Here is a 53,030-nt window from a genome sequence, read left to right as displayed (position 1 = left end):
TATTTCCCCAGATATTAAAAATGATAAAAGCTGATAGGATGGACTGCATTGGCTTTGTCCAAGGCTAGATGCCAAAAAAGGCAAAGAGACTCTTAAGGGAAAGAGACACCACAACAGTTGAATGAGACTTAACCAGATGGCTGGTCCCTGCCCTAAGATGGTCAGAGGAGACATTGGTTCTGGATCCGCAAGGTGAATGACACCATCTAGACTTCATAGATACAACACTTGTACTCTCCCCAAAGTAGTTGTGAACAAGTAGCCAGGCTGAGAGACCATGTAGGCTGTGACTTTGGGAACACAGACCTCTTTAGTGCAGAAGGTTCATGGCTGAATCTAAACCTAATGATAGAGGAGCATTTTTTCCACACTTATCTTCCCCTCCTCCCTGCCCCTCTCCTAACACACATCACTCGGTCTCCATAGTATTTCCTGGAGCAACCAGGAACCCTTGACTCCAGTTCTTCCCCTCAGTGGGCAGTGGCAGTGGTTTTGGTGGCAGTGACCTGTCTGGGATTCTGTTGCAGTCCCAGCATCTGGGAATCCTTTCCAAGGCATCTATTAAGGCAAGCTTTTTAGCATAGTAGAAAAGCTATAGATTTGGGAGTGAGAGAGACCTGGGTTTGAATCGTAGCTCCATCGTATACAAGTTGTATGATCTTAAGCAAGTTGCCTTATCTCTGTGAACTTCAGTTCCTTCATCTGCAAGCTGAACTTATTGTGAGCAACAGCTGAGTGGACTTGTCTAAAGTACGCAGCACAGTATCCAGTATAGCATGTGCTCTGTAAATATTGGTTCTTTGCCTTTACACTCCCAAGGATTTCCCTTGCTTTATTTGAGCAATGCAAAGTTTTCATTTGGAGTATGGAATCAAACAGTGGTCCAAACAAGGCCTCTCATGATCACCATCACCTGTACACGATCATTGTAATTGCGGTGTGGAAGCTATAGTCACACCAATGTGAGGATATATGGAGAAAAAAAGACCAATCACACATTAGCCTCAGGCTTGAATACTACATAAACACTGGGAAACAAGAAAATTAGGCATCAGTTAGCTTGGATTGGATATTAAAAAGAACCCCAAAAATGCAGACATCCAGATGATGTGCATAAAGAACAAAATGTATACGGAATTAAACGACTAGAACCAGAAGTAACTTGCTTTGGAGCAAGCAGGAAAGAAAGTAAGCAAAGTGGCTTTAGGAAGCTTTCCTGGCAAACCCCACCTCAAGTGGATCACTTACTGACTTCACCGTTAGGCATACAGGTTTGGTTGCCTCACTCTGCACTTATCTGTATTCACATATCATTTTATGTTTCAGGTTTTATCTCCCTAAATTTATTGTCAATTTCACCTGGGAAGGTGAAAGAAATCATAGTTTCTTTCTTTTTTTTTTTTTTGGCATACTCCCCTTGGGTAGGAACATAGGAAATAAAAAGAGCAAAAAAAAAAAAAAAAGAAAGAAAGAAAGAAAGAAAAGAAAAGAAGGAAGGAGTAAGAAGGAAGCAGAAAGGAAAGTCTGCTTCAAAAGGAAGGTTAGGAACCATATCCCCATGCTAGGAACCTGGCCATCTGCAAACTGTTTGCTCTTGGCTGTTCTATTGAACTTGATTCGACCATCTTCTCGTAATAAATGCTTGTTGGAGAATTCAGCATAAGGGACCATCTGCCGTGCTTGACCTGAATCATCAACTATGGGCAAAGAACTCATTTATAGCCCGTGTTGGTCATTAGTGACTAATTAAATGTGGGAAGCAAATGCAGTACTTTCCAGAACAGCTGTTATAGATAGGGACAAGGCAACAGAAGTAATTGCACAACTGGTTTTATAAACAGCTTTGTCTTTGAATCCAAATCCAGGTGTTTTCCTATGATGACAGTACCTAAAACAAAGAATAAGTAACATTGACCGAAGAACTTGAGAATGAGCAGTACTCAAGTCCCCTTAGCTCTACACCACCGTGACGGAGTGGGGTTCATTGCACCTGCCCAAACATGCTACCTTCTAGAAGTGACCCCTCCCACCTCTCCACATTCCCTTGGCCCTTTACACCACTGGTGAGGATCCTATTACACACTGCACTGCATCGTCATCCTTCGGATTCATGTTTTTATTTCTACCACTTGTAGAGTCTTTAAGGCGATAACTTTGCCACATTCAACTTTAATCTTCCATAAGACCAAACAGCAATTTTTATTAAACCTACAATGAAGGACCATTTGTTGCATAAATTAATACAATTCTCATGGCCCTTTAGTCTGAAATTTGTTCCCTTATCTATTTCTTCGTTTGAGCTGGAGCCCCCAAATCCAATAACTATTGGTGGACTGTGTTAAACACACATGAGGTGGCATGATCTAAGAGCAGAAACATGAGCAGGAGGTCAGGAGATTGAGTCTAATTCTGGTGTTTTTTCTAAATGTAAAACTGAACTTTGGTACGTCACGTAACTTTTCTACACCTCAATGACTTCATCTATAAAACGAAGGAAAAGAATATCTGCCCTGAAAATAAACAAACGAAGAGAAGGGAAGACATTTATTGGGTGCTTATTATATGCCAGACACTGGGTTAGGTGCGCACACAGGAACCACCTTACACAAGTCTCAGAAAACTTGGCTTTCATTTCCCAGGTTTACAGATGAGGAAACTGAGACTCAGGGAAAATAATTGGCAAAAAGTCACTCAGCTAGTAATTGGCAAGGTGAATACACACTCAGACATTCTAATTCCAAAGCACTTCAGGTCAAGCCATTTGACACTTAGTGAGGGCCACTGAGCTGGTACCATGATGGTTGCTCAGGATACAGAGACAACATAAACAGAAAGCTAAGTGTCTACAAGAGGATGAAAACACATAAACAGATAATTGTACCCGACTGTGCAGGTAAGATTCCTTCTACCCCACCCTGCTGCTTTTAATGAGACTGTGAAAAATAAATAATGTAAAAGTCCAAAGCTGTATTTTAAGTGCCTGCGCCAAATGCCGTAGTTCTTGCACTAGCAAATATATTTTAAATAAGCAACTTTTGGTCCCTGTCCTCAGGGAACTTACAATCTTACTAAAGAAAATATCAGTGCTTGAGGTGGGGAACTTCACTTATCTAGAAAATTTGCTCACGTGGAACAATATATTCTTTTAAAATAATAGACAAAATTGATATTGCTAATTTTGTTTTTGAGCTTGATGACTATTGCAACGAAGATCAGTGTCTTTGCAATACAGTGTTGTCACACATCAGAGGCTAAAATTTTCTGAAGTTATATCAACTAATCACAATTAATTAATAATCCCCAGGCTTCAGTAGGCTTATATTGGAAAATATTCTACCGTTCATATTCTGGCTTTGACCACATATTCCTCTATAATTAAAGGCACTCTTTGGTTAAGCAATATTTTTAAAATTTAAAAACATTTCTTCTCATTTGAAACAGTAATATTAACTTTTATTCATAAAATCTTCCTCCTTTTCATGTACACAAGAACTGTGAATACTACACATGAAATCCAAACATCAGAATACATAAAGGAAATTTCAAAAGAAGGTCATGCCAAAAATTACAGGATCATTAACTAATAATTACAAAGTACATGAGTGTGAAAGGATGTTTTATATTATTATTCCTTTGGTATACTTCACTTTTGTATTATGGATCTTTTGCAAGAAAAATTTTCCTGATTTTCTTGCTTTATTGTTGAAGTAATGTTTAAAGCATGTACACATAACCCACAGGTTTAAATTCAATGATTCATTCTTATTATATATTCATTGTCTTAAAATGAATATGAATTTCAGAATGCTTCTCCCCATGGCATATCACAAAGGATTGAATTTTGCTAATCCTTCTATACAAAATAAGAGCTACTGATTATTTCTTCGTTTAAATAAACATTTGTAGTGAAGAGGCTCAAAAAGAAATAGGTGGAAATACACATGCCACCACTTTTTAAAAAATTGATTGAAACATATTTACCTCTCTCTTCTGAATAGACATAATTCTTATCACTAGCACAGTAAGTTCATACGTAATATTTCACAATTGTCCTGTAAAACAAATATTCTCTCTAGGACTGCCTTGAAATCTCTTTAGATAGCAATAAACTCTTAAATTAAGAAGAATTTACTATGAGATCAATGCCCTCATATTTTGGTGATTGTTAGGAAAGTCCACTGCTTGTGGAAGGAATCACAAAAGAATGGGGCTTGAATTTTTAGGGACTAAGTTAGGAAAGGTCAAAAGTTAGAGGACGTGAAGGGCCTAAGGCTCCCCATCTTTCCCCAGGAGAGCTGTTTGCATTTGGGTCTCAGATGCTACCAGGTAGAGTTAGATGGAGTCCCTCCTCCCACTTGTCCATTTTGCTCTAAATTATTTAGAGATGAGAAGTCTCAAGGGAGTAAATAGCCCAGGACCCAGAGTCACAGGGTTTACCTCGAGTGATGCCAAGACATCACAGTGAAGACAGGACAACAGATCTTCCAAGTGGAAATTCACCATGGTGATTGAGGGTTTCATAGTCTGCGGGCAGCACAGGAATGGACACAGTATGCAGCAGACGCCAGAACCTGTCAAAAGACACCCTGTCTATGAGAGCCTTGGGGAAAGTGCCTGTGTGTACAAACTGAAAGAGCTGTTCTATTAAAGTGCTCATTTGGGGCCCCCTCCCATTGTTTGGGGATTCCTCTGACTGAGCATAATGTCAAGGAGGAATGTGACCCCCACCGCATGCACCTAGGCAGAGTTCACACTGGAGTCTGGGGGAACCATGGAAGCCAATGAGGTTTCAAGACTGCAGGTGGGGGCCCGCCCGGTGGCACAGTAGTTAAGTTCACTCGTTCTAGTTTGGCGGCCCAGGGTTCGCCGGTTTGGATCCTGGGTGCGGACATGGCACTGCTTGGCAAGCCATGCTGTGGCAGGCGTCCCACATGTAAAGTAGAGGAAGATGGGCACGGATGTTAGCTAAGGGCCAGTCTTCCTCAGCAAAAAAAAAAAAAAAGGAGGATTGACAGCAGATATTAGCACAGGGCTAATCTTCCTCAAAAAAATAAAAAAAGACTGCAGGTGGGCCAGTTCACTAAGAAACCTTCACTAACTTCCTGTCCCACGCCCACCAGTGAGGTGGTTGCAAAGAAACATCAAAAAGCATTAATCCATAGCCACAGTGTGCATCAAAGGAAACTTAGAAACATTTAGAGGCGGTAATCGCCAAAAAAGATGAGACTCTCCTGCCAATAAAGTGGATTGGGGCCATTATAACTTGCATAATAAATAGCAGCTAAGAGTTATTGAGCTCTTTTCATAAAGCAAGCATTGTGTTCTGAATATATCATTTAATCCTCAAACCAAGCCTATGAAGTAGGTACATAATTATCTCTATCCAACAGATGAGAAAAATTAGGCTTGGAGAAATTAAGGGACTTACCTAAGATCACACAGCTAGCAAGAAGCACATTCCAGAAAGCACTTTCAACTTGTACTGTCCCAAACAGTAACCACGAACCACATGTGACCATTTAAATTTTAATTAAAATTAAATAAAGCCAAAAATTCCGTTTTCCAGGTGCACTGGCCACATTTCAAGTGTCCAATAGCCACATGTGGCTAGTGACTGCTGTATCAGATGGTGCCAATTATAGTACATTTCCATCGCTGCCGAAAGTTTTAGTTGACAGTGCTATTTTAACCACTACACAAGTCTCAGGAAGGTTAAAGAAATAAGCCAGTTTAAAAATACACACACATTTTCCCCTCACCATCTCTCCTGTGGTTCTAGCGAGGGGAGCATTATTTCATCCACAGATGACAGGATTGAAACAGAACAAGAGTCAAAAATATCACCACCGGGGGGCACGGTGGAAATGGGAGCAATGGGAAATCCCGCACAACATTGAAGAGACTTCTGTGTGGACAACTCAAGAGATCTGTAAGATGAAGTCTTCTACTTAATTTCACATGTTAAAGGAGGGACCTTCTAATGAAGGAAAGGATAGACAGCCACGTTACAAATATACATACGACCCATTGTGCTCGCGAGCTGGGAAGACTGGCACCCCCACCAGCCAGAGAAGCAACACAGAGATGTCGCATTTGACAAGTAGAGCTTAAGAAGAGTCAGTGCTTCCAGAACATTCTGAATGGTTCTAAAACTTCTCTGTTTTGTCATAAGAATATGTTTGTGATAAGAAATCACAGTTGCATATGACCTGGAATTTTTAAAGCAAATATTTTCTCTTAGTTGGGAAAAGGAATATGATGTTTCAAATAAAATTCTAATACACTTGCTCAACATGGCTGCTTTCAATAGTAGGTGTGCCATATTCTGCTGCTGAACTGATGTTTCTGTTTATCATATTATAGAATTATAGAATATAAATATTATAGAATTAATATTTATGCCAAAAGACAGATTATGAAGAACTTGTTTAAAAATCTATCACAAGTTGCAACAAGTAAGATTTTAATCCTGTTTATATTTTAAAGGTAAAATGAACCAACCAGCTAGCTACAGTTCTGGATCACTAACCCCAGTGGTAGTAGCCATGCTTTCAGAGAACATAAGGAATGGTCCTTGATTTTTATTTAAAGAAACAGTAAAATGCTTTTTGTTAAGTAGAATTTAGCTTCTCTTCTCTTCCAGTAATTTTTATCACAAATTTATCAATTTGATAGCAAAAGATTTTCTTTCGTCATTTGAAAAGATTATTTTACTTTTTAAATCAACAGATTTGTTCCCACCCTATCCCTCACCAAATGATAAGATATGAACCTGGTAAATTCACACTGCGGAAAAGTTACATGGTGAAACAGCACCTTGATTTGGCTGTCTAGCCACCCTCTGCCCGAGTTCTCTTCCCCAGAGCTAACTGTTTTTTGCCGTTTCTGATGTATCATTGCTGAGATATTCTGCATGGATACAGGCATAAGTATGTACGTCATTGTTTAAAACACAAGTGGAAACATCACAGTAATAATTGTTTCAGGCAAATTCATCTACGGATGCTCAAATTAGTAGACAAGAAAGTACGATGAGTAACAGAATATTCACATAGTCTCAAATTAACTCCCCACAAGATACTTATTAACTAAAAAAGGAAAATATAATAACTTGACCATGGAGAACCCTGGCAGACACCACCTTAACCAAGTGATCACGTTGACAGCTCCAGCAATGAGATATGTCAACATCATGCATCTCCTGATATGCACTGTGAAGGGCACAGCACCACTTTTATGATATTCCTGCCAAAAAAAAAATATTTTAACCTGAATCTAATCATAAGGAAACATTGGGAAGACCCAGTTGAGGGACATTTTACAAAATTTCTGGTGAATACTCTTAAAAAGTGTCAAAGTCATAAAAGGAAAAGACTGATGAATTGGAGATGTTGCCCAAGATTAAAGTACACTAAAGGACATTAGTGGGACAACTGAAAGAAATTTGAAAAAAGTTTGTAGAATAGTTCATGGAATTGCATCAATGTTGATTTCCTAGTTTAGATTGTTGCACTGCTGTTATGTGAGGGGTTAACTTTTGGAGAAACTGGGTGAAGGATAAACAGGAATTCTTTGTACCATTTTTGTAACTGTAAATGCAAAATTATTTCAAAATGAAAAGCAAAATTTTTTTAAAGTAAAAATAAACTGTAGTCTTCTGTAGCTACTATTCTCCATCTTTCATTTCTCATTTAAAAATATGTCTTGAGCATGGAAGCAACCCAAGTGCCTGTCAACGGATGAATAGATAAAGAAGATGTGGTATATGTATACAATGGAATACTACTCTGTCATACAAAAGACAAAATTGTGCCATTTGCAGCAACATGGATGGACCTTGAGGGTATCATGCTAAGTGAAATAAGTCAGACAGAGAAAGACAAGCACCATATGATTTCGCTCATATATGAATGATAAACAAACACATGGATAAGGAGAACAGATTGGTGCTTAACACAAGGGAAGGGAGTGAGGGGAGGGCAAAAGGGCTAAGGGGTCACATAAGTATGGTGATGGATAAAAACTAGACTATTGGGGTGAACACGATGCAGTTTACACAGAAATTGAAATATAATAATGTATATCTGAAATGTACACAATATTATAAGCCAATATGACCTCAATAAAGTTAAAAATATATACATAAATGTCGTGAGGATTATTCCATATAAGTATAGATACTGCATTTTTAACGGATGTGAAATCTCCGTCTTATGGGTTTATAGTATATTTAACCAGTTTCTTATTACTGAACACTTGGGCTGTTTCCCAGCGTTTGTGGCTAACATTCTTTTACATAAGACTTTTCGTACACACGGTAAAGCCACTCTAAATGTACAATAAACCAGTGTCTCCTGGTAAGACTTAGAATTCATGCTAAGGGGCTGTTCATGCAGAGTAACAGATGTGGCCAAGTCATTTATCAAACCCAGATTTGAGGAAAATACATCCTGTTTGCTAATACTATAAATTCCCAATGTTGCTGCTAAAATGAACTGATTTTTAACATTGTCTTGTATATTGAGCACATACTCTTTGACTTTCCTTCTCTTCTAAATTCTTTGATTTGGGAGGACAAAAGAGCCAAATTATTGTAAATTTTACCAATTAAAACATTTTAACAAAAAAAAAACATGAAAATACATCCTAAATTAGAAATTCAAATGAACCTATCTTCTCTAGGAATTAAGATTCTAACCAAATCTTTGGTGTACAAATCAGTTGTTCCAAAGATCTGTATGCTAAAGCATGCACGAGAGTTTAAGATAAACTTGGTAATTGAAAGGCTATAAGTAAACTCTAAATGTTGTAATAAAATGCTAAAAAGTGCATTTATGTGTAAGAAAGATTGTATTGATAATCAGAAAACTCTCAACATCATAGAATGAGAATTGATATAATACACTATCTGTCTCCTCTTCCCTCTTCCTCCCTCCCATAACCTTGCTTACTTTGCATTTGCCTTAAACTGCTTTGGCAAGTGGACAAGCAAGCCATCCTCATCCCGATCCATGCCTAATGAAAGAGGAGAGGTTTTTTTTTTTATCCTATTCTCATAATTCTTTCTCTTTTAAAGTCTTCTGTATATTCCTTTTTCTTTCCTTCTTTCTTTGTAGGACTCAGAGAGGCAAAGAAGGCTGCCTCAGCCTTTCTGGAAGGTGGAGATGGAAAGTGAGCCAGGGGCCATGCTCCAAGGTGGAGAGAGTGGACATGTCTGGGCTGTTTCTGAGATACTGACTTGTGATCATTCAGGGCGATTGAATGATTTAAGATTAAGAGACTGCATCATGTCATAGTTAAGCACACAGCTCTGCCCTTCACTAGCTCCAACCTTGGATAAGTTACTTAAATGCTTTGAACCTCGGTTTCTTCATCTACAGGAGTATTTCCTTTATAGAGTTCTTGTGAGGATAAATGGCATAAAATAATATAAAGCCCACTTTACGTTATTGTTGTTATTGTTGTTATTGTCATTGGATCATTGGCCTAAAAGCTGATTCAAGGCCTTCAATATAGAGAATTGTAATACTAAATGAGCATTAACCTAAAAGAGCTATAATAATTGATGACAATAGAAGCCTTGTCCATTGCCTAAATAACAGAGCCAGGAATCAGCAGCCACAACAAGAAAAGGAGACAGATGGCCTTTGAGTCCTAGAAACGAAACCAGGCATTGGTTTGAAGAACAAACCTCATTATTCTCATAATTCTGTCTCTTTCAACGTCTTCTATAGGTGTTCTCTACCATTAAAACAGCACCTAGAGACCATTATGTTGCATATTTCACAAAACAAATGAACAATTCCCTTCCAGTTTTTAGCTTATAACAAACCAAGAGTAAATATAATACAACGAACCAACAAACATTTGGTTTTTCTCCTGCATATCAAGTAAATAGAGCACTGGATGAGGTGAAGAAGCACTGTTAGGGGTCCTTTATCTTTTCTGGGAAGACTTACCGTAGATGACGAGGTGTTAGGAGTCATCTGAATGAAAACTTCGGAAGCTGTCTTAGTTTCCTATGACTGCTGTTACAAAGCACCACAAACTGGCAGGCTAAAACAACACAAATTTATTCTCTTACGGTTCTGGAGGCCAAAAGTCCAAAATTAGTATCACTTCCCCAAATCTCCCCTAGACTCCTCCACAGGATCCAGAGGAGAACCTGTTCTCACCTCTTCCAGCTTCTCGTGGCTGCTGGCATTCCTGGGCTTGGGGCCACATCACCCCCATCTATCTCTGTGTTCCATTTGTCTTCTCCTTTCCTGTCTGTGATAAATCTCCCTCTCTTTTCTACCGACACTTCTGATTGGATTTAGGGCCCACCCGGATAATCCAGCATAATCTCCCATAGACTTAATCACATCTGCAACGACCCTTTTTTCATCTATGGTAAATTCACAGGTTCCAGAGATTAGGATCTTCTATCTTTGGGGGCCAATATCCAGCCTATTCCCTCAGTTCTTCCCTTTTGTAGAAAGCACTGTTCAAGAAAGCTCGCAATCAAAGTAAGGGATGCAGAGTCTGGCACAGATGCAGGAACAGCGAGTGTGTGTTTTTCTCATCCTTGTTGTTTATCAGAGTATCTAACTGAGACCCTGAAGGAAAATGCACTTATTGAGAGGTAAAATACACTCGGCCGGGGATCTGGAAGAGAAACCGGTGTGGGCAGCAAGGAAAGCAAGGGGTCACCAAGGGATGACAGCTCCCAGGCTCAGCAGCACTCTGGGCTGGGAACCAACATACTGTCACCTCCTTACAGCTTTTGTCGGATCCACCCTGACACCAGCTGATCTTAGCCTCCCCACCAGGACCCCCAGGACTCACACATAGTCAGAGACTCAGGCAAAGACAGTCACGACAACACACCCATCCCCACACCACCCCCTGGCAATTACAGTGACTGGATTGCCCTTTCTGTTCACGACTCTGTTAGCATTTTCATCTCATTTTACTCTTTCCACCAGATGGTCTGCTCTCTCTTCTTATAGCTAAGAAGGATTTAGATTAAAATAAGCCCTCTATAGCCATCACCTGAGTTTTAACTTAAGCTTAATCCTTGTCTCAATACCAATTTTTACATTTGTGGTCTCAGTAAAAGGTGGGGTACGTTCCAAGACCCCCAGTGGATGCCTGAAACCGCGGATAGTACTGAATACTGTATGTACTATGTTTTTTTCTATACATGCAAATTTGAGGTTTGGCAGCAAAACTAGCACAGTTTTTTCTTCCCTTCTTCACAATTTCACGGGTAGAAGATTCGTTCTTACCGTAGATCCTAGCAACCTCAGACTACAATGTTTTTTCTTATTAAGCTGAGAACTTTCACCTTGTCACTTAAAGAAAGCACTTTAGGGTTTCTCTGGTGAATCTGAATTGCCAGCATCACTACTTTTGCGCTTTGGGGCCATTATCAAGTAAAATAAGGGTTACTTAAATGCAAGCACTGGGATACCAAGACAGTGGATCTGATAACCCAGAGGGCTACTAACGGACTAACGAGCAGGTAGTGTATACAGCATGGACACGTGCAACAAAAGGATCATCCCCATCCCAGGGTGGATGGAGCAGGATAGCGGGGGATTTCATCACACTACTCAGAATGGCACGCAATTTAAAACTTATGAATTATTTCTAGAATTTTTCACTTAACATTTTCAGACCACAGTTGAGCTCAGATAGCTGAAATCTCAGAAAGTGAATCAACAGATAAAGGGGGGCTACAATATTGAGGGGTGAACAGGATGACAAAGATGCACTGCCTTGTTTCTCTTACACCCTTTCAATGAAACTAACGAGACTAAGCAATTTTCCAGAGGGCTAATGATTTTGAATTCTTTTTACCACTATAACTTGGCTACTGGATAATATTCCTCCATGTGACAGCCCGAGAGGAGCCAACAATCTGGTTATAAAGGACTAATTCTCTCCAGGAAATATGAGGGGCCTATCCCCGGAGCTGTTTCCGAGGAGAACCTATGTAAGGCTTTGGTTCCTCTCCTACAAGCACTCCTGCGTGGTGCATAATCCCCAGGTCCCTTGTCAGACCACCTGGGTTCAAACCTGTGCTCCGAGATTTATCACTTGTGTGAATTGCCTCACAGGGATTGGCTAGGCTGCAGTCCCCAGTTATTCAAGCAAACGGTAATCTACGTGTTGCTTTGAATGTATTTTGTAGATGTGATTAAAGTCCATAATCGAGTGATTTTAAGAAAATCAGATTATCCTTGATAATTTGGATGGACCTGATTCAATTTGTTGAAAGGCCTTCAGAGCAGAGTTGTGGCTTCCCAGAGGAAGAAGAAATTCTGTTTGTGGACTGAAGTTTCACCTCGCGCCCAAGAATTCCAGCTTGTCCTTCCTATCAACCCAGCTATGGACCCCCACAATCACGCATGCCAATTTCTAGCAATAAATCTCTTAGTACAGATCTCCTACTGGTTTTGTGTCTCTGGTTGAACGCTAACTGATATAACACGTAAAGCTATGGAATAGAGACTGACACACAGTTAGGGCACAGAAAGTTTTTGTTACTGTTTTTGTTGTTATTGTTGTTGTTATTGATGGTAGTGGTGGTGGTGCTATTGTTACGTAACATGAACTTCTGGAATTTTCCAACAGTATTCCAGTTTCCAATATTCTGTCCCATTGATCCCAAGAAGTACATTCTTTCTTGTCAGATAATGTGACTCAATGCTTGATTCAAAAAGTGTAGCTACTAAAATACTCCACTTAACAGAGAAAGCAACGTCATGTTCCAAATCATGTCACGCAGATTTCACAGCTCAGTAACTAATACACCTCCCAACAGAGATACATTTTTTAGGCAACGATTAATCTAGAGAAATTCTTCACCCCCTGAGTATTTAGTACAAATTCTACATTTGCATTTTTTTAACCCTAAGAATTCTTCCTTTCAGTTTGCTTTACCTGTATTTTCAATACTTTGTCAAACGTGAATTTCCACCGCTTCCTTTCTTCCTCTGCCATTTTCCATTTAACACGACAGGATTCCTTCAGCCTCTGCTAATAGCTTTATTATATCTATGCCTGCTTCAAGTTTGTAGCAAGAGCCATACAAACGACTCTTAGACCTAATGAAATCACATTTTCTGCTTAGCTAAATGTCCCATGCATATTTGAAGTATAACACAGGTTATTTTCACTTTTTCTTTCTAATGGTCTCTATTACTTCATTACCATTTTGTCCTCCAGAAGCTGACTTTGGTGGTTCATTCGAAAGTCTTACTGAGCATCTACTTGAGCAAAAAGGCATCACATTGCCTATTCTCAAGGAGTTTTTGACAAAGATAATAGATAAAAAGTAACTGTATCACTTGGAGAAGTGATTGCCATCAGGGTGGTTCTGACAGTTACGGTGTTTATGAGAACAAAAAGATCACATTTGGTTGGAATGGGTAATTAAACTGAGAAAAGCCTAATGGTAAAGGTGGCTTCTGAGGAGACTCTTAAAGAATGGCTAGGATTGCAACAGACTGGGCAGGAGGTAGGGGCCATGTTAGAGAATCAAAGCAGCACATGAGCACGGCAGTGACTCACTTTATACGTGAGGAAAGTGAAAGCAGACAAGAAGTTGCCCAAGGGCATGCAGCTAGTTAGCAGCAATGAGACTCCAAGAGAGTCCAGAAACCCAGTGAAGCCCACACAGCATCTTTAGTCTGCAGTTCCCTGTTCCTTCTAGTTAGAAGGCTGAGGTCTGAACTGCTGAGCCTTCTATTAAGAGGCCACGGAGACCAACCTCTCATGCCTTCTATCCCTTTTTGCTCAACCACTCTCAGAACTCTAAGACCCCATCATTCATCCTTCTATCTCCCTCCAGAGTGGATCCCATAGTCCTACGTGCATCCTTTCCCTCCTTCTCTATCCTCTCCTTTCTGGGCCATATGGAACATCCAGGCTGTCTTCACCTTCTCTGAATGGTTCTTTCACCTTCTTTCCCTAATGGAAACTTTGTTCTTCTTAAGGACACAAACAAAGGTTGCTTTTTCCTTCATAGCCCATGAACCTCAAAGCCTGGCTGATGTCCCCACACCTCCCAGTGCTACTATCAAGCTTTCATTTGCCTTTCCTTCTTTAAAATATCCGGCTAATTTGAAGCCCATACTATCAGAGTACAATTCACTCACTTCTGCCTCCTTGTAGGTCACATATTCAACTTCCTGATCACTCCTCAACTTACTGACGACTTTTTCCCAGTCCGTCACCCTTAATGTCCTCACTATCCTCCCTACCCAGAAAAAGTCACTCACATGCAAACCACTTTAATTACTTTCCCCCTGCCTTTCTCCTTCCTACTTTCCTGGAAAATCTCCAAACCTAATTAAACTCGACTCTGACCATATTCTAGTAACCGAAGTTTGATAAAGAAAAATTTCATGCTGCTGAATAGTTCCACCATAAATTCACGGCTCAAAGCCGTAAATGGATACCTGACACTTGCCAACAACCTACTTACTCTTCTCCAGTATATCTGTTTTCCAACTCTCATAGACAATTATTTCATACTTGCTCCTCTCACATCAAACATCCCTGTCTCACTCTCGCCCATGACCTTACCTCATATTTTCCGGAGAAATTAGAAACAATTTAAATGGAGTTCCCTTATCTTTCTATATGTCTACTTTCTTCTGTACCTATTCTTTCTACTTTCTTTCTGCAGTTACTAAGGTAGATGTGTCCCTTATTAAAAAAAACCCACCCCTTCCGCTGGGATCTCCTGATCCATGTCTTCATTACCTTGCAATTACGCCCTCCCTCTCCTATATCATCTGTCTCTCCCACTCTTAAGAATCCGTCTCATCTGATCTAGTTTCTCTGATCTTAAGAATCGCTTTCCCTTCACCCAAAGTACCCTCAAGTTTTCACTCCATTTCTTTCCTTCTCTTTACAGCAAAAACCTCAAAAAAGTAACTACATCTCCTATCGTCACTTTCTTACCTCTCAATCTCATCTCAACCACTTCAATCAAGCTTCTGACTCTTCTACTTTCTTGTCAAGGTCACCAACAACCTGTTGTTGCTAAATCTGTTAGACACATATGTGCCTTCATCTTATTGAACCTCTTATCAACATTTAGCATTATTGGCCATGCTCTATTTCCTGAAACACTTTCTTCTCTTGGCCTTACTGTCAACCAATCTCCTAATTTTCCTCTTACCTCACAGGCCTTTTCTTTTTCACTCTTAAGCTCCTCTTTCTCTACCCAACCTCTGTACTTTGGAGGTTTCTGAGATTCTCTCCTTTTTCTCTACTTATATTTATTTTCCAGGAGATCTCATCTGAGTCTTTAGCTCCACTCGCTTCTACCAGCAAAGTACAGATCCCTGATTAGGCCTCATAGTCTTTAAAGAAACAAGACAGGATGATTCTAGGCAGAAATTCTTTCCATTCAACCAAGCATAATCCCACCAAAACCAGACATCATTCCAAAGTCACATCCTGAGGTTCACTGACATACCCACCTCTCCCCGGGTGGTGGTCTTTCCCCAAAAGAAGGCACACACAGTCTTTTTCCAGAACCATGCTTTTTGTTTAACCTTCATGGTACCACTACAGTGCTCTTGAAGCCCCTCTTCCTTCTTCTCCCAAGTCCACTTCCTGTCGCAGAACATTTCAGAGTGAAATCACCCACAAGTACCTCTCATTTACACAGATCTCCTGACTCTGCATCCAGGACTTTTTCCACTATGTCAAGCTGCCCGCTTAGACCCTTACTTATAGATAAGTTTCATTTTATCCTACTCTGTTTATGTGTTTTGCATGAGATTCTTATTCTCCACCCATCCCCCCCCAAAAAATAATTGACAATCCATATATGGCTCCATAATAAACTAGCAGGCAATGCATTATGACACAGAGAGGTTTATTTTTCCAAACAAGTAAAACAAAAAGCTTGGCTTAAAAATAATAAACACTTTATACTCGTGCATATAAACAACACCAAAAAAAAAACCCTATATTGCTTTCCTCTTGTTTTCCCTTGCAACAACCTATTACTATGTCAGATTTCAAAACAAAAGCTAGTTTCCATAGGAAGAGAAAACAGATTTAGTCAAACAATGAAGAAAGGAGTAATGTTCACAAGGTTTAGATTTAAAATCCTATGTAGCTTTTCCAAAGAGACTGATGTTTACTGGCACTTTACTACTTTTAATCCTGAGCATGAAATTCAGTCCTTTAGGGAGGCAAAGCTGTATACCTATAAACAAAACAAACATCACGTGGTCCCTTCCTGGTGCAAGCTTTGGATAAACTTCTTCTGCAACTCTTTCCAAATTTGAGTAATGTTTCTCATTCTCTAGGTTAAATTCTAAACTGTCAGGAAAGATAAGTGACAACTAAACTAAAATAGGTATGAAGAAAGCTCTCATTTCATGTTTCTCTAAGCATGTTCCACTGACAACGCATGGGATAGTAATGATGTTTATCAAAGAGTCTATACTTTTGTTTGGGTTATGAATCATTTATTTACGACCTTTAATAAGAATCAGACATTGTCTCATTACCATCTCGTCAAGAAGTATGCCTTGCAATGAATTCTAGTGAAGTCTATTTTTTTTCCCCATTAGTGTGGTATGTGTGTTAAAAATTAAAAATGAGATTATTAGATGATCTATTCGGGTCAGTGGTTCTAGGACTATAAATCTGTGGCTAGTAAGTATTAATTCATTTTTCTTAGAAATTCTGAGACTACGTAAGAAAGAAGTACCGAAAAGGTCAGATTCCTGTGTCTTACCGACCATCATTAAACGAGGTACATGGGAAGAGACAACAAAACAACTGTGTTCCAACTTTGGGTGCCTTAAGGGCTCAGAGGACATAGACACAGACTAGCCAATACCACACCCATTTGCTACTTGATCTTTCATTTAAGGTATATTCTTCAGCCAAGAATTCAACTGATGTGTAAACAATTGTAAGGGCAGGAATGACCCTGAATGGCCCAAATGTTTTGGGGCCAGGCACACCTGTATTTCAATCTCAGCTCAAGCTTGTAATAGTTGTATGACTTTGGGCAAGCTGATTAATGTCTTAGCTTCAATTTCTTCCTCTGAAAATCAGAATGCCTATACGTAATCTCAGCAAAACTGTAGTTTGGATTTAATGATATAAATGTGTATACAGTACATGTTCCTAATAAATGTTTGTTCCTTTCTCTTGAACAATTTTACATAGGGAATCAGCGGCAGAGTCCATCCTATCACAATTGCTTGCTGGTTCGCTTAGGTATTCACAAGAGTATTCGCCTATATGTTGCCTCTTTAGAGACAAAAAGATGTCTTGGGCTTTGGCACTCAATGATAAAGCTATCTCTATCTGGTGACCCATTTCATGGATGAAACTCACAGCTTACAAATGCTGTTGAGCTAAAATAATAAAAATACTAAAGGTTTTATAAAAGAAAGTGATGCCTGAGGGCTCAGCTTGATTTTTTAAACTCGATTTAGTCATTTTGTAACACCCACTGAGTTCACTAAAGAATGTGCTCCCGAGCAAAGGGAAGGAAGTGGTTGTCTCAACTGAGAAAAAAAACAATGATGATGCGAATGCAGAAGAAAATAAGATGTGTCGACGAAAATAATCCATAACCAATCTATAAACAAAAATTGGGGTGAGTTTATTATGAACCAGATCTGAGGACTAGCTTAGCACAGGGCCTTTCTTCCCCAGGGAAGGAAGGGCACCAAAGGCGTGGGAGTGTACAGAGTGGTTATATACCACCAAAGAGCGTGTATCACATATGATTGAAATGTCCTTTTTACAATAGTCACAAGATTGCTCTGTGTGCACAGCAATTGATGGACACAGCAGGTAGCAGGTCTATTGTCTCCAGCTGGGTGGTCACAGGGTGAGCGCAGCAATCAATTCTTAGCCTAGGGAGAGAGGCTAATCCTTAAGGAAATGCCAATGTGGGGGAAGTTGCATCTTTATCTTAAGGCCATTTGTTCTTGTCTTTGGGACAGGGCAAATGCTTGAAGCAGATATACAATGCATACTCCATGGCCACATCAGACCCTTTTGGAAAAACAAGGTCAGGCCGAATTAGGTTTACACCAAATGGCTTCCTCATATACTCCAATATATCCTACTGCTTGTCGTTTGTTTATCGATGAGGTCAGAACAAACACAAATTCCAACAAAACTTTCCTCTGGCTTCTCTGATAAGCACACGGTAAATGCCACACTAGTCAAAACAGTGGGACTTCTAACTCAGGCTCCTGCCCTGAGCATGACTGTTCTCACTGACATGAATGAGAAAGGATGGAAATAGAAACCAGTCAAGGAAGATTCTGACTTGAGTAATATGAAAAAAGTCAATTCTAGGGGGTTTAAATATTTGATTATGCAAAATTACTGAAAGACAATAATTTTATTTTTTCAAGTCATAGATAGATTGGCTACACACAATTTTAAATTGTATATATAGGGGCTGGCCCGGTGGCTGAGTGGTTAAGTTCACACACTCTACTTCTGCAGCCCAGGGTTTCACCAGTTTGGATCCTGGGCACAGACCTAGGACGACTCATCAAGCCATGCTGAGGCAGTGTACCACGTAGCAGAACTAGAAGGACCTACAAATAGAATATACAACTATGTACTGGGGGACTTTGGGGAGAAAAAGAAGAAAAAGATTGGCAACAGATGTCAGCTCAGGGCCAATCTTTAAAAAACAAAAGATAAATATTAAAAAAATAATAAATTGTATACACATCAACAAAATCCAAATTAAAGACAAATGGCAAACTGAAAAAAGTTTTCATAACATATATGACAGACAATGAAACATTGACACTAAAATATAAAGTGCTCTTATAAATAAATAAGAAAAAATGATCATAGTAATAGAAGAAAAAGGAAATAAATAGGAAATTCACAAAAGAGAAAATTAAAAGGGCTAGTATTTATTTTTTAAAAGTTAAACCTACTGCTACCCAAATAAACGCAAATTAAAGCAATTAGATAACATTGTATCTATCAAATTCACTTAAGAAAAAGAATTTTTTTAAAATATTAATAACCAGAGCAGACAATGGTAAATATAAAGGCAACAATATTTCTGAGAGGCAGGGAGTTGACAAATTTATTAAAAGGTTAAAAACGCTGCATGTTCTGACTCAACAAATCTGCTTTTAGTAATATATTCTAATGAAATAATTATGGTTGTGCACAAAATTTTATCCGTAAAAATGTTGAAAATGGGCCGGCCCGGTGGTGCAGTGGTTAAGTGCACATGTTCTGCTTTGGCGGCCAGGGGTTCGCCAGTTTGGATCCCAGGTGCGGACATGGCACTGCTTGGCAAGCCATGCTGTGGTAGGCGTCCCACATATAAAGTAGAGGAAGATGGGCACGGATGTTAGCTTAAGACCAGTCTCCCTCAGCAAAAAGAGGAGGATTGGCAGCAGATGTTAGATCAACGCTAACCTTCCTTTAAAAAATAATGTTGAAAATGACAATATTTGCAATGTAAAAACTGGGAAACAAGTGCCCCAGAATCGAAGATTTCTATGTTACATTCATACACCAAAACTGTATGCAACCATCAAAAGTGGTATTGTGGAAGATTATTTCATAACATAGCAGTATGTTAATAATTGATTATTAAGCTTTAGAAAAGCTAGGAAACAGTATGGATAGCATTAAAGGAAGGAAAGAAGGAAGGGAGGGAGGGAGGGGAAGTGGGGGACAGGGAAGAAGGAAGAGAGGAAGGTAAGAAAAACACCAATATATTAATACTAGCTTACTCTGGTTAGGCGAAATTTGGGTAATTTTTCTTCCAGCTTTATTGAAATATGACTGATAGATAACACTGTGTAAGTTTAAGGTGTACAATGTGATGATTTGATACACATATATATTGTGAAATGATTACCACAAAAAGGTTAGTTAACACATCCATCACCTCACATAGTTACCCTTCTGTGTGTGTGTGATGGGAACAGTTAAGATTCACTCTCTTAGCTACTTTCAAGGATACAAGACCACATTATTAACTATAGTCACCATGCTGCACATTAGATCCCCAGAACTTATTCATTTATACCTGAAAGTTTGTACCCTTTGACCAACATGTCCTCATTTACCCCACCCTCCAGCCCCCAGCAACCACCAATCTGCAGTTTCTACGAGTTCAACTTTTTTAGATTCCATATGTAAGTGAGATCATACGGTATTTGTCTTTCTCTGCCGTATTTATTTCACTTAGCATAATGTCCTCAAGGTCCACCCATGTTGTCACAAAGGGCAGGATTTCCTTCTTTTTTACGGCTCAATAATATTCCATTGTGTACAGGCATATATAAGGTAATTATTTTTTATTTTGTTTTGCTTTTTAATATATCTGTATTTATTACAATGTATATATATAACTATACAATTTTGAAACTATTTTTAAAGGAAACATATATATTGTCCAAATATTCCAAACAATTAAAAAATCACGGAGAAAAAGAATAACTGGTTAGAGTCTATAAAAGATAGACCACTCACTGATAAATGTCTACAGGAAAACTGTAAACATGTTTTGTGAAAAAATTGGACTGTAATATAATAATAATTAGTAGCAAATATTTTACTATGAGTAAAGTGATTTCAAACTAACTTCACTGCTTTTATAGATAGAACTGCTCAGTTGGTGATTCTAAAAAATGCTATAGACACTGTGTAAGTAGATTTCTGCAAAGCATTTGGTGGATAAGATGGTGAAAGTAAACCTGTGTGGATTATAAATTTGTTGACAATTCAAATGCTCAAGATATTTAAGACACAATTGTGCCACCATGGAAGGAGTTTCCTCATGGAGTGCAACAGAGTGTGGTTAGTGGTGTCTTAAATATTTTTACTCAAAAATAAGATGATGACACAATTTTCAAGTTTATGGAGGCCTCAAGCTGAAGGGTAGAAGAAAAAACGAAAGATTCAAGACCCAAAAGTATCTCTCCAAGTTGGAATGCAGGGTCAGAACCAGCCCAGGAGACTGGGTAGGAAAAATAGTGTGCTTCTTGAGTATCTGCTTGGAACGATTTGTAAAAGCTGTTGGAGTACTGTGTTGAGAGGAATTCTAAAGACACACGAGGCTCTGGGAGAAGAGTGTTGAAATCAGTCAACAACATCTAGTGGTTACCTCCATACGGCACAGTGTATGGCTGCAATATCTTGAAGTTAGGGATTTATTTATTCATTGATTTATTTAGTAACAATTTATACAGGTTTCCTATGTGCTCGGGGGGAAAGAGTGCTGAAATCAGTCCACAATGTCTGGAGTTGTAAAGTTGTGATCATACAGTAAACTGATAACCTGAAGGTGATGGAAGAGATTTGTTTATTTATTGACTCATTTGTTTACCAACTACTCATATAGAGTTTCCTATGTGCTAAGCGTCATTCTAAGGGCTTCAAAAACATTAAATCATTTGATTCTCATAACAATCATATGATACAAGGTACTATTATTTTTCTCTCTCTACAAAGGACAGATTAGGTAACTTGCCCCAGGGATTCAAGCCCGGGAAATCTGTTTCCAGAGTGGGTGTCCCTAACCACCTCTCTATTATGCACAACATATGGACCATTATTATACACATAATAAATTTTAATTTATTTAAAGATAAATTTTAAATTCTACATTTAGGACCAGAAAATATAACATGTTATATAATTATAGAATGGAACAGACAGATTCATATAAAAAAGTTAGTTTGGGATTTCTTTCAAGTCCAAGAATAATAATGTAGAAGCTAAGAAAACGAATACACTTCCAGCTTTCATTAATAGGAAAAAAATAAGGGAGAAAAATGAAAGGAAAAAGAACTAGAATTTTTTGATTGCCTACGGGGTGCTAAGTACTTTATATAATCTCTTACTTACTCTTGATCACACCTCTTGGAGGTAGGTATTTGTGGTAGATTGGCTGCATTATTGGCTTCAATGGCTTCCCATTGCAATGTGACCTTGTAACTCCCCTACTTCCCCCATCAAGAGACGGAATCTTTACCCTTTGAATTGCGCCTGGATTTGCTTTGGTCAAAAGAATGCAACAGAAGTAACTTTGCATGAGTTCTGAATCCAGGTCTCACAGGCCTGTGTACTTCCACTCTCCCTCTCTTGGTACACTGCTAGTCCCCATATGAACACTTGTAGACCAGCCTGCTAGAAGATGAGAGACCATTTAAGTCATCACAGCTGACGTCCTCCTAAATCGGACCAGCTCCCAGCCAACCTACTGACTCCAGATACATAACAGAGTCCAGCCAAGATCAGCCAACCCTCCCTTAGTCTCCTGAGAAATAATACATGGTTATTGTTTTAAATCACTAAGTTTTGGGGTAGTTTGTTAACACAGCAATAACCATAGGATACAGCATGATATTTTCTTTTATAAATGTAGAAATTGAAGCTCAGAGAAGTACTTTACCCAAAATCACCCAGTTTGTAAGTCAAACTAGGAAGTCAAACACAATCTATTTCATTTCAAAGACCAGCCTTCTAACGCTCTACCCCATGTATAACATTCAAATAGTAGAATAATTGCCTTATGAGCTCTGCAATAAACTGGCCACATGTGAAGTACTATAGTTAATTCTACACAACTTAAAAAGAACCCAGAGGAAAGTGAAAAGAATTGCATAAAGCCCGTAGACTAAGAAAAACAAGGGAAAGAAAGGTTTGCTTAGGTTGGAGAAGATAAAACTCATGAAGGACATAAAGAGAGGGGTAAATGATTTTCTCTTGCTCCTGTCTCATCTACTCTGAAGAAGCGCCCCATCACCTCTCTTGAAAAGATATATCTGGCCCCTCATCTCCATTATTAGACTTACATGTTGAACTCTCAGTCTTCAAGGTCTTTATCACACGAGGGTCTTCTTGACCATTATAGGCTCACCTTGAGCTTCTAGATAGCCTCTCCCAACACCGTCTCTGCCTCTGATCACACTGTCTTCTGCATGATGTTTTCTTACATTCCTTTCCAGGTAACATGCCTACCAGCTTGACTGGGCCTCCAGAACTTGCCTCTTCCCTCTGCGATGCCATAATAAGGAAGCTTCTCCATACCACAACCACACGTATTATCTTACCTGGCCTTGCTCCAGAGATCAATAGCTAAAACTAAAAGATTTTAATCAGATTCTACCACAATAAAAAGGAGATATGTCTAACAATTAGATTTGTCAAATAAAAGCGTTGGTCATTCATAATAAGATGAAGATCCAACCCCACTGTTTATCTTCCACATATGAGTGAAATCATATGGTGTTTGTCTTTCTTGGTCTGGTTTATTTTGCTTAATATAAGGCCCTCAAGTTCCATTCATTATGTTGCAAATGGGGTGACTTTGTCTTCTCTGAGTAGTATTCCATTGTATATATATACCACATCTTCTTTCTCCATTCATCAGTTGGTGGGCACCTGGGTTGCTTCCACATCTTGGCTATTGTGAATAATGCTGCAGTGAACACAGGGGTGCATAAATCTCTTTGAATTGTTGATATCATGTTCTCTGGATAAATACCCAGTAGTGGAATAGCTGGATCATATGGTATTTCTATTTTTAGTTTTTTGAAAAATCTCCATACTGAAAACAGCCATAGAGGTTGCACCAGTTTGCATTCCCACCAGCAGCATCTAAGGGTTCCCTTTTCTCCACATCCTCTCCAACATTTGCTATTTTTTGTCTTATTAATTATAGCCTTTCTGACAGGTGTAAGGTGATATCTCACTTTTTTTAATCCAGCCAGAAGATGAGAGAAGAGGGAGAAGATGGAAAAGATTCCTACTTCTTAACCATCTCAGCCAACAAGTTATGTGTGCCAGATTCCATTAGTGAGAGCTAGTCATATGTCCCCACTGAAATGTAAGGGGAATTGAGAAATGCCGTCCTTGACCACTGCCAAGAAGCTGCTGCCCAGTAATTACCCTTCACCATGGAAGGGGAGTGCAAATCTTTGGTGAAAAGCCAATCATCACTACTGCAGCTGGATAATAAAATAAGGGGGCTTTAAGTTCTGTTTTAACTCCAATTTTCATGACCCTCAACTTTTATAAAGGTTCAGCACAAGAAATATCCACTGCATTTAACTGCAAACTCTTCACATTTCTAGAGTTTGAACACATTCAACATAAGTTCTTACACTAGACTCGAAGTGCTTGGAGGGCAAGAATGTCCGCTGAACTCCGTCTGCCCAGAGCCTTGCACTCTCTCCTGCGCATGGTAGCTGCCCATTTGTTGAATAAGTGAACTTGGCATTATGTTATCGAGGGGTCCTTATACAAAACCAACCTGAATTCATCCTTGAATTCAATGTCAGGGATATTTGTTCCTCAAGATAAATTTCTATGCCTATCTGCTCCTACCACATTAAGCTAGTCATGGTTCTGTGAGCATGCAATATTGTGGTCCTTCGTACAGTTCCAGATACAGCTTCCTCTTTCTAGATTGCCCTATCCCCATACTCATCTGGAAAACACCTTCTCCTCCCTCAAGAGTTGGCTCAAGAATGCCCACCGCTCCTAAACACGACCTTACCAGATTCTCCCAGCAGACTTAAGTACTTCTTCCCCAGTGTTTCCGTTATACCCATTACAACTCTTATTCTAATTTTGGGGAATTATATATTTATCTTCTGCCTCTCCATTAGATTATAAACCATGTAAAGGCAGGAACCATGGCTTTTCATCTTTATGTTGTCAACATCTTGGCCACTGTCTGATACATCAGAGATGCTCAATTAGTATTTGTTAAACAAATTATCATTGCTTTAATTTATTTCATACTAAATAAAAACCATTCTACATTTGAAGAATGATATGCCTCCCTCTCTCCCTCCCTTTCTCCCAAACACACAGTGGTCTTATTTGTTGAAACAAATCAGAGTAGATATTGAAAGCAGAAAATCCTCAATATCATATTTAAGTTGGGAAACTTCTAATTCCACTCATATCACAATACCTACATCTCTAAACACAAAAATACATTCTCTGCTGCATTACATTATAGTTTCTTACTGACTTGGACCCCTAACTGACATTAACCAGTATTTTGTCTGTGTGATGACCACTTTGGCAGAAGTATTTTTAGTAGTTTGTATTTGTACTGCACTATTTATAAAGCTCAAAGACTCACTTGCCTTCAAACTGAAATCTTTAAGTTTTCAGATAGGAGACAGGAAAAGAACCTAACATTAATTGAATGCCTATTGGGTCCTTGATGCTTTACATACTTTACTCCTCAAAATCTTCCATCAACCTTGTGCGAGATAAGCATTATTATCATCATTTAGACATGAGCAATCTAAGGCTAAGAAAGTAGAAAACATAAATATGGATTCAAATTCAGATACATCACGTTCTGTGGTAGGCTGAATAATGGACCTCCAAGATGTCCATGTTCTAATCTCCAGAACTTGTGAATATCACCTTATAGGTAAAAGCCACTTTGTGCATGTGATCAAGGACCTTGAGATGGGGAGATTATCCTGGATTATCTAGGTGGGCCCTAAATGTAATCAGAGAGTCCTTGTAGGAGGGAGGCAGAGTGAATTTGACTACAGTAGAGGAGAAGGTAGCGTGACCATGAAAGCAGAGATTGGAGTGAGGCCTCCAAGGCCTGCCGGGGTGCTCAAAATTGGAAGAGGTGAGGAATGGATTCTCCCCTGCAGCCTTCAGAAGGAACCAGCCCTACCAATACCTAGATTTTAGCTCTTTAAGACTTCTTTTGGACTTCTGACTTCCAGAACTGCAAGAAAATCAGTTTGCCTTGTTTTGCATTTGTAGAATTTGTTGCAGCAGCAATAGGAAACTGATACAGGCTCCAAACTTAGAGAAACCCCATATACCAATTCAGTGCAATAAAAACTCAGTGCATTCTTAAGACGGAGTACTTAAACATCTCCCCATCAGGGAAGCCAACAACTGGAGCCATGTCAGACCAGATAGAGGAGTTCCAAATGTGATCACCCTCCAAGAACACTTAAGCCACCATCAGGACTATTCCAAAGTAAAATCTGGAAATCTTTAGCCGAGTACTCCTGCACATCCTCCCAGCTGGGAGGAAGGAGTTGTGTGAGGGCCAGTCCCTCAGGTAGCCAAGCCATAAAACCTTGTAGAACTAAATCAAAACTTTGAACCAAACCCACAAGCCTGAGGTGGCCAACACAAACCTCAGTAGAACTAATTGTACTTCCAGTAGCAAAACACCTTTAAACAAGGGCCGTATTACACTTCCAACTCTTGGGGCAATGCGTTGCCTATGTCCTACAGTAGCCCAAGACTGGAATTTACCAGAGAATGAGTAACTCAGAAAAAAAAATCTTGCAAGCTCTGTTCCTAGCCCAGATGGAAAAACAAGCTACTGGCTTTGGTGCAATACAAACTCCAGACCTCATGCCAGCAATAGCCTCCTCCAGGATTACATTTGGCATGAGAATGGGAATTATAGTAGTTTGAATTACACAGAGTTTCCAGTGCAAAATAAGTACTACCATGAACTGAAAGAAAGTTTGTTTATATCTTCTGTTGTTCATTGAGACGATTCTCACCGGCTCTCGAGGCTGCTGTCCAGTGTCACCCTCTCAGGGGAAGTGACTCAAGCAGGAAATAACCACCAAGGCTGAGAGAAGACAGAATCTTCTGAATGAAATTAGCTTTTGTTTTCCTACCCCTGTTTGATCTTGCTGGATATTTCCGCATGGAAATTGGTCGGTATTAGTCTTCTGAAATGTTAAAAACGTTAAGACTCTGACGTATAAACAGTAAGGTCGTCTGTATGGTAAGCGAAGTTTCCTTGATGGAGGTGGGCTGTAATCTGATTGAGAACAAAATATAAAGAGCAGAAATCTAAGGGGACTTTTACAGTAAAGATTCAAAGAAGTGAAAATATTTTAGAGAAATTCTTAATGAAAAAACTATTCTCAAATTTTAAAATCCCATTAATTCCCTCATCCCTCTCCCCGAATCTCCAACATTGTGGGCATAAGAATTGTCCCATGAACCATACCTAAAAGCCTTCAAATGATCTTGACTATGACTTTTATTTCAGATCAACTATAGCAGAAAACATCTCCATAACACTCATTAAAATCGAGTCAATAGATAGTAATTGAGCATCAACAATTTGTAAAATGCTGTGGGAGATACAACAATCAAAGTCAGTTCCCTCTCGGGACTTAGCATCTACTAAAGAGAAAGGACATAAATATTTAAAATACTAAATAACAAAGTTTTAAATATGGATTAAAAAATAGAAACGCATCACAAAGTAGTATGTGATCAGCCAACACAAGATTCTACAGGCAATGGGGACCAGGAGGGTGTCATGAAGAAGGAGAGCATACTGAAACTTCAAGGCTAGAAGGAGACTAGGGAGTTCAGTTGTTTCCATCATGGTGTGGCGTGGCCGAAGCACAGTAGGTAACTAGTGTGATGGAGAAGGACACAGGCAGTGGAGTCCACAGACCAAGTGTCAAACCCCAGCTTCACTACTTGCCAGGCATCCGATCTTGGCAATTACTTAAACACTCTGAGTCTGCTTATCTGCCTCTGAAAATCTACCTACTTTCCTCTGTATCTACCTCCCAAGATTGCACTGAGGTAAAAATGAGAAATGTATGTAAATTTCTCAGCAGATAGCAGATGCTCAGTAAATATTAAAACCTTTTCCTTGGTGGTGGTGATTTAGTCTTTAATAAAATTATTTTCTGAGGTTCTCATGACACCCTGTTATTCTCTACAATCCTAAACATACATTTTATTTCAGAGGTCTCCTGTCCAGGCAGTGTCATGGTGCTCCTGGGACTGCCCAATAAGCTATAGGTTTCCAGCTTGATCGTCATGGACATCATACAGAAAGTGACTCTCCGTTCAGAACTAGTTTTTGTTAATTCCTGCCACTGCCACAGGACACAGAGAAGCTAAATGTGCCCTCAATTCTCTGATGCACATTTTCTACCTGATATTTCTGAAATATTAATATGGTTTATAACTGACATCCAAGGAAATGCCAGAAATATTCTTTTTAATAAAATATTGCTACTAATATAGTGGTTTGTTTTACAGTTAATAGCCTCTTGGCAGTCAGGAAATATGGTCATGGCATTGGAGAGAATGGAGTATCCATAGAAAACAGAGGTGGATTCAAGTTTAGAGGCAAAAAGCCACAGACTTACTGCCACAGAACTGTACACTTAAAAATTGTTAAAATGGTAAACTTTACGACATACCTATTTTAATAAAAATTTAATAAATAAAAAAAATTTTAAGGCACAGACTATGTAATCATTCCCCGGATTAACAAGTTAATATTATGCAAAAGAACCAGCATTGTGTAGGGCGTATTAAAGATAAGCAAAGTCTTCCATAGAACCAACTGGATTCTCTGCCCTCCAAGCCTCTTCTTTGAGGAAGAGCATATGTATAGCCTAAAACACCTTTACAATTCACCACTCAATGCTCTATAGCAAGACATGGTCGTTCCCACATAGGTAGACCCGGACGAGAATGAATAGAAACCCATAGGAGATGATGGTGAACACTCATCTCTTAGTCCTACCGGTCAAAGGTTATCACCAGTTCACGTAGTTCAAAAGACCTAGAGAATGGTGGAGGAACCTATCGTGGATTCTTCACAGTCTCAAGTGCTTTGTGGATGGTTCTCTGGAGCAGAATCAGTCGGGACAACAAATAACTCCTTCTAGAAAGCCAAGCTGCCCCATTCGCTGAGCCCTGCTATTGTTTCCAAAAAGTGACCCAGGGCCTGGTAGTTCAGTATTCCACAGTTGGTGCTGCTGGGTCAGAAGGGGTCCAAACAGGCGGCTAATCCGTCCACACCTCACTTGAGGTGTGGTACCATATGAAATGTTCAGGATTGGGCATTGCTTAGAAAACTTGGCACTCAAAGGGGCCAATGACCAAGCCAGTCTTTGTAAGAAGACATTTTGTTGTTGAATGCATGTACAGCCTCCAGCCCTGAATCCTACTTTGTTCACAAAACATCAGGCAAGCACTGGCGTAGCTGGGGAGAAGGCTGAGGGACATCCACAGAGCAGCTCACCATATCCACTGTTTTACAGAGACTCGCCTCTGGAGTAGATGCTCCTTGGGCAGCACTCATGAGGGACACATTCTGAAGCCTAGTTCAAGAGTATCACCCACCTGACTCTTCCCAAACCTCCTTGCTGTCAGTCCTCAGGTCTTCTCTCCTTCCAGGCAAAATGGACCACAAGGTGGACTGTTCAAAGTGCTGTCCACTGGGAGGATCTCCCTTATCCTCCAACCACAGGGAATATGGCTCTGCTGGGACCTCAGTGGTCCATGTCCAACTGGTGTCAGCAGAGACATCTGTAAACCAGACTCAAGCTTCCTCCCCCTTTCCCGAACGAAGCAAATACTCCATGAAGCCACAGGTGTGGCTGCTACAAGCACAATGGAAAAAACAATGAAAGCAACTGAAATGTCTAGAAATGGGGGTTCGTTAAATAAAGTATGCTGTATAGAACAAAATAATATACATCTATTTTAAATGATGCTATGAATACTCAGTGAGACTTTTTTTTTCGCTGATGGGTATAGGAAAAATTTGGTTGCTACAATGTTTAGTGTGAAGATACACATTAGGAAACAATGATTATCGCTGAGATATAAAATTATGAGGTGTTACTTTTCTTTTTTCCGCTTATTTGCATATTTTAAATTGTATGCATGAGCATGTATTAGTTTTGTCATTTACTTTTAAAAGAAAAACCTTTTGGTAGACAAGAAACTGCCTACCTTTCCGACAACGTGTGTTTTGAGTATCACTGAAGGGTCATGCTAAGGTCACTGGAATGATTTAAATGCTATTGCTTGCTATAGAGCGTATAATAAGCAGAGGGAAAAAGTCATTTTCTGCAGAAGATTGCTTGTAGTTATTTTTGAAGAGATCTAAGGCATCCAAAAGGGACTTTCTCAATTTCTATGTAACAAATTCAGCTCTTAATAAAATGTTTAATTCTCATTAGCAGGTAAGTTTTTGATACAATAAAAGTATATCTTTATATGATAATCTCTTCTGCAATCAATATGTATGCTATATTTAAATCTATTTTATTAAGATTTAGAAAATATGCTTACTTATTTGAATACTTTGTGTTTGCTTTTATAACATACTATTGACCACATCAATAGCTTATTTGTTTCAAATTTCAATTCTAACGTTGTTTCTATCGAGAAAACACAATCTACTCTGTATTGATCTACTTTATGATAGTGTCCAGGACATGCTACAGAGGAAACTATCTAAATAAGAATATGCAATGGACTCACCTTGGCCAGATCCCCCTGAAGATAGACTTACCTTTGTATTCTTGTGTAAGGGTATAATTTGCAGTTCTGTTATTATATCCATCCAACTCAGGCAGGCTTTCCAACAAGTTGTTAGGCCCACATGAACGCATTTACAAAATCATCTTTGTCATTTGGGCCAGAGATTGAAAGGAGCGTGGTGCAGATTCTAAAAATATTTTCTTCCAAAGTGTCGTTTTTGCGTTTGATCTACAGTCTTAATTATCCTTCACAACGTACATTCGGTTTCTTTTGGGAAGTGTTCTAGTTATTTATTTAAAGAGAATTGCAACATCACAAAGAATGACACGAAATTTAGTCAAGGTATTTGTTTTCCTCCACATCGTTAATGGTTATTTCTCTCCCACCCACGAGCACACACACTGCAGCCAGAATAGGCATTTTTCACACCCTCCCATGTGACCACTCTCCTGCTAGGGGCCATACATTGATATACATTCCGCTTCCACACTTAGAAAGAGAAAAAAAGAAATGACTATCACTCAGATAAAATGGAACTTTGTAAGTGAAATGGTTTAAAAATAATTAGCTAGATCATTTCTTTCCTAGAATATGTAATATTCTATTTGACCCAGAATAAAGTGTGATGCCTATTTCTTATTTTTCCAGGAGTCTATCTCTATTTCCATTTGTCCATATGGAATCATCCTGATTCTTCCCTCAGCATCCTCTACTTCATTCACATGCAGAACTCTCATTCATTATAGAGACTGACCTACTGGAAACTGTGGGAGGGTCTCCTGCCTCATAAAATCTGCCCCACTGGTCAGAAATTCATTTTGAGGAGTCTTAAGGGTTTTTTTCAGTCTTCAACAATCTCATGAAAAGAAGGGAGCAAATCTTGTTCCCTAAAAACTGCTAACATCCTGGAGGTGTGGGGACAGGCTGCAGTGCTGGGGGCAGCAGTCCAGGGAAGGAAGCAGAGGGAGAGGGAGAAGGAGCAGAAACCTTTTTGGAGGACAAATTTAATCTGACTTCAAATACAAAAGCATTGCTACAGGCTACTCAGTTTACTCTACTGCTGTTGAAGTCTTCTTTGTATTCATGTTCAAGGAAAATGATGACCAACAAAAATACCAGAGTTATAATCTACACCACACTAGCGTCAGAGCTAAGAAAAAAAGAGGAAAAGTTAAACACTCTGGTGGAGGGCAGGGGGCAGGAATGTGTTCTATTTTACTGAACTATGGCCGGGGTGTTTTGTTTTGATTGTTCTCCACACTTCCTTCCCCAATTGCACCACATCCTTTACACTTAAAGCAGAAATTTCTGATCAAAATGTTGCAGCAACTAAAAGGCCAAAAGAAGGGTCTTGAAGGACAGCTGTCTCAACCATTGCACCATGAAGCAATCACCACAGCCCTGTGCCCATGGAGAGCCTCACGTTTGGGAAGGAGGCACCACCAAGGAAGAAGCAAAACTCCACCCTTCTTCCTGTAAGCCCGGTGCAAGGCGTTTCGAGGCTGGCCCTGGGCAGAGCTGAGAGGGAAGGACCTGATGATCTCTGCCTTTCCATCCTCTCCTTCACTGCTCCTTTGCTGGAATCCTTCCCAAAACCCACGTCCGGCATCCACAGTCTATCAACGGCATCCCAGTCATCTGGTATATTCTTATTTTACCATGAGATGTTGAACACTAAAAAAAGGCTTCAAGACCTCCATATGAACTGCTGATGACATCATTTCAGACCTCTGGAGAAAGATATTTAAGACGGAAGACTCTCTAGAGAGGGTGACTTCAAAGTTGCCAGTGCTCTTGTCCCTCTACTGACCCTTACAAACCTGAGAACCTAAGTGGTTTAGTAATGAGGGCTCTTTCTCTGACTCAGCCTTCTCCAGAGAGCACCTTGAGCACAGTATCTCCTGTTTCAAGACCATCTGAGGACCATTCTACATGTAGGAGTCTGCTAGGGCTGCCATTACAAAACTCCACAGACTGGGTGCTTAAACAACAGAAATTAGTTTTCTCACAGTTCTGGAGGCTGGAAGTCCAAGACCAAGGTGTCAGTAGATTTGTTTGCTTCTGAGACCTCTCTTCTTCTTGCTATGTCCTCACATGTTTGTCCCTCTGTCCTAATCTCCTCTTCTTATAAGGACATCAGTCATATTGCATTAGGGTTCACTCATACCACCTCATTTTACCTTAATTATCTCTTTAAAGGCTCCGTCCCCAAATACAGTCACATTCTGAGGTACTGAGGGTTAGGACTTTAACATAGGAATTTTAGAGGGACGCAATTCAACCCATCACACTATCCTCCCATCAGAAAGGAATTTCAAAAGCCAGAGAAGGGTAAAGCTGTTGTTCTTCAGTTGTAGCTAGGAACATCAAACCTGGCTTTCTTGGAAGAGAAAAGGTCCTAGAATCTAAAGTGTGAAAGAGATGTTTCAAAAAGAAGAAACCATGGGGCCAGCCCAGTGGCATAGTGGTTAAGTTTGGCATACTCCACTTTGGTGGCCCAGGTTCATGGGTTTGGATCCCAGACATGGACCTACACCACTTGTAAGCCATGCTGTGGTGGTGACCCACATGTAAAGTGGAGGAAGATTGGCACAGATGTTAACTCAGGGCTAATCTTCCTCAGCAAAAAAAAAAGAAGAAGAAGAAGAAGAAAGCTATCAGAGATTTCCCTACTGAGTTTAGCTCAAGGAAAAAAAATGTATTGACTGTGAACCTACTGTGACACTACCCAAAGAAAGCTGAGAGATCTCCTGCATTGTCACCAGAAGGTGCAGGATGGGGGTTATCATTTAGTCGGATGCATTAGGGACTTTGGTCAGCAGGCCATGAGTGAAACAGGCTGGGATCACCCAGGCTTGACAACTCAAAAGAGTGAGTAATCTGCTGTTCTCCCTAGATCCAGTAAGAACCTATGACACTACTTCAGAGCTATTTGCCATCTAAGGCAGCTCCATCATTTCCTTTTCCTTTTTTTTTTAACTTTCAGTAACAATAATGATAATAGCAACAACAATAACTATACCACATAGCAAACTCTTTGTGCACAGCAGGCATTGGGTTCATTGCTTTGTATACATATCCCACTGAACCCTCACATTATTATCTCTATTTTATATAGGCAGAAACTATCCAAGGTCACAGAGCTCATAGGAGGAAGAGCTGGTATTTGAACCAAGAACTCTGACTCCAGAGCCCTCCGCTACTTCCCTTCATTAGTCCGCCTTCAGGAGACAATGAAGTTTGGCTAGAACAGCGTGGTGGGGAAACACAAGCTTTAGCCTCACATAAGCCAGTGTTCAAATCCCAGCTCAACGACCACGGCCAAGTTATTTACTCTCTCTGTCTTCAGTTGCTTCCTTTACAACTGGGGATAATTTATGAAAAAGTCCAATCAAAACAACTGATACACAACATCTCTCATTTGTATTATTATTTCCTCCCCCAGGTCCAGTCCACGATTAAACATGTAACAATATAAACCAATAAAATTGCACCAATACATAAAATGAAGTATAGCCTTGCATTACAAGTTTACGTTAATTGGTACTACTAATTTGAAGCTATCCCTTTAGCTCTTTCTTCAGCAAAGGCAAAATTTAGAGGGACCCTTCTTTTTTCCCTTCCTTTCTAAAATCACTACTGATTGCTTATTAACATTGCATTTTCATTTTCCCTGTGGCATCTCAATCCTTAGGAAGATTCAATGAATAATTTAAAATTCATATTTAATTTATTATACATGCTTACAGTAACTATTTTCATGGACCGATGCTTGTTAAAGTTCTCAAGGCCTGAAGGAACAGGTGGCTTCATTAAAAATGTATTTCTCAGTTTTCTTGAGGGATTCTTTTTTAAAAGTGCTAGGACGAGCACATTCATAGTTAATTGACAATAGATTACATGCTACTCTATTCACTGCATTTGAAGAAACACTGCTTTTTTGGTCTGATGGTGAGTTGTGTGCCAATATTTTCCATTTCCTACTTTGGGGATTATAATTAAAGCATATGAGATAAAGCAAAAAGACCGATTCAACCATCTCCTGCGAAATGGTGGAAGGGAGAATTACAGGGGTGAATCGGGAGTGAGAGAAAGAGATGAAGAGTGGGGAATGTAAGCTTCCAAGTAGGGCTGTAGAAGATTAAGCAATAGTGGGCTACGGCGGGGAGGGCAGGATCATTCTTGTGCCTTATCTGGATGCTCTGAATGGAATAATCAGGAAGATGTGGAGCACTTTTCTCTGGTTGTGACCTCCAGTTTGGGGTCAAGAGGCATCCTAATTTAGGTATCACCCACTTTCCTGGCACAGAACTGAAGCCAGAACATGGTATATTTTTCTGCTGAACCTAGTTCCATAATCTACCAAATGTTTTATGTTTCATTGACACTTGGCTTGAGTTTGAAGTCCCCTAAAACCTAAACTCGGTCTCCTTATATGTGACTATGATGCTTTCTATTTATTGAGTCAATAGGGTCTTTTGTAGAGATATGAAAAACATGAAAACAAACCTAGGATAAGTCAGTTCCAAATAACACCGTCTGGGAGTCATTAATTCTACTCAGATTACTACAGAGTAATGTCTCTGTAGACTATACCTGTGGTTAAAGGTCTCTCTTACCTGATGTTGTTATGGCACCAAAACTACGAGGGGTCCAACCAGTCTTGGGAAAATTTCTCTTGCCCTGGGTGAGGGACTCAGGGAAGCCCTACACTATTAGCCAATGTGGTTTCCACTCCACTTGCCAGACAGATGGACCATCTGATTTAGGGTTGGCTCTAGAGTTTTCTATCAAAATAATTGTTTTTTCAAAACAGATTAAATTACTTTTGCTACGTTATTTTGAATAGTCACCCAGGATTGAGGACAAAAAAATTAAGCAATCTATTTGTCAATATTCCCTGGAGGAAAAAAACATATATATATATACATATATATATATATATATATGTATATATATATATATGTTCTTTTTAATTAGGCTTTATTTAATGCAGCATATAAAAAGCAGTTGCTGAGGGCAACTATGTTGATTTCGCTTGTCATTATATCTTTAATATCTAGCGTAAGGTCTATAACACAGTAGGAGATTTAAAACATTTGTTAAACAAGGAAAAGATATGTGGTTAAAAGTGAGCAGGCTCCAGCAGTCTGATTCATCTTGTATAATACATTCAAATAGAGAATAAATGCATTTATTCTTCAGAGCATCACCTCTGTGTAACATACGTTTGCCAGGGCCAGCCCCATGGCCGAGTGGTTAAGTTTGTGCACTCTGCTGCCGGGGCCTGGGGTTTCGCCATTTGGAATCCTGGGCGCAGACATGGTACCGCTCATCAGGCCACGCTGAGGCGGCATCCCACATGCCACAACTGGAAGGACTCACAACTAAGAATATGCAACTATGTACTAGGGGGCTTTGGGGAGAAAAAGGAAAAAAATAAAATCTTAAAAAAAAAAAAGATATGCTTGCCATGAGGTCTGTTTTCTTTCAGGGAAGAGAAGCAATTAGCTTTGAAACAGGGCTTTGGATGCAGATCACAAGAAAGAATAGTATCCTTGGGAATAGGCACAGCCCTTTCTATTTGCAACTTTCTTGATGCCCAATTTTATTAGCTATTTTAAGAATAAGACCCTAGAATTTCTACAGTAGTACCTCATTTTACAGATGAAGAATGAAAATCCAAAGGCTATAATTACAGCTGACGTTAATTGAGCACTTATAGATTTAATGCTTAAGACTCTAAGGTAAATCCATAAGTGCAGTGTCTAATCCTCACGGCCATCCTGTGAGGAAGGTACCATTTAACTCCAGATGATACTGGAGGAAACTGAGGCTCAAAATGGTTAAGTGACTAATCAAATGTCACATGGCTTCCAGGTGACGAAGACAGGATTTGAACGAAGGTCTGTCTGGCTCTGGAGCTTAGATGCTTAGCCACTGTCCTATATGGTCTCTGTGCTCTCTTGTCTTCTGAAAGTCCATAAGGCTTTGGTAAAGTCCATCTGTGGAGATGACACTTTAACAGTTCAGACTTCTAAGATCTCAAAGTGAAAATTCTTTAAAAAGTGACAACAATATTGAAGATGAATTAAAAGGAATCGTTTGAGGCAGTGGATGGGGCACGTGCACTCAGCTTTGCCAACCCTCACATTAAAGTCCTGGTCCTAAGCTTACAGCCTTTGGGCCTCTCACGCTGCCTGCCTTGTGTCATTTCGAGCTGCTCACCAACAGGCCTCCTCTATTGTGATCAGGCTGAACTCAAAATTCCTGCTGCACAGTTTACATTTTCTTCTCTCTATTCCCTTCCAGAACCTGTTCTCCCCATTTGAAGCGCCCTACGACAAGTTAAATACGGCCACAAATTCTTTACCGCAACTCCCATCAAAAAGTGGAATCTATTTCCCCACTGCCTTGAATATGGGCTGATTTTGTGACATGCTTTGACCAATAAGATGTGGCAGGAGTGACATCCTATGCCTTCCAAGCCTTGGCTTCCAGAAGCCCTGAAGCTTCCACTGTCACCCTCTTGAACACTGCTGCCGTGTGAACAAGCCCATCTGTGAGGGTGAGAGAGACCACGTGGAGAAAGAGCCCCAGCAGTCCAGTCATCACAGGATCCTTCACCAAGGCCGCCAACTGTGAGCTGTGAGCGAGGCCGTCCATGACCAGCGGGCCCACCAGCAACTGCAAACAAATGCAGAGTTGAGATTAGCTGTCCTAGCTGAGCTCTGCCCCGACTGCCAAGGCAAAGACTAGTAACAAATAAATGGATGGTGTTTTAAGCCCTTCAGTTTTGGGGGGTTTGTAATGCAGCAGGAGATAGTGAACACATACCTTTTTATTCTCTTCTTCTTAACGTGTCCACCATGTTAAGCTCCAAAGTCATGCCTCCAAATTTTCCCCGATGGAAACCTCCCCTGCAAAGCCAGCCTCACTCAGATCTAAGTTGATGCCCTGCCCAGTGTGGTTCTAAGGGCACAGAGACCCAGCTGCCTCCCTGAATACCTTCCCCATCCACCAGCTGATGCCTGGGATCTCACCATTAAAGTTTAATTACTCACATAAAAGCTTAAATGCCTATTAAATTTTAAGAATCCCTGGAAGGGACAAGAAGTTTGTGATTTTGATTTTGCTCTTATTATAGACGTATTCAGGAATAGAAAGTGACCCTAACATAAGGTCACGTTCCCAAAGAGAAAAAAAAATTTATTTTAATGATTTCGAACAACTTGAATATAAGCCTTCAGGGATATAGATGAAATAGCTATGTATCTAATTTCAATGTTTAATTTATTAATTTAAGCATATATATTTAAAATCACATTATATAAAATAGCATTCAATTTAGAAATATTTATTTCTCCCACTCTTCAATCCATGAAGTTATTTGATTCAAAGTTGCCATATGTCTTTGGTGGCATGTCCTCCATGTCACTAGAGGCACTTTTGAGTCATCTGACTGTTTTCCAGACATCATCTTCTCTTCCATCTGACTTGTTGTTGTTGTTGTTTTGACTATGATGCTGCTATTCGAACTTTTATCCCAAGTCACGAGTACCAATTCAGAAAACACTAAGACAACTGCTTGTTTCATTCATCCTATAAGTACATATTCATAACCTTCACAGTGTAACCGCTTACAGTATTGCTTTGTAAAGGGGCCTTCAGAAAGCTGGCTTACAGTTACATCTAAGGCCTACAATTTGGGGATCTTATCCAAAGGAAAGAATTCATTAAATTTGTGTTAAATTTCTTTGCTCTTTTTTTTTTTAATTAGAAGAGTTCCATAATCACCTAAAAGTTTATTATTTCTTGAGGTCATTTCAAGCTAATGTGTCTTCCCAAATAGTACTTTGTGGTTCAAAAAATAGTCAGAGAGGGGCCAGCCCCGTGGCGGAGTGGTTGAGTTCGTGCGCTCCACTTCAGCAGCCCAGGGTTTCACCAGTTCAGACCCTGGGCACAGACATGGCACCACTCATCAGGCCACGCTGAGGCAGCATCCCACGTGCCACAACCAGAAGGACCCACAACTAAAAATACACAACTGTGTACTGGGGGGCTTTGGGGAGAAAAAGGAAAAATTAAATCTTAAAAAAAAAAAGTCAGAGAGAGCATCCCATAATGCAAAGGACTCTGGAAGGACTAGAATGAAAGGCAACTTCCTCTTTTCTGAGAGATATGTTTTGGGGAAAACCAAATTTACTTCTCCGAAATATATTAATACGTGCTTATTCTAGAAACTCCAGACAATACAGAAAACTAGAGAGGTGAAAATAAAAATCATCAATAATGCTACCAATTAAAGATTATGATTTCAACATTTTGGTTCATTTCCTTCCAGACCTTTCTCCTATGCATTATTCTATATTGCATTAAATTCAATCAGTTATATTATTACTTAATATTGTAACATCAGCATTTCCCTTATTAGAAATTCTTTGTAAGAAAGATACACCATGCCATCGTTCACCTAACCACGCTCCTATTCTTGTACATTGATATTGTCTGGGGAAGGGGCAATATCTCAAAGAGACACCCGCTCCTTGCATCTCAGTGTGCATCATTTTAGATTCCTTTTTTCCTTTTTCTTTTGTTGAGCATCTAACCAAGTAAAATATACCGAAAGTGAATAAAGGGCAGTCCCTGTCCTCCAAAGAGAGAGACCTATAAACAATTAATTGCATAAAATATAAGGGCTTGCATGAAGGTATATACAAAATTTCTAAGGCAACAAAAGGGAGAGAAGGTTTCACGAGGGAGTCGACATTTGAGGATTTGGGAGCTTTTTTTTGTTTGGTAATTGCTTGTTTTTAGGGTATTAAGATTCAATTGTGAAAATATTTTCAAAGTCAGGAAAAATCTTCCAGAATCTTTCCCCAACTAGATTCCCGAACAGAGTACCTCGGCTGTTAAGAGACAGCTGGACCACGCCTTTGTTATGCACCAACTGAAGGTTTCCTGGATTGGGGGATTTTCCCTGAGAACATGTTTGGATAGGGAAAAAAGAGCACAAGGACACTGGGCCTGAAAGGATGGGATGAGAAAGAAGCCAGGACAAGTGCAAGCATGAAAGGCCCAAACGAGCTCTGCCACTCCCACACTCATCGGCACCTTGCTTTGCATTTCCTTGTCCCACATGCACGGCAGTGACACCCATTGCCTGTGCTCTCTGATTCTTTAAAATAGGCATGTTTCATCTCCCTCCAATAAGTTCCTGGAGTTTAGTGGAGGAGCAATAACGTAATTGTATTGAACCCACGGCCTGGGTTGGAGGCCCAACTCCACTACTTCCTGTGGGCTCTAGGTGACACTGGGTAATTCCCAGCCTCAATTGTGCTCACGTTTCTTCCCAAGCAACCTTACTGTCTCACTCTCTGTCTGTTGACATGGCCACAGGCAAGCGACAGATGAGCTCTTTCTGGCCACACTGACCCTACAGATTCTTCACCTCAGATCCGATTCTTGCTTTTACATGGCACCTTGGATTTTATACCCAGAATTCTGTTACTTCTGTCCCGTGCTGGTGGATTGGGGGGAGGTGCAGTCTCAGTTTCCAGACACCAGGCTGGGCCAGCGAGGGCTAGACAGGTAGACTTACAGTGCTTAGTAAAGGTCCCTGAAAACAATCAAGTCTTAAGTCAATTGTCACCTCCTCAGAGGAGCGTTCCTTGACCACCCAGCTACAGCGGCTACCACTCCACAGTACGACCCAGATCATTCAGTTTGCATTTATTTCCTCCATAGCATGGACCCCTTTCTGAAATGATCTTGGTTGTTTGCTTATTTATTGTCTGTCTTCCTACTACAATATACCGTGAGAGCAAGAATCTTGTCCCAGTGCTTAACACAGTATATGACACTAACGGCGGAACAATGTGAAAGAATAAATGGATGCAGTAAATGTGATCCTGAAGGTGAGTACATATGACACAGTGCTAGGTACTGGAGAAACAGAGAAAGAAGATAACATCCCTGACACCCAAAGCTCATCATCTAATAAGATGAGAGGATAAGAAACACAATAATTGCAATACAGTGTGAAAAGCATCATAAAAGATGAATACACAGGTACAGAGGTAGTACAGAGGAAGAGGCCTAGATATTTTCTAAAGGAAGTGATTTCTGGACTTAGTTTTAAAGAATTGGTGGAAATTTGCCAGGTAGGTAATGAGGGAAATCCTTTCAAGAGGGTCCCTTGGATATTTTTCTGACACAAACATTGACCTCATTTCCCTTCTTCATGGAAACTTGGGGGTAAAAATACCCTTTAAGATCATCCAGTCTCATGGTTCTTAAAGAGGACTGTTGTGCTTTTAAAATATGCCCACAAATTCTTGTATTCCCACCCTTTTGGTGGCACCTGATGCCCCTGCCCTTGAGGGTGGGCTGTACTTAGCGACTCACATTACTTGAAATGAACAGAATGTGGCAAAATGATAGAATGCGACTTTTGAGGAGAGGTCATAAAAGACATTGTGGCTTCCATTTTATTCTCTCTCTCGGGTCACTCATTCTGGAGGAAGCCAGCTGTCATGTTGTAAGGACACAAGGAGGCTTCTTGCTCATAACCAGTGAGTGAGCCCTCTTGGAAGCACATTCTGTAGTCCCAGTCAAGCCTTCAGGTAATGGCACCTGTGGTCAAGACCTTGACTGCAACCTCACGAGACCCAGAATCCCCCAGTTTAGCTGCTCCTGAACTCCAGACTAACAGAAACTGAGGTAGTAGATATTTGTTCTTTTTAAGCCACTAAGTTTTGGGATGTTTCGTTACTCTGGAACAGATAACAAATATGAGGATCTCAGTTAGTGTTTATATGAATTATAACTGTTTATATTTACCCTATTAGAAATTAAAACTGGGAAGTGATAAAAATATTTATGCATTATTCACTAAAAATAACACTAACAAATACAGCATGAGTTAACATAAGTAACTTTTATGAAAAGTAACAACTTTCCTAAACAAAAATTATTTAGTTAGAAGGACAGCATCATTCTACATTTCTACAAATCTTTTTAATGGAAGATAGCTAGATTCTTATATCTACTTCTGCACTTAATCACTTATGAAATTATTTATCATGTAGCTTCTGGAAAACTCCACCACACACTTATAAGAAAGTAAGAGTGAGAAATCACTAACCTCATCAAGGTTCTCTATGACTCCTATGACAAGTAGACACACAAGTCACTCTTGAACGTCACCAGTGACTGGAAACTGACTAGTTCCCAAGAAAGCCCTCTGTTCCCCTAAAACATCTCTGATGACTAGACAGTTCCTTCCTCTGCCCTGCTAGCTTTGTTCTCCCGTTAGTCTTACACACTCTCCTTAAGACCATTCAGAATAAGTTTAATTGTTTCTTTAAGGCTAAGTCCCTCATATGTTTATTGTAAAAGCACAATAAACAGTTTATGGAATACTTTTGTCCATGTTCTCTTAAAAAAACAACTTTTAGATAATCAATTCAACTCTGAGTAAACATCTCAACAACAATTTATCATAAATTATGTCCTCTTGCCGATTAATCTCAAGGACTCTTTTTTTTTTAACCAGACACAAATATCCCTATAGCAACTGTTTTCAGGTATCAGACTGGTGGAACTTATAGATTTGATGTCTCTGAGATGGTAAAATTAAAAGAACACTAAAACAATTGGTGCCGTTTAGAAGAGAGATTTCCCCTTTCCACTTATGACACAGCCTTCTGATTGCATTAGACATCCAAGGCTTGTGTTTTAAGTTCCTCCTACAGCATCCTGTATGTTTCTCATAAATAACTTGAGCTGAGCTGTTCATCAAGATTGTCCGCCAGGTCCCTGTTTACAGACAGTCTGAGAGATGACGTCTGCTGGTTTGTGAGGGTAGACAACAACTTTCGTGGCTGCTTCTGAGACACAAAAACAGGTCATGGAAACACTTCCAAAGAAACTATCCAGAATAGAGAATACGGTTTCTCCTCATGTTAACCCTAAACTCTGGGAAGAAAGAGCAGTGCTTAACCAGATTTAAAAATTGAGTTTGAAATACGCTTATATCTACATGAAAATACTTAGTGCACACACAAATGATACACTCTTGGTGGGAATGTAAATTGGTACAGCTATTGTGGAAAACAGTATGGAGGTTCCTCAAAAAATTTGAAATAGAACTATCGTATGACCCAGCAACCCCACTTCTGGGTGTACATCCAAAGGAATGATATCAGGATCTCAAAAAGATAGCTGCACTCTCATATTCATTGCAACATCATTCACAACAGCCAACATATGGAAATAACCTAAGGGTTCATTAACAGATGAATGGCTAAAGAAAATGTGATATACATATACATATTTATCAATGCAATATTATTTAGCCATTAGAAGGTAGGAAATCCTGCCATTTGTGACAACATGGATGAACCTAGAGGACATTATGCTAAATGAAATAAGCCAGACAGAGAAAGACAAATACTGTGTGATCTCACTTATATGTGAAATCTAAAAAAATTAAAAAGTTGAACTCATAGAAACAGAGAGTATAATGCTAGTTCCCAGGGAGGTGGAGGAAATGGGGAGATGCTGATGAAAGGGTATAAGCCTTCACTTACAACATCAATGAATTCTGGGGATCTAATGGACATCATGGTGACTACAGTTAACTATACTGTATGTACACATGAAATTTACTGAGAGAGTAACTCTTAAATGTTCTTACCACACACAAAAAAATAGTAACTATGTAAGGTGACGGTACGTTAACTAACCTGATTGTGGTAATCATTTCACAATGTATATGTATATCAAATCATCGCCATGTATACTTTAAATATCTTACAATTTTATTTGTCAATTATACCTCAATAAAGCTGTAAAAAACACAATAAAGTGAATACACAGATAAAAAATCATCATATTGTATACTTTAAATATATACTATTTTATTTGTCAATTGTACATCAGTAAAACTGGGAAAAAATAAAAATAAAATAAAATAAGGGAAAAAAATGAATTGAATCTATCTGAAAGCCATTTGCTGATATTTTCAGTCTCCTAATTCAGAAGGATCCATTCAGAATAGATACTTTCTATTATATTAAGATTTATAGAAAAAATGTTGTCCCTGAAAAATATCTAAATTAATATTACATAATTCAGAGAATTCATTGTCATTTCTTGCATTCTTTCACTGTATAATAGAGAAGAATATGAGATTCGCATCCTATTCTTAACAGTAACAGCTAACATTTACTGAGCACTTAATTTATCAAGGATATTCAGCTTTAGCTCATTTAATCCTAATCACCATACTAAGTGCTATTGTTATACCCATTTTATAGATGGGAAAACTGAAGTTTAGAAAGCATATAGCCAAGGTCACAGAACTAGAAAATGCCAGAGAGGGAATGCCAGGAAATCTGGTAGCATGAAAAACCTAATATATTTGGATTGGGATGATGATTGTTTACAGTTTGGTCTTAGAAAGGATGAACTAGGAACTGGCTAGCAACAGCCAGGACCTCCCGAACATCGAACCTTTGACTTTGTCTCACATATTGTGTGAGAGACAAGAAATGGCCTTCTAGGCATCCAGAGAAAGTGTTCACTCTTAACAGTGACTGGAGATATTTGAAAACTAACAAAATGAGGAAAGAAACAGTAAAAAATTGATTTGATGGGATGGCCCCATGGCCAAGTGGTTGGGTTGGCACACTCTGCTTCGGCAGCCCAGGGTTTCATCAGTTCGAATCCTGGGCGCAGATGGCACCGCTCATCAGGCCATGCTGAGGTGGCATCCCACATGCCACAACTAGAAGGACCCACAACTAAAAATACACCACTATGTACCGGGGACCTTTGTGGGGAAAAAGGAAAAGTAAAATCTTTAAAAACAATATTGATTTGACTGCATAAAAGTGATACTAACAAGCATTGTTGGTGTGCTTCCAGTTACATTTATTGTGCAACACGATATCAGACTGCACAGATTTTGTGTACCTATTATACATGGTTTTATTTTATAGCAACGAGTTCTTCCCACTGGACATCTCAGACCACATCCGAGTTACTCCAGTGGAGAAACAGCTCAGCACCAGCGTGGGTCTCATCCTGACCTGGGTTTGAAAACTGCTGCACCATTTTTTGGCTGTGTGGCCTTGGGCAAGCTGTATAAACTCTCTGACCTGTTTTCTCACCTATGAAATGTAGCAAAAAAATGCAAGGACGTCTTAAATATATCTTATAGGATTTAGTACATGTAAAGCACAGGGCACTTTGTTAACTATTATTTGTAACATGATGATGATTAATAAGCGTGGCCATCCAATTACTTTCGAAAACTTGAAAAATTGTGTTTTTTTAATTAGAGTAAAGCATTATCCTCAATCCCCTCCATTTTGCAGCTGGGCTTCCAATTTGCAGTCCTACCTCCTCACCCCCTATGGTGGGACTTCTATATCCTTCAGTGAATACAATAATTTGCTAAAAGACTAAGAAAAGCAGAGGGCTGGAGTAGTAGAAGAATAGGAATAAAAGGAGGAGGCTATTTTTAAGCTTATAAAACAACTTCATTGCCATGTGGGCAAAAATAGATCCAGCATTGTGAACAGAGAAGGGAAATGTCTGTGACACTTCCTGGGGTTAAAGGACAGAAAATTTCCTGCAATGAACCATCCAGAGATGGTAAGAGAGAAGGCCTTGTCCAATCCTCGGACAACACTCCCATCTTGTCACACATAAATAACCAGGGTCCGGATAGAACCACACTGATTTCACCATCAGAAAGTCAAGACATCTAAACTAGGAACATATCGACTGAAAGGCATAGTCTATGGATTCTAAAAGGTTGAACAGGGAGAACCAAGAGATACGGTTATATCTCTTGAGACTGGCCTTACACGTATGCTATTAAATATGTGTGAACTAGAGATAATAACAGAGACCTTCAGCAAAGTGTGTAGAAACAAATTAAGTGCTCAGTAATCTTTGGGAAATTCTAATGTGCAATATCTGCTTTTTGAAAGGGGAGGAGAAAGTAGGTCATAGGATCTCGGCTTAGAAGGGAGAATGAAATGGAGAGCCGTTGTGCTGAGCATCTGAGCCTGTTGATAAAGAGAGGATGCTTCAGGGAACTAGAGGGCAAAGAAACAGGGGACCCTCCCAAGAGCCCGTATTGGGATCTTCACAAAGTTGTCATTTGTGTTTAGAAGAGTATTTGTTATGTTTGTTTGAGGTTTCTTATAGATGAAGAATGTTGCCAATGGGTCTACTTCTAATGGATAGATAATCAGCAAAACATGTATCATTGACTCATTGTTTGTTCCTGGGAAAGTTGTTTAATCTCTATCACTTCAATGTATCCATCAATAAAATATGAGAAAGATTACGGCCTCACCCCGCATCTTAGGAGTATGAGAACTGGACAAGATGGCCGACTCCCAGCAGGAAGGCTGTCACTCAAGCACCTATGAATTCTGCTGAATCCGTAATGAAAAACTCCACTCTCCTGACACAACTGCCTATGGAGGAGGGAGAAGGAGTGGGTGGTGAGGGCTCATGGGGTAATTCAAAAAGCAAAAAGAAAGAACGGTGGGTGAAAGTACTGAATGGCCTGAAGCATCCAAGGAATTTGAGACAAATAATAAAAAATAAGAGGGAGAATATAAGACACAGACAGAAGCACAGTGCAATATTCAAATAATAAAGAAGAAAACATTCCAATTCAGTTTTGCAATCCAAAGGCATAAATAAAAGTAACAGTCGATTAGAATTGGGAAGAAAGGTTAAAAAGGGGGGAAGAAGGGTTAAAATAAAAAAGACGATGTTAAGAAAATCTTAGAAGTTTATTTCAAAATAGAAATATGCAGAATTAAAGAAGGAACAAAAGGTAAACAGTCATGAACATGAAGGATGTCCTTTCGGGGTCTTTCTTGTTCATTAACTTTTAATCTCTTTTTCTTAAATAAATGATTTCAAGTGACTCCTCACATCTTCTGACATAAACACTGCCTTACAGAGCCATGAGGCCAGTATTTGGTTGTTTTAATGGCAAATGTAACCGGACTAACTAACTGAAGGGTAGTGGTTCGTGAGGAGTCAAAGGAAATGATAGCCCAAGAATAAGACCTGTGTTTACCCAGTACTGTCCAGGGAGAGAGACAGTGGGACTCATTTCTATCTGGATTTTAAGGTCATCGCCAAGAGGTTCACCTTAGAGTGAATCAATGAAATGGATTGTTTTTGAGGTGTCAAATTGAGTACAAAATCCTAGACCCACTGTGCAACAAAAACGAAGTAACCTTCGCATCTCTCGATGCCATTCTGTAACTGTCCCTATGCAGTTGTATAGCTGTGCCTACCGGGGGTCATGGCACAGCCATGCCTCGCCAGATCTCAGATGGGTTTCTTATTACAGATCCCGGATAGATTAGGAATTTCTTCTATTCCTGAGTGGTATTCTTCAATTGTGACTTTAGGAGAAACAAATCAATAATATTTTTTTAAATCACCCCCTGGGTAAACTAATAAACCAAATTTATTACACAGTTAACCATAAATATCTCAACTAATTACTGATATGTCCTAGCAGTGTCATTTTAGTTCTGACCACCAACAGAACTAGATTGGCCACAGGTAGCTTCATCAGCATCTCAGATCTAATCTATCTTCAGAGTCTTTATGTCTTTATCAGTTGTCTGATTCTGGGCACTTTTCACACATACATGTATGCTCACATATATGTGTATAGTGACATACAGCACACACCCCACATATGTCCATCCACAGACATCTTCCAGATGACCTCTGAATTTACTGAATAGCCCGTCATTAAATTATAAGGCTTTACTACCCTACCTGGAAAAGCTTTTTTTTAGTTGTTTCCATTACCCTCTCCTTCCCAATGCCGGTCTGTAGAAGACTTTGCAAAAACTACTAGGGAACAAGTTAAAAATACAGATTCCTGGGACCCACCTCCAAAGATTCTGATTCAGTAGCTTTGGAGTGAGGCTCAGGAGTCTGTATTTTTAACATATTTCCTATTGCGAGTACAAGAATGGACAAGACAGGCGATTTGGTGTCTTTGTCTCCAGTACAAACTGCCTGAGTTCAAATATCAGCTCACACTTTCACTCTATGAGTATGCTTGGAAAAGTTACTTTCTCTCTCGCTGCCTGCTATGCCCAATTTGGAGGGGAGGAGAAGTGGTACTCGCGGCATTGTCATGAGAATTACATGAGTTAACACCTGTGAATCCTTGAAACAGTGAGTGCTCAAAAATCTTAACTATTTCTTGCTTTATGTATGTTTATGTATTGTTTCAAAGGTTTCTGTTTGTTTTTTCAAATAAGCATGTAACGATATTTTCGATTTTTTAAAACATTAGCTCTCCATCCTCAGGGATGGGGTGTGGGGAGAACACTCACGTCCTCCTCGTGACTTGATGCATCGTTGCGTTATGCAGACCTTGGTTGTGGCCCGTGCTCCTTCTGCTGCTGACCTAGGTGAGCTTCACTCTCAAAGTGGCCCTTCCTGGTGGACTCCTGCTCCTTCAGGGCAGGCCTCACACCTCCTGGAAAATTGGGCAATGCCACTGTAACCTCCAGGCCACAAGGCCACTTCACTGCTCCCTTTCTCTTCCTTTTATCCCCGACCACCCTGTTCCCTAGGCTCCTGCCCTGCCCCACCCCACCCAGTTATGCTCTATCACAGACTCTTGCGCCTCTCCTTTATGGGATTTAGCACAAGTTCTAATTATGTATTAGTTTACTAAATGAATGGAGGCAGGATCCATGTCCGCTTGCTTCATTATTGTATTTTAGCTCTTAATACTATTCCTGGCAGGATCCATGTCTACTTGGTTTCTTACTGTATTTTAGTTCCTAAGACTATTCTTGGCACAGAGATGACATTCAATTACACACTTTAAATGGATGGATAAGCAAATGGCTACCTCCATCCACCAGGCCCCTCCCTGCTGCTTGACCCTACTGACTGTCTTGGGCAACCTGCACAACAGGACGGTTTACTTACTGTCCCTATGGCTTACAATAGAGGCGAAATTCACTTACAAGCCAAGAGCCACTAGAACACCTCTTCGCCAGGAAACAAAACAGCCACGTCTCAGGGCCGGTCCCTTGGCTGCCACTCTGCCACTGTCCCTCCAACGGCTGCAGGAACAGGAACAAAATCACCATGCTTCAAAAAGAACATGCTCCCTTCAACTACCACCATTCTATCAGAAATACCCTCAAACATTTTAAACCTTTCAACTCCTTCCTGCCCACCCTCAACCCAGACAGAGCCTGCCCGCGGCCCGTCGACGTGCTCCCCTACGCCTCCCTGACGGCAGCAACTCTCCATGGTATAAAATGAAATGGCAATATGTTCAAGTTAACTTTAGAAGCTTGCTGTGATTTGTAGATTAGCCACCTCTACTAAAACTCATTTATTAGAAAAACAATAAATTTTTTTTCTAACCAAAATAATCCACGTATATTAGTTTCCAGCTTCTTGGATGAGATGTGCTAAAACAAAGAGTGTCTTTCATGCCAACACAGCAGTGAAAGTAAAATGCTGCCAACTCCTATCTATCAAAATAAAGACATTTTATCCCAATCCTGCTGTAGATCCTCAAGAAACATATCAATTCACGTCATCTAGTAGAAGATATGGAAGGTTGGCATGAATTTGTTCTGACTTACTTTGCCACTATGATATGGTGCTTTTCTCACTTGTTAAATTTTCTCTTTCAGTATATTGAGTCCATTTTTTGAGTTTCAGTATTTGAGCCTCAGATTTTTGCATAATTTCTCAGGATGGAGAAAAGAAGAATAATTAAAATAGGTGCTTGCATGCAAGTTATTCTTCTGATCTGGAGAATTGTGTTTGCTTCTCTTTAATCCTCCCTTATTAAATCCACCTCTAAGAAGTGACTTCATGCGTCTTGCAACACACCACACCCTTTCAAATGGAGGCTTCTGTGCGCCAGTGACTGAAACCCTATGCTGCTTTGCATAATGCTTCCAGAGCTCACATATTAGAAGATAGACATCTGCCAGTGCCTCTTACTCTATCAGTCCCTGAAGTCACAGAGCACGACCCATGTGTCTTAGGCAGGAAAAGCCATTGCCACGGGATTTTCTGCATTTGTTTAATGTCATTTTAAACTGTCGTAGACTTTGCTTCTCTGCTTACAAAGACGTCCACCACCACGATGGAGCATGCCCAGAGCTCTAGGACTCAGAGCAGATCCAGATGACGTCCTCCTCTATGGTTCTTTCTGCACCTGCAGAGCTCATCTTAGCAAAGATTCTCTGTGTGAAGTCAACTGTTCCCCTTCTTATTACTCCTTCTCTCCAATATTAATCAGTTTTTTTAGTCTGAGAGAATTTCATCCAGTAAAACTTCAAAGTTATTTGCTTGCTCCAGAAAGAGCTGACAGAATAAGGATGTCAACCTGGATTAAGAGCATATTCAAGTAAATGCAAGCAACAATTTTTAATTTCTTCAATCCAACTTTTAGCTATGAGAACTATAGTAGAGGAATGATGCAAGAAAGAACAAACAAAAAGAATGAAAATCCTACTGAGTTGTTTGCCAGAACCCCATGATTTCTTGTTTTTTCCACCTACCATTGGCCACTCCTCAAATATCCTTTACTAGTGCTTCCTCATCTCTTGGACTCCCTTTTTTCAATGTACTTTTTTAACAGCTAAGGCTGTTAAATTGAGGCATAATTTATAAACCATAAATTTCACGTTTTAAGCATACAATTCAACGATTTTTAGTAAATGTACAGAGTTGTACAACCACGCTGGAATCCAATTTTAGGACATTTCCTTCACCCCAAAAAGGTCCCTCATGTGTGTTTCTTTGACTTCTTAGCAAGGAGCTTAGTCTTTGGATCATCACTTTGTAGATGATCTCATCTACACATTTTAAATGTCTCCACATTTTAAATACCAGGTATATACTGAGGACTCCCAAATCTGTATCCCCACCCTGAACCTCTTCCCTGAATTCCAGACTCGTCTCCTCTTAAATGTCTAATAGGCATCTCAAACTTAGCATGCCCAAAGCCGAGTTTTGATCTTCCCCTAAAACTGCTCCTCCCATGGTCTTCCTTAACCAGTTAATAACAATTCTTTATTCCAGTTGCTCATGCCAAAAGCCTTGGAGTCATCCTTGTCTCCTCTCTTTCTTCACACCCAACACCCAATCTATGAAGAAATCCTACTGACTCTACCCGTAAAAATATATCCAGAATCCAGCTACTTCTCATACCTACACTGCTTCTACCTGGGTCCAAGCCACCACATTTCTCACCTGGGTTATAGTAATAGCCCCATTACTGGTCTCCTGCTCCTACACTTACCTCTTAACATTCTATTCTCAACACAAGAGCCAGAGTGATTGTTTTAAAATTTAAGTCAGGCTATGTTACAGCTCTACTCAAAACTCTGCAAGGACTTCCCATCTCACCCAGAAAAAAAGTCAATATCCTTACAGTGGCTCACTGGTTCCCATAGGCACTCAGCTCCTGGTGCTCTTCCCCTCGTTCACTCTGCTCCACTCTCACTGGCCTCCTTGCTCTTCCTCGAACACATCTAGCTCAGAGCCAGAACCACCCTCTTCCTTCTGCTCACAAGACTGTTCCTCAGAAAACTGGATAATGTGGACAATTTCTGTATCTCCCATAAATCTTTCCTCAAATCTTCCTTCTCAGTGAGGCCTATCTTCATCACCCTATTTAATACAATAAATTTCCCCCTGCACTCTCAATCCCCCTTACCTGGTTCTACTTTTTCTTGTTGCATGAGAATTTCCACACTTTTACTTGGCAAACTGCTCCTAAATTTAAGAAGAACAAGCAAAGGGCCAAGAAGAGCGAGACAATTTTTAAGGAGAACAAGGACGGCTATTCCCTCTACTGGATAGGAAACTCATTGTAAAGCTGTAGTCATTAAAAGAGTATGGCAATGGTGCAGAGATGGAAAAACGGGACCAGCAAATAGAATAAAGGGCCCAGAAATAAATCCATGTCTACATAGGAACTTGGGATATGACATGTTAGCATTATAAATCATCGAGAAAGAAAAGATTATTTAATAACTTGTGCCAGGACAATTGGCTTTCTATTTGGAAAAAAATAAAATTAGATCCCTATTTTACATCATACACAGAGTAGATTCCAGAAGGATAAAGGAACTAAACGTAAAAAGAAAAGCTTTCAAAATCTTAGAGGAAAATATGTTTGTGACATCCTGGTAGGAAAAATTTTCACAAACAAGATAAAAACTGCCCAACCATAAAAGAAAATACTGAAATATTTGGCTATATTAATATTAAAAAGGATCTGTATAACAGAAGACACAATAAACCAAGTTCAAAGAGATGCCACAATCTAAAAGATGATACATATAACTGAAAAAGGACTGGTTTCCAGTATTTATATATTTTTTAACTGCCACTGATTTAAAAAAGACAAATAATTCCATGGAAACACTTTTAATGTTTAAAATAAAATTTAAGTGTTGAAATATGTGACTAGGCAACTAATTCACAGAAGGGGAACTTTATCTGGCTAACATACGTAGAAATATGTTCAACCTTACTGAATGAATATGCAATTAAAATGATGATACTCTCCAATTGGCTCTACAAAAATAAAAATAACTTTGATAATACAAAGTGCAATTCATAAGGATGTATGGGAAATAAAGCTGTTATACACCCTGACGGGGTATGTAAACTAGTCTAACTACTTGGGAGAACAATTTGGTAATAGCCAATAAAGTTGAAAATGTGCATATCATAGAATCTAACAGGTTCGTTTTTAGAAATGTACCTAGAGAAACTCAGATGTATGCACACAAAATTGTGTACAACCATGTTCATTGCAGTTTTGCTTATAATTGAGAAAAATAATGGGAAATAATTTAAATATCCATTGACAAGAGAAAGTATACATAAGTTGTGATATTATATGCATTAAATTCAGCATAACAGTATATTCCAAAAACATAGTTGTGATTTTTTAAAAAACAATATGCAAAGCATATATTGAATAGGATATTAATTATGCTAATTTTTATAATACAAAATATGATTTGTAAATATGAACACATCTACTAAAAATGAAAGACACATACATGGAAAAGTACATATGTTTTGCAGTAGATCACAGAAATGGCCACAATATACCTCCCCTCCTAGAAATCCACTCCCCCTCACAACATGACTTTACCACCCCTTCTGCTAAGAAATGAAGTCTATTTTCCCATCCATTGAATCTGATGTCTTTGTGACACTCATTTTCACCAGTAGTATGTAGTGGAAGCAATGCTTTGCCACAGGTCCTTCACACTCCATTCTATGTCCTTCTTAGAATCTTGCTGCTACCTTGTGAATAAGCCTGGGCTAGCCTGCAGAGTGATGAGTAACCCATGGCCCAGACAACCCTATCACCCCAGCCTACAATCAGTTAACCACTAGATACACAATTAACCCTGTACTAAAACGAGCCAGCTCCCAGGTGACCTGCCAGTTGACATAGAACACGTGAGCAATCCCAGCTAAGATCGGCCCAGCCTACTTCGTATCAGTAGGAACACCCAGCTGACCTGTAGACTCATGAGCAAGAACAAATGGTTGTTGTTTTAAGTCACTAAGTCTTTGGGGTGATTTTTTCACAGCAATAGGTAAGCGATGCATGCATCATCTTCAGAACAATAACC

The 53,030-nt window shown here is 39.5% G+C and overlaps 1 long non-coding RNA gene across 3 annotated transcripts; it reads right to left on the bottom strand.

Moving 5' to 3' along the window:
• Positions 1 to 1,699: 1,699 nt before the first annotated feature.
• On the bottom strand, positions 1,700 to 41,521 carry LOC103547087 (uncharacterized). 3 transcript variants are annotated; one of them, XR_011532015.1, is made up of 7 exons: positions 41,459 to 41,521; positions 30,344 to 30,594; positions 29,164 to 29,423; positions 27,011 to 27,137; positions 26,553 to 26,818; positions 4,438 to 4,571; positions 1,700 to 1,888 (listed from the first exon to the last, which is right to left on the bottom strand). It is a non-coding gene; the product is annotated as an uncharacterized lncRNA (long non-coding RNA). The 3 variants fall into 3 exon arrangements; XR_011532013.1 differs by lacking the exon at positions 41,459 to 41,521 and having other exon boundaries at positions 30,344 to 33,169; XR_011532014.1 differs by lacking the exon at positions 41,459 to 41,521 and having other exon boundaries at positions 28,562 to 29,423; positions 30,344 to 31,408.
• Between the last annotated feature and the right edge of the window lie 11,509 nt (positions 41,522 to 53,030).

The sequence above is a fragment of the Equus przewalskii genome, chromosome 23, assembly GCF_037783145.1.
Source record: "Equus przewalskii isolate Varuska chromosome 23, EquPr2, whole genome shotgun sequence".
Lineage (NCBI taxonomy): Eukaryota > Metazoa > Chordata > Mammalia > Perissodactyla > Equidae > Equus > Equus przewalskii.
This window is presented reverse-complemented; position numbering and strand designations above follow the sequence as displayed.